The following is a 60,757-nucleotide window of genomic DNA, read 5'->3' as shown; positions in this document are numbered from 1 at the left end:
TTCTAAATTATGCTTTCATTATCTTAACAATAAAAGGTCTGTTTAAAGCATTGGACAAGTGAATTGGATATTTTGTTTAACAAAACAATTTGTAATGCCTGCTTTCCAAAGCTTATTTACTTTGTGTAATGTTCTTGCTTTTAGAGCTACTGAAAATGAGTATATTACTGCAAACGAAAGAAGGAAAAAAAAGATAAATCAATTTGATGAAACACAAATGTTACCTTGTCCTATCACCATTCGTGTGACGAAACTTTCGTCATTGAGTGCGCGGTTTTGTAAAAGCGAGCAATGCCCTCTAACATAGAACATAAATGATTACGAGCGAAAATCTTACTTCTGATGAAAGTTATATCACTGCTTGTTTACTGCGGGGAGTTGAGAGCTGTCTGTAGTTGTAGATCGTTAAATAGAGTATTAAGTGTGGTACTCTCACCACTGAAGACTCGCAGCCACAGTGGAAGTAATGCCAGTAATTACAGTTTATTCGTTATATTGAGATGAATGTATGTAACCGGTGAACTTTTTGGAGTAACCGAGTTCAATATCCTGGACTTGCCATACAGTCTTAACACTTATCCTTCTTACCCCTCTCGATATCAGAGATTTACCTAATAATGGGCTGTTTGCACTGGGGTGTCAACCAATTGGGAGGCGGAGACGAAGGTGCCCCCAGTAAAAAAAAAAGTGGTCTTACTCGGTGAGTGGCAAATGCAATTACATGTCCTCCGGCGATTGAGGGGAGGGTGCGGAAGGGTTTCTACAACTTTTTGTTCACTCTCCTATTCCATTTCTTCTTCTTCTTCTTCTTCTTTCTCTCTCTCATTTTTTCTTCCACGTTTCCCCTCCTTGGTTTGCTTCGGGGTACTTTCTTTTCCTTTCTTTTCTCTCCTTCCCCTTTTTCTTTTTTCTCTTTCTTTCTTCTCTTCTCTTTCCTTTTTTCCTTTCTTTTCCTTTCTTTTCCTTTTCTTTGTTTCTTCTCTTTCATTTTTTCCTCCCCCCTCCACATCCCTTAGCGACGCCCCTGTCCCCACAATCACTTCACCTAGTTAGACTGGAGCCAATCCCCACCCTACGCCGTTCATGTGCATGTCTTATTTGTATCTATGTCTGAACTCGGACAAACCAAAAACAACATCCACGTTGATACTAACTGACTTCAGCAAAGCGTTCGATCGCATCGATCAAAACATAGCTGTAAAAAAGCTTTTGTCTCTCAATGTGAACCTATCTCTTGTCTTGTGGATATCAGACTTTCTGATGGGTAGACGTCAGTGTGTGAGGTACAACACAGCCATATCTGAATGGACTGAAATCTCTGCCGGTGTTCCCCAAGGCACAAAACTCGGCCCAAATGTGTTTTTAGCCATCATCAATGATGCTTCCTTAGACATTGTCGATCCCATTAGGAGGTACAAATATGTGGATGACCTCACTCTCCTGGAGTGTCGTGATCAAAGGAAGGACTCCAACATCCAAGCAGCCGTAACATCTTTGAGAGATTGGTCACTACGCAATCAAATGAGACTTAACCCCCAGAAATTTATATCTATGGAAGTGTGCTTCATGAGATATGCGCCTCCCCCTTTAACTGTTGTCCTTGGAGATGGAGTGATAGCGCAACAGCAGAGTGTAAAACTCCTTGGAGTGTTCATTCAGCAGAATCTCAAGTGGGACCAACAGGTAAATGAGATGCTGAGGAAAGCAAATGGAAAACTCCGTATGCTTCGACTACTGAAGCATCACAACGTCCCCACAAGTGATCTCCTGACCGTCTTCAACAGTTTGGTGCGCGTTCATGCTTGATTTTGGGCGCGTTCATGCTTGATTTTGACGGCCAGAATCAGGCATCTGTTACGCGTTTAGTTTAAAACACGATTGCGTTCATGCTCACTTTTGTAGAATCACCGAAAAACGGCGATCACGATCGCCGATCGTAAACTCACAAAAAGATGCGTTTACAATTTGTAAACGCGTTTAAATGGGGTCTACGCACTGACCTCTAGTGGGTCTACGTAGCATGCGCACACAGGTTTGCGAATCCAGCTGAAGGCCACCCAAGGAGAATTGCCTGGAGAAGTGAGCATGAACAGTGCACCGTGGAACTGCGATTACGATGAGCGTTTACGATGAGCGTTACAAATCGCTCATTCTGCCTTCAAAATCAAGCATGAACGCGCCCTTTGACGGCCAGAATCAGGCATCTGTTACGCGTTTAGTTTAAAACACGATTGCGTTCATGCTCACTTTTGTAGAATCACCGAAAAACGGCGATCACGATCGCCGATCGTAAACTCACAAAAAGATGCGTTTACAATTTGTAAACGCGTTTAAATGGGGTCAACGCACTGACCTCTAGTGGGTCTACGTAGCATTCGCACACAGGTTTGCGAATCTAGCTGAAGGCCACCCAAGGAGAATTGCCTGGAGAAGTGAGCATGAACAGTGCACCGTGGAACTGCGATTACGATGAGCGTTTACGATGAGCGTTACAAATCGCTCATTCTGCCTTCAAAATCAAGCATGAACGCGCCCTAAGACCAACGTTTGAATACGCCGTCCCCGTTTGAAATCCAGGGCTCACCAAGGAACACGTCCGAAAACTTGAGAACATCCAGAAAAGGGCACTGAAAATCATCCTTGGACGTGAATTCACATATTATGATGACGCTCTCACCCTGCTGAATATTTGTACCCTTGTTGATCGACGAAAACAGATCTGTCTTCAATTTGCTAAGGAACTGAACAAACCAACAGGACCCTGCCATCACCTGATGCCTCAGGCACCGGAAACTGCCTTTCAAATGAGACTATTTTTCTTCTTCCCCTTTTCTTATTCTCTTATTTTTATTCTTGTTCTTCTCCTTCTTTTTCCCCTGTTCCCTTTTCCCCTTCTTCTTCATCTTCTTCCTACACCTTTTTTTTTTTTTTACTACCACAGTATTATCATAATAACAATAATGTCAATTTTTGATGCAGTCTGAATATATGCAATATGTTTTTTAATCTATATTTCCCAATGTATTTTAAACGTTTGTACAAATGTATTTATGTCATTTTTAAAAAGGAATATTTGTAAAATCATCGCAATTCGGCTATGCCGCAATGATGTTTTTTCATTAATAAACCAGTTATCTATCTATCTATCTATCGTATCTCTGAAAACCCTGATTCAACAATTCGTCTTTTTAGAGCAAAAAAGGTGTTAATCCTGTTTTAATGTAAATGAATAATGCTCTTCTTGCTCTTGACAGACGAATTGAAAACATATGTATTTTCTCGTCATGAAATCTAAACGCTTGAATAAAATTGGAATATATATATATAATATATATACATATATTTAGAAGAAAATGTCGTTAAAGAAGTTTCTTCCGAATATAGGAACTGTAAACTGATTACTCGTGGAACGATAACCACCAGATTTCTTAAATTAAGTTTCAGGCGCTTAATGTAACACTTCTGATCTGTAACAATATCATTGTTTCTGTAACGAAACCTATCTGAACAATTGATTTTGTCCTGGAAATTGGGCTTGCGACCGATTTCGTCGACGAAGCAATTTGTCAGATCGATTACTAAAGTAAACTATTGATTCTGATACAGAATCACGAGCCTTATACGCGGTGCCCCAATTATCATTATGAACCTTTTTTTTTCACTCTCTTTTGCTTTTCATTTTCATTTTCCTAAAAATAAAACGGGATTTATGGAACACATCGTGATAATTACGCATAAAGGGGGGGGGGATTTTTCGGGGATGTTTGCAGATATTCAGAATTTGTGGATTTGACAAAGAAAAAATAATAAAATCACGAAGTAGGGTCAAATTTGCACGTTGTTAACAAACACTTGAATGCATATTTACATGTTATGCGAAAATATAGGATACTTAACGTTAATGTGTACTCGCTAAAAAACCACCGATGTGGTGTTATTATCATTAGGACCTATATGTAGAGGTCACACACACAAAGTTAGTGTAATACGGGGAAATTTTCTCCATCACAGCTCTCCATCATGCGTTAAAGCCTACTGCACACTAAATTGTCTTCCCGCGGTCCGATGTCATAAGAAATGACACTTATATTAGATATGGAAATCCAGGCTAAACACAATTTTATCTTCTTGATTAACGTTGTAAATTATGATAAGAATACTAACGGCCGGAATGTTAATGCATTTAACTTTCCAAGTTAGGATAAAAGTAGAATCGGCTTCAAATGGTAAACAATCGCACTAATGTTGTGACGTCACTATGATTTTGAGCCGATTTAGCTTTTTCTTCTCCAAAGAACCTTAACATTCCTTTAAGTTTAGAATTAACTAATCATATGACTTTACAGATCATCTGTAGACTGTTTTAACAGTTCAAATGTTCATACCAGATACTAGAGAAAATTCTTCGCAGCCCGATATTATAGTGTTTGTTCGTTCGTTTGTTTGATTGATTTTATTTCTGTGTTCAAAAAGATACAAATTCAAATTCAAAGTAAAAACATTCGAACAATAACAAAATCGATGAATAAAATGTTTACAAAAGTAATTGAATAGAAAATCATGTACAATTATATCATACGATAAACATTATATCGTACGAAGCATACAAATAAGATAAGAAACATATAGTGAATATTTTTCAATAAATTAGAAAGGTAATTTAGAACGCAGACGTGTGCTGCGGGCTTTACGAGTATGAAGTGACAACATTGGGAGCTTCGATCGGAAATTTGTTACAGTGTTTGATACAGATCCTTAGCAAATGTTAGGATGTTTCAAAATGTTGTTATTAAAAGGATACAATATTGTAAAACTTTCATTTCCTGTCAATAATCATTTGTCTTTCAAAGTTTTCGCCAATAGGCAAAATCGTCGGGGGTATTAAATGTTATTTCTGGTTCATCGACTCAAATAAATCGATTGGCAGCGTTGTTTGTTTGGTTTGTAGGCGTATTTTGTATCCCATTTCAAGCAACATTGATTAGATTTAGATAGCCACGTTTAAACCTATCAATATATAAGGCGAGCCTCAACATTCTGCTGTAAACCAAACCCCCGATAATTATTTAACTAATCTAACCGGTGGGGAAATGTTACATAGAAGGTGCCTGGAAATCGATCACGCGACCGTTCATCGTGTCTCAGATTCCTCGACGTTTTGTAAATAGATCACGTTATTATGGTGATGTTTGGAGTTCCAAGCAACATGAAATTGTTGGTATAATGTAACCTTTTCAAGTTTGGAGTGAGCATCTTGAGCCTGTCACTGTCTGATGAGATATGAACGGCACAGTTTTTTAATAATTGTAACCGAGTATGACTTGCTCTTTCACTGTAGATGATTATGAAGTGTACGCAGATGCGAAGACTTATGAAAACAGGTCTTTCCAATGCAATAACAGGAAGCAATTTAGACATTAGGTTTATTGTTCTTATCGTTTTATACGGATGAATTACATAAGCATAATACAATCTCATCTGGGAAATAAAACTTATTTTTCAAGACATATGGGACGCTCATTAGAGGGGCCATTATTTTCTTCTATATTTACCGCACGAAAAGTTCCCTCTGACATTTCTTCTTACTTATTAAGACATGTTTGTAATGTTTTTTTTTTTATATATATGTTTTTCACGCTAGGATCGCCTTTTCCTCTTTTTTCCTTTCCTGTTCTCTATAGATGACGGTTGTGGATGTGGATATGTATATGTGGGTGTGTACGTGTGGGTGTGTGTGTGTGTGTGGGAGGGCAGAATACGCAAGTGTTGATTTAATGGCGTTGGCCAACGTCTTGATATTTGGATTCAAGTGTCTTGATCTTAACAAAGACACTACAAAGGTAATGATTAAAACAGAATCTTATGTTGCTCTCACTTCTTCTTCCCCATTTCATTATCTCCCTCACATTAAGAGTGGAAAAGTCACAAGACTATGAATCACACGGTCTGGATTCACGACATTGCCACGGCACGATATTACTTTGGTACGAATGTACTTAGTACTGATTTATTACTCAATGAAGATGCATTGCCGTGAATAATGAAGGAGAAAAATGAGACCAGCTTAATTTAAAACCAAATAGATAGGCATTGCATTTTTTTTTCAACTGCACGTTTTCATTTATTAAAAACTATTAATTCAGCGTAATTTCAACCTGATCATTAGCATGATTACGTTGATGAACATCCCTCACCAATGCAGTACCCACTCTTCACTAAAAATGGCGCATGTATCGACTTTAAATACGTTGACGTTTGCATCCTACCTACGCTTGGGTATAAAGAGGCAATGTACATACCGTGCCTTACTCACACACGAGGGACGGGGTTCGAACCCGTGATCTTCGCACGTTCAGCTTAGGGTTCACCATTACGACACATTTATCAGTCTCGCATCGTTCTCACCCACTACAGCCCTCGATACCGACAGTCCATGAACACGAAAATGTAGGCCTACAAGTTTGACACCCATGAGGCAGATAACTAGACCGATCACCCACAAGACCGACAAAACATGGACAATGTCGGTGTAGTAGGGCCACAGTCCAGTATAAAAAAAATACTAGACAGACAGCCCACGATACCGACATCTTCCCTTACGTAATCCACGTATCTCTAGATCTGTGGGTTTCGTGGGCTGCCATGGGTTCTTGGTCTACTAGGATGTCCCCAATTCACACTTCGGACCCTGACGAATGTGACTGAACTATAAAAAAATGTTTGTTTTTTTTTCGTTTGAATGATCATGGCACTGTGACTGTTATGAATTATTCAAAATTTGAACAAGTGAAATACTTTTATTTAATATGCATAGGTCGTATGGAAAATGCTCTTAAAATGTACTTCGTAAAATTGTATCATCATTTCACGAGGCACCGTAGCCAACTACTTTGAGGTCCTTCTAGTTTTTTGGGGGCACGGGAATAACGCACCTCCCTAGCAGCAGGTTGGACTGGCCGTGGAGTTATCTCACCGAGGCAGCTCGATATGTAATCTGGGGGCCCTGAATGACCAGCGAATCCCAATCTGGCTGACCTTGATCAATAATTACTACTGAAGAAGAATAGCCCCCTAATGTGTCCCTTACTATGCCTTTGGTCTCAATGTTAGCCTCTAAAAACCAACTGAAAAAATACATCTCTCACGCTCAAACAAAATATGACATATGACTCATATATACAGTTGATAAATATTCAATTATACATCGAATGTAGATATGTCCTTATCAACTGTTTAAATCAAAGTGGTTGAAACAGTTTTTGATATACACAGGAGGATTTTCTCGTAGCATACAAGAAAATTGCATCAAATATGTAGAATTGTTTGTGCGTCCGCTCGGCCTTGAAACCAATTTTGAATTTTCATACAGCCAGAAAGGATCAATACCCAAACAAATTTTTAAGATCAAATTTAGAATTCAGAGAAAATCAAGCCTTCGATATGTTCTCTGAAATGAGTTTTCTGTGCTCTTACCTGAAGTAAAGGAATATTCCCATGGCAACGACGAGTGAAATTAACGAGAGAGAGTATCCAATACTGTATACAATTTGAAGAGACTGGTAGATCTTCTGTTGGCAGACAAAGGAAAAAAGGATGGAAGAAATATATGGTAAAGAAAGCTGACGCATGTGTAAAGATAGATACCATATCAACAAGTGGTTAGATTCTGATGATATTACATGAACTATTGATCGCAGAATGATATTGGAATGAGATTGAGGTTTTTTAGCGGGAAAGCCAAAAATAGAAAGGCATAATGAGCAGACAACTTGCATTTGGTCCGTGACCATTAGTCTTTCAAAGTAATGTTTTCACAGAGCCACTTCAAAGCTACCTATGGAATAGTAATGTTACTGCGATACGCCGAGAGAAAGAGAGAGAAGGGGGATGAGAAAAAAGAGAGAAAGGGAGAAATTTCAAGTCACACATCGCAAAAATTGATAACCCCTCCCTCTTTACTCGTTTTCATACTTGAACAAATTGTTGAACATTAGGTCGGCAAATGCTGAAATGAGACAAAATATCCAATGACGTTCATGGACACCGATGGGAGTTGAATAAATGATCAATGAACTTATTATTGTACGTCCTATCCGAAGGCTTACCTCATAGATGCTGTTATCTTCATCTGCAGCTCTACACATCGTGTAGTTGGTCCATGTTTCGTTGTTTTCAGCGCTATACCATATTCCATCTGCCTCACAGCTCTTGGAAGCATACACTGTTAAATAAAGACAATCACAGATTTACGATTCCTTCATTTAATAAAAATCTGTTTGGTACAAATCGGAAAAATTCAAGAGCATAATATAGTCAATGCTTAAGATCGATTTGAGAGCCGATCTCGCGAGACAAACATTTCTGACTATAAGCTGATTATGTATTACAGCGGAATTAGTGTACATTCTGAAGTTTCGAAATCATAAAAAGATAAGAAATGGCTTCCTGGAATTATACACACGTGTCGCATAAACATTTGGATCACGTATTTGTTTTCATTACTCATGTCATCTTGTCATATTTCGATCATAACCGCATTTGAAGAACTTAGTCCTTTTAGTGGACAAATCTACCACTATAATATATTTTAAAATTACATAACAAAACTCTATTTTCCCTTGAATATATCAAGTACGACGATTGAGGTGGGACGCCATAAAATGACCCTAACATAATTGTATACGACACATGTTATTGTTATTAAAAGATGAATAAAATACAGGAAAAGAAGACAGAATATGTGACGTCCTAAAAACTTCCTACGTGACTTATGTCCCACAAAAAGCAGAGAGTAAATGGGACACCTTGGCATGCAGGCGGTAATTTCTTTCGAAATATCTTTCAGCGATATTGATCTAACGATATCTATTAGCCAATCTTCTTCCCTAAAAACTCCAGGAGCGAGATACCGATATGGCAAACAATAACAAAAACAGATATTTAAATATATTATTTTTCATAAAGCCCACCAACCCATCAACAACAACAAATCTGCTTAACAACTGCACTTCAAGATCTTAGTTTGTATCCTGCCTTTTTATTAAATAATTTCGTTTTCTTTTTAAATCCATTTTACAGCTCATCAACAAATTTACCGGAACTTTTGTTAATTCTTTGAAATCATCAGTTGTGTTTTTTTACAAATGACACCGTAGCGGTCAGAATTTTGTCCCATTTATCGATCTACCAGTTCGAATACGATAGCGTTAAGCGCTCATCTGCGGGCGATAACTTTGTCTGGGGCGCGCGCACAATTTGATCAGTACTGGCTAATTGGTCACGCGGGGGATAATTACGAGACTGTCCTGGTCTGAAATTACACCTCATTAGACTTTATACCGTGCCTCGGTCACCATCACCCATCTTCCAAAAGCCACTTTCCTCTGGTTTCAGTGATCTTTCTACGGTTGGTTGGTTGGATGCTTAAAGGATCTTGCCTCCACCTACGTGGTGAAAAACATGTTTTCTTTGGTGTTGATGTATTGTGGTGTACTTTTTTAATATTTGTTTTCTTGTTCTTGTTATTGATCGATCGTTTGTTATAGCTTTTGTTTTGTTTTCAGACGTCTCCTCTTTAAAAGAATCCCGGATATGTTACAGTTAAATGTAAGAGTAATTGTATTTTTGTTTCAATCATTATAATTTATCTACTTTGATGTGTATAAATGTATTTTTATTTACTTGATTATTTATTCCTTGTTTGTTAATGTTTCTTCACGTTTTGTATATCTATTTTCTTAAGAAATAAACAGCCCAATAAATTTTTGACAAACATATATTGATTACTTTATGATCGGCTGTTGATAGTTTGCTATAATTTTTATTCTTTTGTGATTATAAGCAAATGATGATTAAAAAGTAATTGAGCAAGAAATTTGGTACATTGATTTTTAATGTCCAGGTGTCCCAAAGTACATGTATGATCCATCTTCTTCTCCTTCTTATTCTTCTTCTCCTTTTCTATTTATTCTTATCATTTTTCTCCTTCTTCTTCTTTTCATCTCCTGTTCTTCTCATTTTTCTTCTTTTTTCTTTTTCTTCATTAAATTACTCTTTATTTTGTATTATTTCTCTTTATCCTCTTTCTCTCCTTTCTTCTTCTTCTTTATCTGTATCTTCTTTTGTTTGGTTTTGCTTGTTTAACTCTGTATTATTCTTTTTTCTCCTCTTCTTCTCATAACTCTTTATTCTTTTTTTTTCCTTTTCTTTTTTCTTCATCTTCTTCTTTCCATCCCGTTGTCATTAGCCCGACTTTCTTTCAAGAAAATTAATAACTATATTTTAGATATTACATCACTTAAACATTGGTATTTATTACTTCTAAGGAAATTGTCTCTGTCATTGAACTCGAAGCTTAAGCCATTAAAAATATTTGTTATGCTATAAAAGGGGTAAAATCTATTTCTACATCTATAAAATTTGTTGCTTTCATGAGAGAATAGAATCGACTGAAATCGAAGGTATCCAGAACATCCCAAGAAAAATGGATATTTTATAATTTATAACGGGATGTGGGATTACAAATTGAGTAATATTTCATACATTTATGACTGTTATGTCTACTGACGTCTACCATAGAATAAACAAAGAGATAGTTCATGAAAAATTACAATTTTATTAGTTAAGGAACTTTACCGTCATATACCTTCCTTTGGTTACCCTTACGTTTCTATTTTGGATAACATCGTCATATTTTGTGAAAGTATCTCCGAGACAACATGTTATACAGTGCATCTCAGAAAAACCGCGAAACCCGACAACAATTGGATATTGTAAACAAACTCAGAGCTGAATAAAATATAATTCACTACTTTAGAAGTAATATAATGTAAATGGTACACTAACAACATTAATCCATGCACGCTTCACTGAGTAACATTGTTTTGAAAATGGCATGTGAAAAATCCATTTGTGCCAAAATTTGATGAAACCGTCTAAAATGTTGGTAATAGTGTGGGAAAGATTTTGTCCAAAGGGCATATAACGCACAAAATAAACAGTCAAAATATATAATTTACCGTTCAGGAAGGGCTCCATTTTCAATCAGTAGAGGGGGAATTTTCATTGCTCGAGGGACATTTATTGATTTCTCTAAAATCTGAGGTTGTTCGCCCCTGTCATCCCGGAAATGGGTACCCTCTTCTTTTTAGACATATTAACTGCTTATGTAAAAGGCATATCTTAACGCAATAAAAATCTTGCATAGGTATTATTGAACGCTAATATTTCCCTTACGTTATTTGTGCATGTGCTACAAACGTTTTCACTGTGTTAACGGAAATGGCAATAATTAATTTTGCCTGGTGAAGCATGTGTGAATTAATGCAGTCAAAGCATCATTTGAAAGTACCTGTATAACACTTCTACTTTAAAAATAGTAGGAATTTGTTTTTAAACAGCTCAAAAATTTGTTCACAATAACAATTTGTTTGGGGGTTTCGTTTTTTCTGGGACGCACTGTACATGTATAAACTGGCGTAATGTGCTTATGAAGCTGTACAAACCATCCGGGAGTTCACGGTTTAAATGACGTGCGTGTTAAGGAATTTTAGCTCTTGTTTCTATATAACAAATGCCTTAAATTTACCTAGGGTATACATACAAAGATATTGTGCCGTATTCCAGGACTCAGCAAGGTTTTTACAATGATTCTAAGCTTCATTTTGGGGTTAGATAGAAAAATTATGACAGAAGAAAAACAAAAGGATGATATCAGTATGGTTCGTAAAAGAGGGGAATCGGGAAAAAACAAGAAAAATGACAAAAGGAACTGAAAAGAAAATGGGAAGAAGAAGTTAATGTCGATGATAATCATGATGATGACGAAGTAGAAGAGGTTGATGATGACGAAGTAGAAGAGGTTGATGATGATGATGATCATGATGATGACGATGACGATGATGATGATGATTATGATGATGAAGAAGAAGAAGAAGTTGATGTTGATGATGATGAAGATGATGCAGATGGTGAATAAGAGGAAGAAGAAGAAGAAGTAGTAGTAGAAATAGAAAAAGAGGAAAGAGAAGAATGAGATAATAAGACGGTGGACAAAGATAAAGACAGATTAGAAGTCAAGAAAGAAGCAGATTAGGAACAGTAACATGAGTATCTTTTAATAAATCTCAAGTATGCGCAAAGGAGAATCATCAATTTTGGATGACTGATGGGTAATATTACTTATTCCTAAGTGAAGAGGAATGTAGTTGAATTACGCTTGACTCTTTCTTAAGACTCTCGTTACAGCAGACCAGAAAGTTTCAGCAAGAGAATTGTCGTTCATATCCTTCCAAGGGAATTTCCCCGCTTCTCTTTTCTACGTCACGACGGCAAGCATACGTAGACTCATGTGACCGCAATCATCTTCAACTTTCATCTTTCGAGAAAAAAAAATACTGTCTATACAATGCGTACACAAAATAAACACAATTTGAAAATATCCTCCAAAATTATAATTTCACGATATCTGCATGATTGTTTTCCTTATGAAATTATCAATGAGGGTCTACTAAACACGGTTGCCAATATTTTGCGCTTGAGAGAGCACTGTTCAATTTCGGAAAATTCGCGAATTGGAGCAGAATGCATATCTGGGCCCCCATCTTATAAGGAGTTGCAATTTATTCGGATCAGTCGCCAGTCCTTTTATTAATCGCAGTCTCCTATCTCTTATGCACATAGTTGCAATTCATATCGCTCGCAAATGAATTGCGAATAATCGCAATTGATTATGAGACGGGGCCTAGGCAAAAATTGCAGCAGCTATCAATAATTGATTTTGACCATCAGTTGATCTTCGGCCTTACATCTGTAGTCGCGCTCCAGTACCGCTTACCCCCACACCAATACACACACACGCACACTCGCGCGTACACGCACACGCACACAACACTGTAATTTTGTTTCATCACTGAATTTCCCTTGTTTAATCTTTCTTTTTGAGTACACAAATTGTTCAATTTTGATAAAAAGAGAGATAACGTCTAATTTCTTGACACGTATTTTAGTACCTTTGTCTGTCACATCATGATCGCCTCCTTTAATTGTTATGATATGTTGCCGTCTGAAGCATTTGAAAAGCATGCAGTGGGTGACATGTCGATCTTTCACATCCATATTTAATCGAAGAAAACAAATTATTTCCTTTGTCAGTAAGATGTTACCTTTCCTACATTTCTAATTCAACATGCAACACCTTATTTCTTGGTTGGTAAGTTGTAAAAGGTGAAGGGAGATTAAATGTGAAAGGAGAAGCTACGCCCCCCCCCCCCCCCCCTCAGTCCTCCTCCTAATTAATCAACAGCTGCGTTCATTCGTATTTCATCTGCCCCTCAATTGTCTGGAACCACTCTATGCCACTATCTAAAGCAATATGCTTGCCTGGGGCCGAATGATCCTCCTCAATCTTTAGAAAGAAAGGTAATGATTTTTATTTTGTTTATTGTGATACTTTTTATTATTTATCCACCGAGTAATGAATGGACCCCAGTCATACGCTTGTTTAAATCCCAATGATACCCCTCAATCTCCCGAGGAAAAGACAACCAATACAAAACCTTTGATAGTGATGTATCAAGACGCCTTAGTAATGATCAATCCGCACTGCCAGTAATAGCTTTCATGAAAAAGGTTTGAGGCCTCTCTGTGATCGGGTAACTCAGTAAATGCTCGACTTTAAAGATAAAGTTGAGTTCTGGTCATACAATTGCCTTGTGAAAGAAACGGTGTGGAATCGATCAGAAAAGGTTGATCATCTAGCATATAGGTATTGGTGTGTACTGCAAGGTTCTGGAATCATCAAAATGATAAGACATTTGGCCCAGTCTTGGTAAAGTTACAAGCACTGTACAAAGAAAGATGTATATGGGGGCTACATGAACATGTGGCATAAAAAATACGTCCCGATTGTCCCATCCAATATTTAGAATATGAAAGCATTTGAAGAGCCATACTTTTCAGTGAACGTGTTTTATCTGATGTTCTTCCACACTTGCATAATACCAATGGTAAGGCTCATAATTATTTTTCACCTCTTCCCAAAACTCAACGTTCTCGTTAAAAAAAGGTCGAGCATTAATGCAACGAGTAGAATAATGATAATAATAAAAATAAAAAAACGGATTCTCCAAAATGGGTTGATGAAGGAAAATATAGCATAATGTATTTGTTATGTAAACTTGTTTTAAATGAATCGTTCAAATTGAGAATATGATAAAAGTTCTTTACTCCCAATCGGTCATAACCTTCAATAATCCTGATCTAAAGCTGACAATCCTAATGCGCGCTGCCGACCCAAGATAAAACCAATATCACGCCACCTGATTTAATTGTGTATGTTGCCCATAATGCGTTCCTCGGTGTTTTTCAGGACTGAACAATGCGTTTACATTGGAACTTTCTATAAGTATATTAAATATACTTACTGTCTACTCTTGTCGTAGTGTCGGTAAGGTAGATCGGGCAAGGCAGCCTATGTACGGAGTTAGCGAGAGTGTCTGGCCAACACAGAATACCATCCCAGGTACGGTTACAATGGACACCTGTGACAGAAGATGAAAAGGCAGACAAATAAATTATTGCTTAGAACATTTGTAATAATACGATTTTATAAACTTCTTTTTTGTTTAGAGTGAGCTTAGCGACTGGGTGCAAATAGACATTTTAATTAGAACATTTTGTAATAATACGATTGTATACACTTTTTTTTAGAATGAGCTTAGCGACTAGGCGCAAAGAGTCATTTTAATTGAGGGATTGAAACTGACATTTCTAATGGGTTAGAGACTATATGCAAAGTCCCTGAGCAAGAATTTTTTTTCCTTCACTTTCCAATTGTTTTTTTTTTTAATATCTGGGACACTGGCGATTTTTTAGTTCTTTTCGGTGGGGGCGGGGGGTGGGGGCGTGTCCATGCAGCCCAAACCCTGTTTATGCTGCTAACTCACTATTTAACAAAAACTATTTTAAATTTATCATTGAAAATTAGCCCTGTTATTGAATTTTAAATTAAATTTGAAAAAGTTTCCCTTTTGCAAAAAATCTCCAGTCTTAACCAGATAAAAAAAAATATGAGATATATAGAGAGCAGTGATGCTGTACGAGAATTTCAGTAGATTTTCTCCGTTTCCTCAATGCATCCCCGAATAAGAGTGTTAAACTTATTCGTGTCTTCCCGCAAGTAAACAGATGGGGGTTCAACCTGCGTCCTACTTCATCGCACAATTTTACATAATACATACAATGGAAACATACACTGAACATCAGTTCCTATTTTAGTCATAAGCCTGGGGATATTCACATTCATTTTTTATTCATAATATTTCTTCCCCCCAAGCCTCTCTCATGAAAACGCACCGACGCTGCCTCAAGGGGAGTATTTGGGTACTTTGACTCGCTAAGCGTAGCTTTTCGTATCAGGTTCGCCGTGTATCCTTGATATATCTCTGCCGGTGTATTTCGAAACCCAAGGACACATAATCGTCCCCCGGGGGTGCGTACCCCTATGCTGGGGGAATGAATTGGCCACAGGTTGTAGTTAGCTTTTATCGATGATAGTTACCGTCCATTTACTATTATACGATCCAATATTCAAGTAGGCAACAGCAGATAACAGTGGTACTCAGAGAGTCTACAATGCTGCCATGCTGAGGGTTTCACAATTATTCATGTATCACTATTACATGAATTTCCATATTTCAAGTAACCCTAACAGCTTTTGTGTATTCAGTTTGGATAAAGCATGAGAAAATGACACACCAACGACGTTCTGACGTTAAATGTACAACGACAAAGTGTGCACTCATACTTGTTTATATGATTTATTTCGGTTTAAGGTTTTCACCTATAACATTCATTAAAAACTTATTATTTATTCATCTATTTTCAACCTGTTTTGGTTAACCGAACTCACTTCAACACTCAAATTCTCATGAACACTTCACTCCGATCCTCCGCAGTCTCCACCGTTCACCAATACCCCAGCGTGTACAATTACAAATTATCCTCCTTGTCTTCAAAATCTGTGATAGTCACTGTCCGACATATCTTTCAGAACCTATCAAATCCGAGGCAACCTCTTCCCGGCTGCGGGCTTCTATTTCTTCACACCTACAACTTAAATTATGTCTGGTCCCGCGTTAAGATGCGTGACGGTGACAGAGCTCTCTGTCTTTGACGCCGCTTCCAAACTTTGGAATAGCCTCCCTCCCTACATCTAAGAATGCTCTATTTCAATACACCTTCTTCAACACGCCATATTAAAATTAAAATAAATATAATTGTTTAAATGCCTCTAAGCAATTCACATTTTTTCTTTCAATTTTATTTCGTTGTTCGTAATTACATCGGCATTAGTAGTGGTGGTTATCGTATTTGACTGCTAAGAAAGCATAAATGCTTGTTAATAAGCAACCAGAGGACCGACGGTGTTAGGTCCTCTCCAAGGGACCTGTAGTATGTAATACGGAAAATGTTGGTGATGTTGTCCTAGCTCTCTGTTGGGTAGAAGTAGGCTTAATATGTTTACATGCATAATGCCTACTAGGACAACAGCACCATGGCGCCTAGAGACAGAAAGTGGTCTTAGTTAGACTGCTCCAGAGGAACGGGTCTTGAGGAACGGTTTGCGAGCGTACACACTCCGAGCAGTTTTTAATGGCTCAAACCGCTCCACGAGTCAAAGTGGTCTTGTTGCTATGGCAGCTCAGGTCAGCAGATCAATTTTTTCGCGCGCGGAATACAAACCGTATGTACCGTACTACATGTTTCGCACCGAAGGTCACTAGCTCACTTCCGTTCAAAGTACGCTTTCCGTTCACATTGCACGTTAGAGCGCTCCAAACCGCTCTTAATAAGACCCGCTCCTCAAGACCACCTCGGAAGGTGGTCTTCTGGAGCGGTCCAGAAGTCCACTTACTGGACCACTTTGACCGCTCTCACTCACCTAAGAACCGCTCCTGAGGAACGGGTCTTAGTTAGAGCGCTCCAGAGCGCTCCAACGAATTAAGTGAGTGAGAACGGGGTCATAGTATCAGGCACGGTAAAAATCCATCTCATTATTGCTATCATTATTTTCAATACATTCTACGACGTAACACTCATGACATCAATGCAGTCATTTCAGAATTCTTTGAACAATTTTCGAAAACATCGGAACATTCATCAGTTCTATATCTTATCAGGAATACTTCAAGAATACCAAAATAGGCTAAACATTATTAGCAAATTGCATGATAATCGCATTAACCTTTCTTGAACAGGAAGTTTGCATTGAAATTGGAGCAATGCTCACATTTACATAAATTAGTGGGACTACGCGAGAACGCAAGGGTATCACAATCCTTTACTAAACGACACACACGTAATTGATCGGTTACGGCAATTAGCCTATATTATTCAAAATGCAATAACTTAAATGGTATGCAATTACATGGAACTCAATTACACAAACGTGCGATTCAGTCCAGGGCGTATGTGTCGTTTGAAGAATATTACCATTTTCACCCTGTAGGTATTAATATAAAGTGCACTCCGCCATTTTGCTAAATTTGTTGGATGGCTCAAAGGAATTACTTTGCATTAGCCTTTTGAATGTCAATGGCGCACTCTGTTCTATTAATAGATGTAACATACTTCCCCTTACCTGAGCCTACGGCCTGCATGGGGACACCCGCTTTTTACAGGGCTGCCGTCTATTAAATGCCTGATCGCCAACATTCCCTTTTCTATATTTTGCGAGCGAGCGAAACGTGCGAGCACTGTTAATGTGTCAATTTACTTCAGCGACTGGTGATGTTTTTTAATCAAACAAATATACTTTAAAAATTACAGAAGGCCACTACATTGTACGTGAATTAACGGGGTTGTATGCTTCCCCTTCTCCCGGCTGGTTTGTTAGGGGTATGTCCCCACCATCCTTCCTTGTTCACGAAAATGCAAAAGCATCTTACTATAGGATAAACCTTCTCCTTTCAATATTTTGTTTCGCTTTACTTCACATACAAGTGGTACCATATCTTTACCTTATCTGAACTTAACCGCTAAAAAAAATTTGGAAACTCAAGTCGGATTGATTTTAGCTCTCTTATATTAGCATTATCTTCGCTTTGATTACTGTCATTGAAGTGTTTTTAAAATTGTTTGTATTCCTATTTTAAATTATACAATATAGTTATGAGTCTGCAGTAAAAGATCGAGCGTTACTTCAAAGTATTAAGGGGCAAACGAATGGGGAATCGTTTTAAAAAGGAGAAAACCCACTTTCTAATGATTTTTTTAGAGGGTTTTTAACAAACTGTCTAAAAACAATTAAAGAGGAAATTAAAGTTTCAGAATTTCCCTTTAAACACAAAAGATGGAAGTTAGCTTTTTATGGAACTTTATTAAAAAGTAGATTTCAAAACCAATTTGAATTAGGAACGGGATTATCGCGAATCATATATTCTTTAGATTATGAAGAGCTTTTACTTGTTTGTGGCAAATTTAGTGACGGAATTCGTCGCTCTATATATTACGTTTGTTATACCATACGGCTCCTATGACAATGAGATTTCACACACAAATCGATGATCAGTACCAGAATGCCGGATGTATATAACTTTCACTACAGAAGGTATACAAAAGTTGTAACCTAGTTAGACTCCATCTCATCAGCTAGTGGCCTGCTTCTCCTTGCCCTTCCATGCCCCCTTTTTACGCATCCACTTCCGAATCTGAAGAACACCGATACTCCATTTTATCACCACCTTCGGGATTTGAACTCTCGGGAAGAACAGAGTGAGATCGATTGGTCGTCTCACCGATGTGTATCTCTATCAAACCCTAATTCTGGCCGGATCAACTGCACCGTTATCTTGCCTCTGTGTTTCTCATCGTCCGGGCCTTTGTCTTTCCTCCTCTTCGCCAGCCCTGACTTAACACGTGCACCAGTGATATAGGGTATTGAGCGTCAGGAACATTTCGCAGGAACGGTATGTGAACCCTCCTCGTGTGTCACTGATAAGTGGTAACAGAATATCGAGAGCATTAAACATTCTGTGGTCGAGATGTTTAAAAAAAAAAAACACACACATGCATGCAAACCGTACAAGTTGCTACTCGATAATGTGAGTATTTTAGGTTACAGCGTGAATATGAGATATCTGATGATACCTCAATTAGCCTACTTGAACCTAGATAATGAGGAACCGTCATGATCATTACACGTTTGTTTTGTCGTGAATCCGTTCAGGAGATCTAGTTCCAGTCCAATTATCTCCGCATGTATTTCATTCAATGAATAAAAGAAACGTAACACTTTTCTTTCACTGTATATGGATATTTTTTCTCTAAACAAACAGTTATGTTGCAAAGATGTTAAACAACCTAAACGGTGTGCAAGTGGTCATGTGGTTAAAGCTAAAGACCAGTTATGGTCATGCAATTGCATAGTGAAAGAAACGTTGTGAAATCGATCAGAAAAGGTTGATCATCTAGCATAGATGTACTGCACGGTTCTGGAATCATCAACATTATAAGAAATTTGGCCAAGTCTTCATAAAAGTAGAAGCACTGTACACAGAAAGATGTATGGGACTACACACACGTGTGGACACGTGCATTTGTATCTCTCAACAGTATATACTAATTTACCAAATATATCAATTAGTAGGCGGTTTCCCGTCAAAATTGTTATCGTCATGTAATATTCAAAAATATTCTTTCACATGATTGGTAATAAGAGCTTCCAGTTCATTTTTTGAAATTGGGGCGTTTCCAATACTGGTCTTTACCTTTAACGAATTCCCCCACTCCCTTTCTCCATCTCTCTTTCACTCTCTCTCTCTCTCTCTCTCTCTCTCTCCCTCCCTCTCTCTCTCTCTCTCTCTCTCTCTCTCTTTGTTTCTCCCTCTATTATATTTCTCTCTCTCTTCCATCTCCCTTTTTTCATCCGGTTTACTATGTATCTATCCTGTCTATATATGTATTTCTAATTTCTCTTCTGTTTTATATCTTTACAACCATTTCTCTTCTCTCCGTCTCTCTCGCTCCCTCCCTCTCTTTCTATCTCTCACTCTCCCCCTTCTCTCATTATCCCTATTTCTATCTTTCTTCTATTCCCTTTGACTGAACTTCAATCTTAAACATGATTTTTATTATGTTTTAATGAAATGCACTCCCCTCAAAACATGGTCGGATAAGTTATGTTAAACGTGCTCAAGATGAAAGCATCCTCAGCGTCTATTTTTCTCATGTCCACTGTTACTGCAGTTAATTTGTTCATTCATAAACGAGATAATGCAGGCTCTCGGAGTCTCGGTGCAAAGCATATATACAACAGAAAAAACCAGGAAATAGAAGTGGAACGACACTAATGACCTAAGGTAGGGGAGAAGGCATTTGGATAAAAACAGTAATCAATGATATTTGTGTAAATGACAAACGGGAGAGTTGTCCCTGAATATATCCCAATCCACTGACTAACTTGCCAATTTGAGATTCGCTTAGCCTACGTGATCTCATGCTTAAAGAGAAGGTTGAGTTCTGGGAAGAGGTGAAAAATAATTTGTGAGCATTACTCATTCTTATTATGCAAGTGTGGAAGAACATCAGTTAAGACATGTTCCCTGAAAAGCATGGCTCTTCAAATGCCTTCATATTCTAAATATGCATGTAACATCATAAAAATCGGGGGGCCGGCTTTTTACGCCACGTGTTCGTGTAGTCTCATATACATCTTTCTGTGCAAGATTTTGTAACTTTACCAAGACTTGGCCAAATTTCTTATCATTTTGATGATTCCAGAACCTTGCAATACACACACATTCTTATATGTTAGATGATCAGCCTTTTCTGGTCGGTTACACACCGTTTCTTTCATAATGCAATCACATGACCACAACTCAACTTCATATTAAACCATATTATAGGTCCGTTTTAATTCAAACTTTTGCCATCTGGTTTATACCCTGATTTTTCTTCTTTCATGAGAGTGTACCTGTCCCAATGGTCGGATTACCCTTTAAAGGTCGCACACCTTGAACTACGTAACATGAAAGCCAATTAGCACTTCGTTTTGCAAAGACAGCGTCGACGCAACAGAATCCAATCGAACCCCTTTATGATGTTTTGCCTATATGCATATATTGGCAAGTAACATCCAGGCTTAAATCACTTCAATCATGTACAGTTTATGTTCGTCAGCCATACATCGACTTATTCTGATTTCCTGACCAAGGATCCCTCTGCTGTTTTTGTTTAAATCAATTTCTCCTGTTCTCAAGATCTCCGTTTACTCTTTAAACATCACAACTTGAAGCAGGCATTGATTCTAGCCTTGCCAGATTTACCCAAAGTAAATGTACATATCATTTATTTTGGTGGTTTTTCTAGACATTTGTATGCACATCTTCAATAACGTCGGAGTCCTTAAAATGAACGATGCATCATAAGACAATCATCCATCGTCCACCCCTTTCCTTGAAGTTGAAGGAATGTAAACATAGTGCATTGTATAGTAAAAGTCGACGGGGTAAAAATAAGATGTCCTCAGCTTATCTTTATTTCCAAAGAAGAACAACTGTTGATTTCGAGAGAAAATGTAGTTGGCAGGCTTTACCGATGGATAACCCTTTAAGGATATTGAACACCGACTATCGAGCTAATAGGCCAACTAAATGCATCAATAGAAGGACGCGTTCGCCAAGTCAATGGCCTTGACCATCACATTACCTACATATATATTACCTCTTAGTCCATTGTCTTGCTAAGCACGTACTTACAGAGCGAACGGTACGAGAAAATAAAATGGAAAGAAGATCGAAGCATTTGTTGAGTACCATAAGGGCGTTACCACACATGTTTTAAAACAGAGTTGACGCCCGTGTCGCTCTTGCCAGACGATGCACTCACATGCTTTTTACACAAACGATGTAGCATTGTACAGGGGGTATCTCACTAAAAGCGGCGAATGCTTGCGAACGTTGCGAATTTTTGGGACGTTTTGCTAACGCGTGGCACTCAATGGGTCGATTTTATATCGGCACCATATGGTCATGTGGTCACTAGTATTGACGAATCAAAAGGAACTTCTTACAACCGTTTGAAAAGGCTTACGACTGTTTTGCAAACGCTTGCAACCTTTTACAAACCTTATGCAACCCTTTGACGAACCCTCGCGAAACCCCTAATTCGCTACGTTCGCAAGCATTCGCTGCTCAGCCATACTCCCTGCAAACGACGTAGCATTTTAAAGATTCAATCGTGAGGAGAATGAGAGGGGCGGGGGCGGGGGGGGGAGTCTGGGTCCTCGCGTATAGATTTTTTTTTTGTACAGCCTGTAATCTGGATAGATGCGATCCACAGGGCCTGGGGATTGAACACGCTTTAGCAATTTCGATTTGTCGCTGCAGCAACTTGATTCCGAGCACACTCTCTATGACAAATCCTTCCCTGGTTGAAAATAGCTCCCATGGCTTTATACAAAAGGACGAAGGCTATCGACTTCCAATTGCTTGCACAAAGACACCGCGTGACCAGAATGGTAAAATAAACACCCACTATCTTAGGAGAGGTCTCGGGTTGATAGAGGAGATGGTTCAAATATATCCCCTAACACCACCATTAACCTGAAGTCAGTCTCGAAGCATGACTTTATGTACAAAATTAAGTTAAAATATATGATGTATTTCAGTTTAAAGGTACAATCGTGATAGTTTTCACATGTTATCAAGTAGTAAAACTATCGATAGATCTGTCTCATATGAAATGAAGCATCTCTGAAAATTATAACACATTTTTTTTCGGTATTCATTATGAGAATACAGAAAAAAAATTAAAGAGTCATAAGAATGTCTGATGATGTGGCCTTGATCTCAACTTCAACCAACGACTTGGAAGACTAGCTGACAGGTCTCAACAGGGAGAGCAAACGTATTGGCCTAACTATGCACAAAGAGAAAACTAAATATATGACTAACGATGACACAGATGAAAACATCGAGATAGAAGGTCGAACGTTAGAGAGAGTGAGCAGTTACAAGTATCTGGGACAAACTTTGAAAATGGAGGACACCACAAAAGAAGAAGTTATGATGAGAGTAAAAGCAGGATGGATGAAAAGTTGGAAGATACAAAGACATGTTGACCGATAAAAACATACCCATGTCACTAAGAAGAAGAATGTTCAACCAATGCATTCTAACAACTATGAAATATGGATCAGAAACATGGTCATTGACAAAGGATCTAGAACAGAAGCTTGTGACTACTCAACGAGCTATGGAGAGAAAGATGTCGCATTTATCTCTGCGAGACAAAATCAACCACGAAGTCATACGCCAAAAAACAAAGGTTAAAGACATCATGGAGACAGTCAGAGAATCAAAGTGAAGATGGGCTGGGCATGTAGATAGATAGAAGAATGTTTTATATACCGTGGTAAGACTCACGATCATAATTAGAGATGTGGTTTTAAACAGAAGGTTGAGTTCTGGGAAGAGGTGAAAAATGATTTGTGAGCATTACTCCTTCTTATTATGCAAGTGTGGAAGAACATCAGATAAGACATGTTCCCTGAAAAGCATGGCTCTTCAAATGCCTTCATATTCTAAATATGAAGAGTTTCATTCCAAAAGGAGCTAAATCCACTTTGGGTACTTCTGAGTAAATCGCCTTTTTTTTTATTTCTCCACTTTCCCTTCAGCCTTGTACCTTCATGCTGTTATACATGTTAAAGGTGTCAACCTGGACCAAAAATATATGATTTTAAAAAATCTACCAGTTATTTCTGATTTTTTATAAATGTTTAGATTTTTATTTTTCGTGGATTTAGCTCCTTTTGGAATGAAACATGATATTGTACCTAAAATTTGTGAAATTTTAGCATATTTTCTCAATATAGTCACTGAAATTTATTTTAATTTAGTAGCAAACCTTTCCTTTTAAATAATAACAGTAAAATCACATCTAAAAATACCTTTTGAAAAGAAAGTAAACAACATATCACAGTTTCATTCCAAAAGGAGCTAAATCCGTTTCATTCCAATAGGAGCTAAATCCATGTTTCCTTCCAAAAAGAGCTAAATCCATAAATTGTATTAATTAAGTAAAAAATGAGAAATAACTGGTAGATTTTTTTCTTATCATATAGTATTGGTCCAGGACGACACCTTTAACATAAATAACAACATGAAGGTACATGGCTGAAGGGAAAGTGGAGAAACAAAAAAGTTGATTTACCCAAAGTGAATTTAGCTCCTTTTGGAATGAAACCAATTTGGATTTAGCTCCTTTTGGAATGAAACATGATATTGTAACTAAAAGAAATCATATTTCCTGGTGAAATTTTAGAATGTCATATAGTGCATTTTGTTCCTATGTAGGAAACCATTATTTTAAGCCAAAAAACTCAGTTTTGATAAAATATGGATTTAGCTCCTTTTGGAATCAAGCTCTTCATAATTATGCATGTAACATCGTAAAAATCGGGGGCCGCATTTTTACGCCACATGTTCGTGTAGTCCCATATACATCTTTCTGTGTACAGTGTTTGTAACTTTACCAAGACTTGGCCACATTTCTTATCATTTTGATGATTCCAGAACCTTGCAATACACACAAATTCTTATATGCTAGATGATCAACCTTTTCTGGTCGGTTCCACACCGTTTCTTTCACAATGCAATCGCATGACCAGAACTCAACTTCATCTTTAAAGGGCTTTACATTTTACGAAACCGCTCTTATCGTGCTGCAATCCGAAATCTTAGTAGTCTGAAAATTCAAAAGCTAAATAGTAAAATATCCTTATAAAATCTTATGATCAAACTAAAATGTGGTTCAACGCTGTAGCGACCCCTGTCATGCTTGTGTTTTTAGGCGATCGACATTTCCTGTGGACTTTTCTTCAGCAAATACAAGATTTGTCTCTTTATTTCAACATAAATCCGAATTATTTTAGTCTAAAAATTCAAAGGTCACATATTAAATTTCCTTTCGAAATTCTTGTAAACAAAAAGCATTAAGTCCAACGCCATAGCAACCCCTGTTATGCCTGTGTTTCTCTTTATTTCTACATTATTGCGTAGTTAAAAATCTTTAAATAGAACTTTTAAAAAATATTATGGTAATTGTCAAAAATCGTGTAGGATTTACAAAAAGTATGATATACGTTTTTACAAGATTACAGTTATTAAATACGATATCATTTCCACGGCTGTGTGTCCTTATTCGTTGTACCATGCTTTATATCTCAATTGACCACATCCTCATGAACTTTTAAGAAAGCGGCATACATCACTTGGTTTCATATTACTCTAATACATGTGTTCGCGCCTATGGAATATGGCGCCAAATTAATGCTGTTAATCAGCATCATTTTATCATAATGTCAAACTCATGTTAAAAGATATCAGGTAATCGAGGCTCTCATTCGGCACATTTGTTAGATCGGAACTTTGCTAGTAAATGGTTCTAATATACACCGTTGTTGCAATCAATCCTTAGATTTACTTTTTTCTATGGAAACCGAATGGATCTTTAAGTCATGGTTGTGAATACGTAGAAAACAAAACATAAATACTGAATTGAATGTCATCTTTTACGAGCTTAATGTTCAGTTCGTGAATCGTAAACAATCTCCGGCATTCAAATGATATCCAAAAGAATACATAAACTGTCAAACAAATGGGTTTTAAGGGTTTTATTCCACAGGAAAATGTACAGACAAGCCGCTACAGATGATATAATATTCAGCGAGATATGAGTTTAACTTTATGATCGTACGGGATTCTCATAACCCAATTTCATCAAATCATATATCATATCTAAAACAAAATGACTTTTCTGATAAATAGTATCCAGGCATGTTTATGATAGTTGGAATGCACTTCAATTGGTTCGATTTCCCTTGCGTTATCCATCACGAGTAAAGCCAGAATAAGACCTCATTTCTTTAAGTACACCATCTTTCACATTATGCGTTAAGTTTACGAGATGGGGAAGCGCTTGTATCGTTATGGCATAAGACGGTTGCCAAATTTCTCACTGATTGCGCCAAAATGGAGATTTGTAATTTCATTTGTTATGATATACCAGCGACCTCGGTTATTGGCCTAAATCTTTCAATGACCTTTATGCTTAGACAAGTTGAAATCGAGCCCCCTACATCCTGTAAGAAGCGTGCAAAAAGCATGTTACATGTGGTATTAGATTGGTTTTGACGGACAGAAATTCGGGAACGCGAGTAACTTTCTGTGATATATTATCGTGCCCTCGAGAAAGTTTCTCGCATGTACGGCGTTTATTAGGTCGACATAAGAAACTTCCGTTCTGAATTCTTATTCATTGACTTGATTTTTTTTGTATTACCTCTTTATTCAGATATGTTGTTGATTTGATGTGCATAGAAAAGTTTGCATTCAAGCCTCGATGAAATTTTTCATTCAATCGATTGATACATGTTTCCATATTTGAAGCACAGGAGGGAGTGAGAGGGCGGTTTAATATATCTTCTTATGAAGTACTACATGTTGAACATGTAATAACGGGTTTGATGATATTAAAAACAGGGTTTTGTATTTGTTTTGTTTTGTTTACCTATTAAATGTTAGATCTAAATAGGTTAGTTATGTGAGAATAACTATATACTCCTTAAATATCCGGTACAAATTGAAAGTTACTAAAATAAAGAAGATTGACCAGGAAAATAGATGCATGAAATGGTATACATTATAAACTGACTATAGAAATTGCTAACTTGGTAATACATAACCAGCAAAATACTTTCATACCTATCTAGATTCAAAGCAAAAAAAAGATATTTCATGGGAAAATGCGAAATAAATATAGATATGATTTTTTAATTTGTTTAACCTTCATACCCCCTCTCTCAATCTTTCTTTCTTTGTCTATCTCTCTCTCTCTTCATCTCTCTCTTCATCTCTCTCTCTCTATATATATTTCTTTCTCACTCGAGCACACAAACATACACGCACACATACCTACACAAACAAACACACACACTTTCTCGTTTTTCTCTTTTCTTTTCTTTCTCTCTCTCTCTCTCTTTCCCGCTCTCTATTTATCTTACCTATCATCTTCCATGTTCCACTCTCTTACACTGTCTATATCCCGTCTCGCTTATCTTATTTTAGTAGGTCATTTCTAAAATTATCTGTCTGTTCTTAATTTCCCTTCTTTCCAACATTCCCCGCCCTTCATTTCCCCCCTCGATCATTAGATCCTTGAATTTTGTGGTTTGAACCAATTTGACATGCTTTGTTGCCTCTGGTTAATGATGGGCTGTACAAAGGTGTGATACATGGGCGAGAATACCGAGATATAGTTATTATAGAACATAATCGTATCTATCCATCTTTCAAGACATAATATTGTTCATCTACGTGTGTACACGGGGAATCCACGAGTCCGGGGGTTTGGGGGCGGCGTCAAGTTGCGCATGCGCCCTTTAAGTAGGGAGAGGGAACTTAAATCTTTGCGCCCCTATCGACTTTGGCCAACTCTACCATAAAGCTAGCGTAATGCCCGTTGCACAACACGAAGCGTCATCGCTCTGACGTAGGTCTGCGTCAGACGGCTCGTGTGATATATGACGCTTCATGTGAAAGTATGACGCCGTGCAAAACAAAAAGTGATGCAATATGAACGGTGCAAACATTCCGTTGAAATGCTGGCGCCTTCATATAGGCTTCCTTGGCGCTATGTTGATTGCAATTAGCCAATGCACATGTTATTAAACAAATTGCTTGCACGGTTCATTATGCAACTACATTTTGTTCGATGTTACGCTCACATCACGCGTAGAGACCGCAAGTTACTGACGCAGCCCTGCGCTTTCAGAATGGCGTCATGTGTGCAACGGGCTTTCGGCACAGACTTGACTAGGGCAAGCAATAGCGCAATCAAAGTGATGCGATCCCTAAGTTTGCTTACGACCCTCAACATCAACATTCTGTATACGCCACTTCCTACCGGGCTCTCAACACCATCAGCAATTCTAGACTGATTCCCAGTCGATTCGTCACACACGATTAGGCCATCACGCGACCTACATTCGGAATGTGAATAAAGCTTGTCGAATGCATCGTTTGTGATCGCTCGCGAATGTTTCAAATTAATCAGCGGTACTTACTTTAAAATAATGTACCTGAATGCACAATAAACAGCAGAATAAGATTTTTAAATGGGCAATTCTATCTGTTTAAATAGGGTTTATTTGAAAGGAGATCTTGTTGAGTCTACATTCCCTTCGAATTGATTCGACTACTTTACTTAAAATTGGCATTGGCACTAAATCACACCTGGCCCACCTGTCGCAGTCTGATCTTGAAAACGTCTATGTTTTTTTTTTCTTCATGATGTCTCTTTGGTCATTTGGTGTTCATTGGACTTCACACTTCGCCATCTGATCCTAGAAAGGTTGGGTTTTTTGTACGATGCCTCTTTCTTCATGTAATGTTCACCGAACTTCAGTCTTTCTTTGACATGGAAAGACACATTCATTTATTTCATTCCGCCTGTCTGATCATTCACTTCGTCTTCAGTCACACAGCATGGCTTAATTGCGTACTATACAAGTGACAGGATAATGGTGCGTAGCTTATACAAATAGAAAGAGGAGTTTTTAACTTTCGAAGGAATTGTGAACGAAACTGCCTGGAAGCGATAGAAAACGATTAATTTAACTAAGTATTGATTAAGATTCATTGTCTTTGTTAATTATATTGTACTTTAACTGGTATTATTTGAAACAACTGTTAAAGAAATATATAAATTGTAAATTGTTATGCAATTCAGCCGAGACTGCCAAACGATGGTATAAATAAACTAAACTGAATATCATGAAGCACGTAGGAATTGATGCATATTGCTTTTATTTTTTGGAATCATTAACATGATATGAAATCGAGTATTTGTTGAAGGTCATGCACTAAACAGGAAAATGCGTGTATGGGTCATGACAGATTGGTCCATACAATGCAGGTATTTTTTGTCATATTTCACGTGTGAGAGCATTTGAATAGCCATTAATTTTACAGGAATTTTGTATTTATGTTATTCTTCCACATTATGACGAGAATAGAGTTGAAAACATATAGTTTGACTTTCCCATAACTCAAGCTCTTTAAATTAAGGCTATTCCAATACTGTCCGAAAAGCTTTGATCTAAGCCTACGCATCATTATTCTCTTATTTCCGTTCTTGTTTCAACAGATTAACCAAACACTTATTGAACGCTGAATGCGTTAGTCCCTTTCATGTACATGCAGTGCATGTGTTTTCATTAACCACATTGATCTTTGTCAAACAAACGTGTAAAAGAATATTCTTAATGCAGACATAACGTTGCCTGCAGGCGCGTAGCCAGGGAGAGAAAAAGAGAACGAAAAAAGGAAGAGGACATAGGAAGAAAGGGGGAAATTGAGATCAAATTAAGGATTAAGAGTCGAGAACGGAACAACGAATCGTCTTCTTTCTCTAAGAATTTAATGAAACGTCAAAGCTTCCGCGCTCCGAAAGAGGGAGACTGAATACAGATAAGGATTAAGGGTCGGGAAATGTACAACGAATCGTCTTCTTTGTCTAATAATACGTCAAAGCTTCCGCGCTTCGCGCAGGAGGAGGGGGTGGGGGCTGAATTCAGACAAGGATTAAGAGTCGAGAACGGTACTTCGAGCCTTCTTCTTTCTCTAATAATTTAATGAAACTCCAAAGTTTCCGCGCTTTACGCGGGAGGGGAGGAAACTGAATTCAGATAAGGATTAAGAGTCGATAACGGTACATCGAATCGTCTTCTTTCTCTAATAAATTGATGATGTCAAAACTTCCACGCTTCGCGCGGGGGGGGGGGGGGGGACTGAATACAGATAAGGATTAAGGGTCGAGAAAGGTACAACGAATCGTCTTCTTTGTCAAATAATACGTCAAGGCTTCCGTGCTATGCGCAGGAGGGGCGGACTAAATACATGCAGATAAGGATTAAGGGTCGGGAAAGATACAACGAATCGTCTTCTTTGTCTAATAATACGTCAAGGCTTCCGTGCTATGCACAGGAGGGGCGGACTGAATTCAGACAGGGATAATGAGTCGAGAAAGGTACAACAAATCGTGTTCTTTCAAAGCTTCAGCGCTTCGCGCGGGAGGCCTCCCTGCACCCACCCCCCTAGGCAGCGCGCTACGCGCGCTCTTTAAGTGATTCGCACGCTTTGCGTGCTCACTTCCGCCCCCCCCCCTAAAATGAAATCCTGGCTACGCGCTTGCGTTGCCAACTCTAATAATCAGATCTGGAATTTCAACAGATTAACCAAAAACTTATTGAACGCTGATTGTGTTATTCCCTTTCATGAGCTTGTAATACACTGGTTTTCATTATCACCATTGATCTTTGTCAAACAAACGTGTAAAAGAATACTCTTAATGCAGACATAACGTTGCCAACTCTAATAATCAGAGAGCATTCGGGGCGAAATAGAATCCTTGACCCAAAAGATATAATGCGACTCTCATTGATTACCCTGTACTCGATAATGTCGAATTACCGCTCTTCAATGTCTACATGGGCGTCTCCAGGCCCATCTTGAATAGAGGGATGGGGTGCCGAATGTCAGGCCAAATTTGTCGACATTCAAAATCAAAATTACCGCTTTTCAATGTCTACATGGGCGTCTCTAGACCATCTTGAATGAAAGAGGTGGCGAGTGTCGGGGCAAATTTGTCGCCAAACAAAATTTAGAATTCTTTATCCAAAGTAGCTACATTAATATCAACCCATTCTGGAAAAAATTTATTTCTGTGCCGAATTGATCGCCTATTATTCTTCAAATTGACAACAATGGTATTTTTATTTTATTGCTAGGCTTACATTGTTGAAATATAATGTCATGTATCTGAATCAATAAACATAGGCGAGATGTAGTCGAAAGATGGAAATACGCCAATTTTGATCGGTAAACTGTAATTATGAATCTATCAGCTTATTGCCAAATTGGGGATTTTACAGTTTATTTTCCTATTTAAAGTTCAAAACATCAAACGCAATTAAGCCATGAAAAAATATGGATGCCATTTCTGTTTATGCTCCCAGAAATATATTATGGTTCTGAATCGAAGATTTTCGCGAAAGGAATAATGCTGTTCCACTTGCAAGCCAAGCAATTATCATAACCCTAGCATTGTGAGGTACCAATCTACTAAACCTGGATCGAGGGTGGCATATGGGTGAAAAGTCAAAGCGCCGAGTGAGAATCTATCCCGAGACCTCAAGTATTTGATTCAAGAACATTCACCAAATACCACAGTGCCTGGAGAAAAAATAAATGAAATAAATACGATTTACCGACAAAGCTCTGTATTTTCAGATTCGCTTTATGGGCGGGGGTCACAGCCCCACATCCCCCATCTTCCCTATAGCGACATCCCAGTCGTCTTAATTATCATCAGTCAACCGGTAATGATGTTCACCAAACAGCCGAGTAAAATGCTCCAATAATTACAAGAGCGGAATCGAGATCAAGTGGAATATCTCGCAGTCTAGTATTGCCAGCGGGTTATTTATTATATGGAAGGTCAAATCTATACTGTACCTAGTCAGACTGTATGGTCATCGAGAATTAGAAGGAAAAAGGAAAGATGGTAGGAGTTTGGCAACAGAAAACTAAAAGCCCTTGGCAACCTTTAGTTCAAATTTGATTCAATTCAATCCAGTCCTATTCAAAGAGCATTTGGCATAGCGTCTCTTCTTTGCAGTTGGAAAGCGCTTCACAATTTGCTTCGCGACGTTGTATAATTGCCGCTTAAACTCAGTTTCAAAGCGTATAATATTATCATAGTTATTAGTAGCGTTCCCAGAAATTAGTGTTCTCCGAGTCATTCTGTTTGTGACGATTTTCCTCCTAATACGTAAGCTCTGCGTTTCCACCCTTTATTGCGGCGTAGTAAACCCAATGGAAAGCTCATGTGATTTGAGAAACAGAATTTATCTTCAGTGGGTTAAAATCTTAATTGCAAACCTAAAACAGTTGATTAGACGAAAAGGAGCATAAAGTACAAACAGATGTCTTGCTCAGAAAAGACGAATGCCCCTTCACACGTTCCAGCGTTAAGGAGCTGGGTGCTTTGTGTGACACTAAACGAGCTTGGCAAACATCCTCAAATATTCGAGAAACAACTCGGAACGTTAATTTTAACCTGTTTTACTTGACATAACCAATACTGATTCACGGGAATTCTAAACGTCGACAATATACTCGTCGTGGTTCCCGCAGAGCCTTGGATGCCTTTGAACAAGAGGTGTTATTTCACTGACGTAGGAATGCGTCAGCGCCTGATGAATGAATGCGTCAGCGATTGGCGCTGTATTTGACGCGCCACGTGAGGGCGCCAATTTCCAAAAGAAGTAAATATAAAATAGCTGACTTGCATAAAATTCTGAATTACAAATTTACAATAAATGTTCACCATCAACTTGATTAGCGTAAATAATAGCGCAATCAAAATTACACCGCGTGTGCAACTGGTACTGTGGTTCGAAAGCACCAGAGTTTTGGAAAAGATTGGCACTCGGAGGGTAAAGTATGAACCCTATGTCATGGGCCCGCTGCGTCTGGGCACGTGGCATGGATTCGTCACACATTGCCCTGACATTTTAAGTAACGGAAAAACAGGTCAAACCTGTGTGGTTATGTATACAGACAAACCCGTTTGCCCACTCGATCAGGCTCAGGTGGCTGATCATTTGACAACAAAACGCTGCGGTTTACAGCACTTTCGATAACACGATACGATAGCTTTAAGAAAAGGGGACACAAATATATCAAATTTGGAAATATGATTTAAACGTTTACCCTACTTCTTCAATAGTAGAACAGTTATGTTGATCCGGTATCCTGTGAATTTGAAACTCAATCAGAACAGACAAAGGCAGAATTTAGAAGAGACGGTTTGAAGTAATAGAGAGAAAGTGCATAGAGATTTTCTTTTTAAATAGATGGGAGAAAGATATTTTTCATCAACAATATCAATCTGAAGGGATTTGCCTCGGCCCACAAGTAAAAGAAACATGAAATATTTACATTTATCCTTTAAATACCGTTTTCTCGCTCTTTTTCTCGAGTAAAATTTTGTTCTACTTATTTACCTGCATGTCTGTAAATAATTGTATTTTTGTTCATGATTATTTTGTTGGTGCCGTTTGTAAAAAGGGAAAGTTGGGGCTGAAAAGACGTTTTGTGTCATTTTCTTAGTTTGGTTGCTTGTCGATTAGTATCTGCAAATACTTGGGGGACAGGGATAAGACTGAAATGATTTCTTGTTTAATATCGACATTATTTTGCTTGTCGGAATGTTTTGTTGAGGTGGGTGGTTTAAGATTACCTGAACAAAGCAGTAATAAGGATGAGAGAAAGGAAAGAAAATTTGATTAAATTCCAATAAAAGAGTCATCGCGTCTCTTTTAATGGGGATATTATGTGATAAGCGGATCAATATTACTTCCTTATATAAACTTACTTACAGTGAACATTTTAAGCAAGAATCAAGTCAATAAACGGCGAGCTGTTTTATATAGCAAGCAGGAGTTATCCTTTTGCTAGATAGGACCAGGTATTTAAAGTGAATTGTAGTTTCTCGTCCACAAACGAGAAACTAAGATCGGTTTTTACCTGGCCTAAGATCTCGTTGCTCAATAATGGTTGGCATGAACCCAATTTGAAAAAGACATTTCAAAGGTTTTGTAAATTAGTTGTAACAGGACACGAATCGGATGAGGATAAAGCCATTACCAGCTGATGGGCAAGGCAATAGACCCCCTTCTCCCTAGGCAAGACAATTTCCTCTTCCCTGGGCGAATAGAATATATCATTCCCTTGGTAATGCCCTTGTTTCGTATTATTCTACTAATTACAAATGGATTCCAATCGATAATAATAGTCGTGGTGCCATGAAACTACTAAACCTTTAGCTGGAAATCATGATCGGAAAGACGTTACAAAATCAACCACTGGCAATTTCTGTAGCCTCGTGCTTAAGCTTTCGAAAGGTCTGAACAATACCAGGATGATTACAATGACTTATACATTATTCAATAGTGGTATTTATAGGCAGTTCAATAGTGTAGTGGAGGTGTTCTTGAGACGGTGTCTTCAAAGTCTTTCCGACAGTGTTTGAATTGCTTTGACAATTGAGAGGGATGATGGGTAAGATTCAGAGTCTGGAAACGAAATTAAATTGGGTCGAATGCGATGATTGTCTGAGAGGGCAGACAGAATTCGACACGTTCGATGTATCAGCCCCATCGCCTGGTTTTGATGCAGGGTCATTGGAATCGAGAGTCTGGATGCTCTCTCTCTCTCTCTCTCTCTCTCTCTCTATCCCCTCCTTTATATCTCCCTCTATCTTTTAATAGATTTTGTTTGTAAAAGTTGAGTAGAAGTTATTAAATATACAATTCAAAAAATGTCTTTTAGTTGATCTTTTCTCATTACCCAACCCACTCCCCCTTCTCTCTCTCTCTCTCTCTCTCTCTCCCTTTCCCGGGCCCCCACACCACCCCTCTCTCTCTCTCTCTCTGCCCCTAATTGATTCCTTTTGTCCCTTTATCTCCTTTATAGCTTACCTTCAGTTGGCGGGTCTCTTGCCATCTTCCACGTACAGCTATTTTTTGCTTCCAGTTTTGCTGTCATTATCTGACGAATGATATTATCTTGTGACGATGCCGAGACACTCATCTGTAATGGATGAAACAAAGCACAAATTCAATATATTAATTTAAAAACAAACATCTGCATATTAAAGAGACCAAATTTTGTGTTTAATTGCCATGTGCTATAAAGATATTTCATCACAGAAATAGGGATAGGGATTAGAATATATAACATGTAGGTTAGTTAGTTTTAAAAATCTTTGATTTGTATAGTGAGCGTTTGATGGTGGATCATTTATTGCGAGAATATGTGTCGTCAAACCTGTAAAAACAGGAAGGGGTTGGCAATCCGTCCGTTGGTAGAAAGAAAGAAAGAAATTGAGTCATATACTTATTTATGAAAACATTATTAGCATTAAATATGGGCAGGAGAAATAAGATATTGATTTATCCGCGATACAAATAATCATAAATCCAAAGGTGTCATGATTTCATCCCGAAAATTTCAGAGGAATTTCTTACCAATATTACCACTCCAAAATATAATCTCCCTCCGCATATCATTTTTGGATTAATTTTTTCTTCCTGCTTTTCATCAGTCATTTGTATACAGTTAAATGCCACCTCATTCAATACGACAACCTTTTTATAGTGCACAATGTTGTCTTCACACATATCACATAAAATAATGGTAAAGAACGTTTTTGAATGGATGAAGAGCAATCAAGTTTCCTTCTGTCTTAAATTTATTGGGCTGGATATTTCCTCAGGCTGTATTTTACCAAGGATATTCTAGGCTCGCCTAGAATCTTCTCAATTATATCGAGGCAAGAATCTTGACTTTTCACGACGAAAGGAAACGATTTTAAATAATTTGTAGTGTTAAATGGGATCCCCATTTCATTGTATATTCATCTGTAATGTTGTATATATTTAGAGATAATGCAATGATACGAATGAAGGTAATTATATATTTGCCCTCCAGATATACCACATGTGTATTTTTTCTGGATTCTTATCCCTAGAAATGAGACAGCCAATTACAAATGTAACGGAAATAGCCGAGGGCCTTTCTGAAATAAATGCATCTGACATTTTCTTCTTAAACCCTTCCCTTAAAAATAAATGATCTGGATATAGCAGTAGACAGACTCGAAAGAGGGACGATGGAAAAAGATAGTTCAGAGTAATGTACAAACAGGAAAAGAGAGAGATAGAGAGAAGAGAGGGATAAGGAGAAAGAGGGAAAGAGAAGAGAGACAGAGGGGGAGGGGAGGACGGGAAAGGAAAAAAAACATCTCCTGAAAAGCAAATAAACATGAATATAGCATTAACATTTTAAGAAAGGTCTATTGAAGTTATACAGAAAAGATAGATGTACTAAGAGAAAGTGGATAGGAATAAGAGGTGATTGAGGAAAGAGAGACCAAAATAATATTTTTAAAAAGAGATAGAGAGAATAACCATGAAGTGGGAAAACCATGGAGATTTACATGTTTAAGTATAGGAATTTCGCTCCAATGCTTGCTAACTCGCTGGAGCGTGTTAAAGGTTGTTGACAACGGACAAATTATTTACAAAAGAGGCCCATCAAACTTGAAAAGAAAGGTTAAATTCAGGTCAAGAAAATGTGTGAATTTTCTCTTTATGTGTATTACCATGAAGAAAGATATCATGATTTTAATCTGATATAAGAAATAGAATACAAATGAATGGAAATAACTAACTGTCTTGGACTTTTTGATGGCACCTGTTTTCTGCGGCTGCTTCTTCTTCTTCTTCTTCTTCTCCACCTTCTTCCACTTCTTCTTCTTCTTCTTCTTCTTCCTCTTCTTCTTCTTCTTCTTCTTGCTCTTCTTCTTCTTCTTCTTCTTCTTCTCCACCTTCTTCCACTTCTTCTTCTTCTTCCTCTTCTTCTTCTTCTTCCTCTTCTTCTTCTTCTTCTTCTTCTTCTTCTTCTTCTTCTTCTTCTTCTTCTTCTTCTTCTTCTTCCTCTTCTTCTTCTTCTTCTTCTTCTTCTTCTTCTTCTTCTTCTTCTTCTTCTTCTTCTTATTCTTCTTCTTCATCATCTTCTTCTTCTTCTCCTTCTTCTTCATCTTCTTCACTCTTTATAAGACGGGGCCTGTTCTACAGTAGGGCATATTGCCTATGCTCCCAAAATTGTTAACGACGCAAACATTATACTTTCGCTAACTCGTAATGTTATTAAGATGCACAACATGTTACCAAATGGTTCCCAAATCCTGATTATTATTCTGGAGGCTCTCGATATTATAGTTTATAGGACCACAAGGAATACCGATTATTTCCTTCCTTTGGCTAGGTGAACGACATTTTGATAGAAACATTGACACGGTTAATGGTACTGACATCGATGTGAGGTCACTCAAAATGACGAATAAACTTTGCTCCCCCTTGAAAGAGCCCCTTAATAGGTACAGTATATTGAAATGTTGCATGATCTTCATACAAATCACCACTTAGTTACCCCTTTATGTATCATCAAAAGCACAAACATGCCAACTTTAATGAGCAAATACGTACGAAAATGTATAACTTAGCCTGGTTTATATAACATTGTACTGTTTATCTAAAGGGCTCTTACCTAAATGCACTGTCGCTAGAAAGTAGTAATAGGGGTGTCGACCCCTTCTAAAATTGTTATTACATATTGTGGTGGGGGCAGAGAGGCGGGTGAGTGCGGTATGGTGATGGGGGGGAGGGTAGAGGAGGATAGATAACTGATAGGAAATTCATTGTTTTCTTATATTTATGTTGTTTTCCATTGGATATTTTAAATTTAAATTTTATTTGAAACACCTGTTTCTCTGGAGATGTGCGCTCTATTAATGTTGACATTATCATCATAATAGGACAATACGTGGTGCCATTAATGTTTCTGTAGTATATGGTCAAAAGATATTTCGTCTGTCAAATTCTCAAATCCTGTGTAAACTATACTTGTACGGTACCAGTATCATCATGTCAGAACGGACATTGTGGAGAAAATGAAACTCAGATGGAAATTATCTCTCTTCTGGTTTCACAGGGTAGTAGACAGTTTTAATCAAATAATTAGCACTGAACACCGTCTTTCGTCTACAGCAAATACAAAAATGGAAACAAAAATCTTTATTTAATGTAAAATCAGTTTTACAAGAACAGCTTAATAATGTATTGTTTTGCATAGACTGATTTATAGTTATCCTTGACATAAAATTGGTGCTATGTGACCGGTCCTGTAAAACAGTGATTAATGCTATGTGACTGGTCCCCTAAAAGAGAGACTGGTGCCATGTGACCGGTCCCGCATTTATAAGTACAATGTGACTACTGACTGGTCCCGTATTATCGGTCTGGTGTGACCGGCCTCGCAGACATTGCAGCAAGGTGCAGGTGTCGGAGCTATGTGTGAACCCCCAACGGACAGCTATAAACGACGCACTATATTTCCTCTGAGACTTCAAACCTTTCAAGAGCTGATACGCTGTCACACAGCGTAAAATGTAACAGCGGGGCAACGGCAAGAAAAGACGCCTCCGGAATTACTCAATTGGCAAAAGCCATTCAGGTAATTTTATTGGTGGGGGTACACGTCTGAATGAACGTAATTTCATTTTAGTAATTAGTGTGAAAATGGCTAGGTGTGTGCTCCTTTATGGAGGAAAATACTTTTGCAACTCTCCATGTTATTTGCAGAAGGAATATAGTCCGTAAAAGTGTTTTCAAATTATTTGATTTCCAAATACAGCAGTGGTGTCGAATTATTCATGTGCAAGTTATTCAACTGTAGTGCTCTATAGTAGTGCTCTGTGATTATTTCGTCCAAATTAAAGGGGTTGGGATTATGGTTGCGTTTGGTCTTAGGCTAGGGTTACGATTACGGTTAGGATAACGTATAATGATGAATCCAGGGTTGAAGTTATGAATTCATTTAGTTTAGGAAATTATCGCAGAGCAATGGTCGTAAGAGTTTGGATGGTACAATCTATTGTCTAGTTTATAGACTTTTTCACTTTTAAACACGAAGTTCTAAGCCAGCTCGCTTTGTAACTCCTTGGTTTGATAGGGGTGTGTAGATAGCTTTGTGCGTATGTATCTCTTCGAAATTCCGTAACATATTCACAGTAACTCTATAGGGAAATCATTTTGCTTTCCGATGTTTGTACTAAAATTCATCTGAGATCGTGAGCGGAACAACAAAAACATTGGGTTCATGCATCATTTAATACAATGACACTCTAAGAGAAGCATTTACTTCTCCTTTAGGACTTAAGATTTTAAGTACTTAAAAACTCACCTTCACGTATTACTTGAATAGCGATGAGTGAAGTGTTTCAAATATTTGCACTTACATTTACGGGAGGTCATGAGCAGAACATCGAAATATCTTAGCATAAGCAATATTTAATACAGATAGAACCATTAAAGGGACACATTTCATATGTTTAAGTCCGGTTTATTTTGTTTCGCTCTCAGAATGAAAGGATGCCCTTTAAAACCCCTAGTTTCATATCTTAGTTAGATAGCATTATCTGAATGAAATTAAAATTGACAAAAAGCATCCAATAGATATTGGAAACATTGAAACTAGGTTTAAATCATTCCTATGCATCGTTATACATTGTATTGTGCATTCTTTGTATTATTACGCTATGTTTGTATTCTTTATTATGTATCATTATCATGACATGTAAATGTGTTGTACTTTCTCTCTCTCTCATTCCCCAGAAGGGGCTCGTAAGAGTTAATAAATTCTATTCTATTCTACTAAAACTAAAAATAGTTTGAATCGAGATTTCCTGGTCCAGTGGATACTTCTCCTGCTTGTGAGTCACAGGGTTTGCGGTTCGATTACCCCTGTTACACTAATGTCCTATGACAAGACATTGATCATAAATGAATACACAGTAGGAAAAAATTCCAGCTACAGCCGGGGTAAGAATATATTTTGTATACACCGCAGTAGGTTATATCCATAAAGCTAGGCCCGTCTTATAACGTGTTGCGATTGATCCGAATCTATCGCAAGTCCTCCCATCAATCGCAAGTTTGCAGTCTCCTATCTCTTATATACATAGTTGCGATGAATATCAATCGCAAATAAGTTGCGATTAGTCGCAACTGTTTTTAATACAGGGCCCTGTTATAGTTGCTACGGTATGTAAAAGGACAAATTATCGAATAAGTATCATTACATATCACATGCGCTTTAACTTCTAGCGTACAGTAACCCATTCCCCATGTTCAAAAGGAAACTATACTACTTTTACATCTACTGTCGATTTCATATGTTTTCAATTTCCGTCCCTGAGAGTATTTCATCGAGGTAACGGCTAGCAATCATTTCAATTTGGAAATTGGCACGCCTGTATGTAACGATAAACAAGGTTTCACATATAACATGGTACATGTTTGGAGGAGACGGCTACGGTACAAATTACGTTTACATCTAAGTCAGATATAACATGTATGTGAAACCAGTGGCGTACGCAGGATTTTTTCAAGGGGGGGGGGGGGTTAACATTTTGAAATCGGGCCAAAAATTTCGCAACGACTCAGCCAGCCGCTGAAAAAGCGGGAGGGGGGCGTAAAAGGACATATATTTTTTGGGGGGTCCCGAAATTTGGAAATTTGACCGATCGACATTTCGTTCCGTTTTTTTTTGTTTAAAAAAAACAACAAAAAAAACAACGGTACTCAAAAGGGGGGGGTTCAGAAAAACATACACATAACAAAAACTCAAGGGGGTTTAACCCCCCCCCCCCCCCCCGCGTACGCGTCTGTGTGAAACTTTATTGACAGATGGATTTGCATATACAGGTAACATGAACCGGCTATCCACTCTAATGTTAGTAAGCTATAGAGAGTGAGTCATTTTGAATAATGGATTTAATCCCTTCGTCCAACAGAAAATTCCACTTTTTATGGATTACTGCCACTGCATATGTTTCCTCTATACTCGGCTTAGCAATAGAGTGCTCGGCAATAGTTTGTTTTCTTCTTTCTTTTTGAGTGGCAGTTTTTTACTTTTTATTATTCACACATTGCCATCGTCGAGTGATTGGTACACTTTTAGATCTTTAGTTTTACGTACTATTTATGTTTTTCTTCTTTTTAAGATCCACCAATATTTTCTTATTCAGTACATCCGTGTAGCTTACTTAAAATTGACTTACTGGGAATCACTTCATTGCTTTGCCTTGTCGTCAAGAAACCCGAGAAAAACAACTAAAGCTATATGCATGAAATGCCATCCAATTAATAATTGAATAGCCTGAACACATGATACTCCCTGCGCATACAATAACATCTCGAGAACGAAGTGTATGCTTAGATATATAGAAACATGTTGAGCACTGTGACGCTGTTTGAGGGATATCTCGTTCATACATATGTCTAGTACATAGAAACGATTGTGTGACTATTAGAATTGTCAATTTTATCGTGAAGTTTCTAAAGTTTTTACTGAATATTACAAGCGCAGTTAAGCTCTGCATATATGAATATGAAGAAGACGAAGGGGGAGAGGAAGAAGAAGAAGAAGAAGGAGGATAAGAAGAAGAAGAAGGAGGAGAAGAAGAAGAAGAAGAAGAAGAAGAAGAAGAAGAAGAAGAAGAAGAAGAAGAGGAATACGAGGAAAAAGAAGAAGATGAAGAAGAAGAAGTAGAATAAGAAGAAGAAAAAAAAGAAGAAGAAGAAGAAGAAGAAGAAGAAGAAAATGAGGAGGAAGAGGACAGGAAGATATAAACAATAATTTGGGCCCGAGTATATACACTACTTCTAGTTATATCTGACTTTGTTAAACAATTTAAAGAGGGTACATAATTATGCATGATACGACAACGTGCCTTCACAGGTATATAAACAAATGAGAAATACTTAGAAGTAGGTTGGTCACAAATTCTTCGTGTCTCCACTGAACTTCCTTTGGAATAGACATTTCAAGTGCTAGGGAGAGGGATGGTTTATATGATGACCTTTCTTTATAGTAATGCCCTAATATGACTCAGTGTCTTATCTAGTAACAGGATTGATCAGTTAAATTGGGCTGATGCTCAAGCTTCTATAAGCAATTAGAGAGTTCTTAGAGTTGACATTTGAATGTCTTTCTCTTTTTTCCCCTTTTATTCTGGACGTGTATTCCATAGAAGCGGAGCGGAAAACGTCTGCAATGAATGACCCACTGTTTGGTTATTCTACTGTTCATTTCCTATACAAATTATTTCCAGTCTAATCTCAGTATGGATTTTACAAGACGAGTTGCCTGTCATAGCAAAAGAAAGAACTACCCTTACACTAGAGCTCGTTTTCCGATTGCTGATTTAATTTCAACTCAGTTATCCCGGAGGTAAAAGAGGCCCAGCTGGGATAATACCAAAATTCAATCCTGAGTTAAAATGACAAGTTGAACCACCGCTACTACCACACCCAAATCAGGGTAGGTCAAACCATAAATCGGGAAAAGGGATTATACCAGTAGCTGCATCTTAATCTTTGAGCGCTATATAAATGAACATATAATTATTATGATTAAACTCATCAAAAAAGCACCCCAATACCTCTGCTTGAAAATGTGACAACATTAATTATGAGATCATATTTCACGGTAAGCTTTTATTTCGTCACAGAAGATAACAAACTGTAATCATTCAACGTAATCGAGCTCGTCCTTGTTCCCAAGTTGATGTATCCATTTCTTTCCTAGGTGGAGAGTGGCAAGGCACAAGTTAGATTAATGTCTTGTCAGGGGACGTTGATGCGGTGGCTTGAATTCAAACTTTGGAAACATGTGATTTACAGTTCGGTGACGAAAACCACAAAACCTCTTAACTATCATAACTGAAACTGAAACGGATACTGAAACTGAACTGAATCTTTTTTCAGTTCGCATCAAAACTTAAATGCCGAGTATTGATTTATAGTGAGTGGATTATCATAATCTAGTTTATAGGGGCACTGTGGGGTTCTGATTCATTCATCACTAAGTTGTAGCAACGGGGGCATAAATCATATTAAGCCGGGAAAATCCCTCTCTGTTTATGTCTTTAAAAGTCATCTCAAATACTTCCGTAAATCATTTTCAGTGACTGAGGCTTAAATTCAAATTGCTTCATTATTGAAGCAATTTGAAATCATTAACATGATTAGGGCTGTATCTAATTTCGTACGAGAAAGACAAAAGCAGAAGTAGGTCGGGCTAAACGTCAAAAATCTCCAGTTTCCACGGAGAAACTTGACGAACAATAGGGGAAAATAATGTAATAAAAGACTTTCTTAGTTCAAAGTTTTGACATTCTTTTTACGATCGTCACAAAGGTCCGTGAAACCCAATCTTATACAATTAATTGCGTTTCTTGGTGAATTCACTCACTGTTAGAAATTAGATTTAGATTAGAATTAGTTATTTCAGAGTCTTCTTCCAAAAATTTAACCGTAGTATTTTGACATTTTCTTTGCATTTTTCCTTTCGCTTCTTATTTAGCAGTTGTCATGACAAAATGGCTTTTTGTTTTCGTTTCCATTCCTTTCCAAACATGCCAAAGATGTTTCTTTTATTTAATCGTGCTAATGGCGTCAGGCAATCCTCTCTTTCGTGGAGTACGCATAATGTACCACTCTTATTAATGCCGTATTCTGCTTGTTGTCGAGATTATGCAGTCACATCGGAGACATATTAGATAATTGCATTAAAGAGATCCGGTGTCTTTGTCTCAGATTCTGAAACAAAATTTGGATTTAGCTCATACTACAATAATAATTATAAACATTTAGGTCAGTCAGGAACCCCATGACTTTTACAAACCGATCGCCTGTCTGATTATCAAGATATTTATATTTAAATTTACAAATTTTGAAAAAAGATTTTTACTTTTTTGAGGCACTTCTTGATCATTTTGAATCGCATTTTTTGTAGGACTTCAATATTACACCATATGTCAGACACTGATAACAAGTAGGGCCGTGTATCTCAGATTTAACATTGTTAAACGATTCCTTTAAGGATTGCAAAGAAATTCTTGACAGGTCGGTATCAGAATCATAATATCACGACCGTTAAGTTGTCAATCTTTGCCTAAAGAGATGCAATCAATTAGTATTACATCATTAATCATAACGATTCAGTATTAACCAATCAAAATGATGATATCGATTGTTTAGTTATCGATCCTGGCTTTTATATAAATACTGTCCCATTTAGCTACGTTATCCCCTGCTTAAAGAGTTACGTTCAATCGCAACGGTCATTATTACCAAATCATGACCATTACATCAGTCGTCTAAGATGTCGATCCTGATTGGTAAAGTTTGCAGGTAATTTATATGGTCTATAAAGACCCCCTTACGATAATTCATGCCAAACTTTGAAAGTTAAACACGTAAAAGAGGTAAGAAATTAATTCTTCATGAGATCAGTGAACTAATTTTCATAGACCTCTCCTGATATAAGAAATTAATCATTTGATGTTATTTGATATCTAATATCTTAATCCCCGCAATATAATAAAGCATATTCGTCTCCCTTCCTATATCGTTTAATTATATTTAATTGCATGTTAAGCGCATGTGATTGCCTTTCATTAAACCAATATTATTATCATGATCCGATTAATCATCGTTTGTTTTCTAATGAAATAAAAAGTAAAAACTATGTTTGAATTTTTACCCCCTTTTATCCCCCTTTTAAAATAATCATGTAAATTTGGCTTAAATAAAAATTATTCAGGATCGGTGCAAATATAAAGGCATATGAAGAGGTTATTGCACCCATAAATGCACGTGAAGCCTTGTATATCATAACGAGACTCATCAAAATCTATTAAATAATAATCCTCTTTCCTCTTTGTCACTGTCTATGCCTTATTATAATTCTCTCTCTCTCTCTCTCTCTCTCTCTCTCTCCCTCGCTCTCTCTCTCTCTCTCCCTCTCCTTTTCTCACTCCCTACCTTCCTCACTCTCTTACTCTCTTATATCTCATACCTCTCGCTTGGTTGTGTATCTTTGTTTCTCTTTTTTCCTCTCTATTATACGGTACACTATTTTTCGTCTAAACTTAAAATTGACTTTTGCATCATAAATCATTTCTAATTGCAAACTCATCCTCAAGAATTAGATGAAATTGAAGTGAGGCTGAAACAATCTCTAAATATTAAATAAATAATGCCTCAATCCAGGCCTGGCACAATGTCATAGTTTATTTGGGTTTGAAATAGTCACATTATTATTTATATTTCAATCTAGTCGGGAGGTGGTATATCACAGATTATTGATACATGAACTTTGTGAAACTATAAACTTGTGTTTATCCAAGTGATAAACCCTGTTTTATTCAGTTATAATTTACATTGTTACGTCACTACTTCTAGTTGGAGAATGGCCATTTGACGTCCGTGTACAGTAAGAAGGATGTTAACACCTTATAAGGGTTTGCTGGTAAACGCCCTTCTGGCTCTCAATATTAATCGCATTTAAAAATCCAATTACAATTTCCTTTCGAGGAATAACCATCATACAACCCGAAAAAGGGGCAATGTCGCCGTTTAAAAAATGCAACATATACGCTTTATACAAAGCGAACGCTATCCAATATTTATAAGCTATTCCAGTTTTATTTCAGGAAGGAAAGTAATCAATTGGGTTTGTAATTGGATTTTTCCTCGTCAAATATCCTGGATATCGATGCAATTATCTTTGACGATCTTTTATATACGTTTGTGCTAGTATTTATTGACAGTGTGGGTATATTTCATCACATGTTGTCTGATGTATCTGAAGTTCTTACTGTATTCATCGTAGTTCTTCATCGACTCCAATAAGCCCGGTCGTATAAAGAAATAGTTGTCGTCACATTTAATGTGGTCCGCGAGTGGATGAGACTGAATAATGTATGTGTTTTTGTCGGAATATAAGTCTATATATGCCAGACAATCAGTCTCCATGTGCCCCATTTTATTTATCACGGGATAGATGCCAAACGCTTAAGATTATTTAACTGGTCCAAGTGCAAAATTAATTTTTACCGGTGTTTAAAGAATTTCATGGAGCTCATCAAGACCTTAAATGGGTAATTTTACCAAACAATTGCGTTGCACAAAGCAATAATTACGCGATTTTCAAAACTCCTGCGTTATATATACATATATTACTACGTATACGGTACACATAGTACATGATCAATTTTTTTTTATCGACACATACATATAAATTTTATTACATTACAGTTAAAACTAGCAAATTTCATGTGTCGTTTGAGACCATGATACAATGAATGGCTTTGACAACAAAAAAATATTTACAAGGTACGTGTTCATGTGAACATAATTTTTAAAAATCCTGCTATTTTTGTGACCATATTCTCTACAGAGACAATCTTATTTTCGAGCAGACAGAGTAGGAATATCAATTCAGTTCTTAATTTTTTTTTTTTTTATTTATTTTTTTTTTTTTTTTTTTTTGTAATTCGCTGCTTTTCTTTGCTCAAGATCTTGATGCACCTGAAACTAGCCACAATAATGAAAAATTGAATTTTATGATTCCTGGGCCCCATCTTATATAAAAAAAGATGCATTTCATCGCAATTTTTGTGGCGATTGATATCAATCGTAACAATGACAAAAGAGATAAAGGAATGCAGACTTTCGATTGATTAGAGGATTTGTGATTCATTCAGATAAATCGTAACTCCTTATCAGACGGGGCCTTAGATAGTCAACAAGGCTTTGTGAAAATTTGATATCCATTTATAAACATGACAAAAGAAAATAAAGCTGCAATCGGTAAGCAGATTACATGGACAGAAAAGGCTCATATTTCCTGCATAATTCTTGTCTTGGAAATAAAATCACATTGTGTTGCAAGTGTTTCAAATATGATAAGGTAAGGAGATGACATGAGTCGTAAAAGCTGTTGCGTGAACGCAACACAGCCTTCTGGAGTTAGAGGAATTATTGCCTACTTTGGCGAGTGTCACATTTTAAGATGGAGTGGGAGGGAGCAGGCACATACGGACAAAGCATAAGATTTGAAATTACTTTCAAAAGGGCGATTGCATAAATGCCCCAAGTCAAAGAGTGATGTCTCGAGTTACGCTAAATCAACCATAGACGCATTGGATTTTTTAGGGCGATTATTCTATGTATTTTTGTAAAGTCATCAAATCGCATGTGTTTATTGAGCGAAATATATATATATATACATTGAAACATAAGATTCCATGTTTAAAACGTTTATTTAAAAAATAACACTCAGTTGAGTATTGTTTGAAAAGGGTTTTTTCCAAAAACATTCTAGGGCGTCATCAAATTACAGATGTATAGTTAGCAAAATATATATACATTGAAACATAAGATTCCAGTGTTAAACATGTTTTAAACATTTATTCAAAATTAACACTCAGTTGAATATTGTTTGATAAGGGGTTTTCCAAAAGCATTCTAGGGCGTCATCAGGATACATTTGTATAGTGAGCGAAATATATATACATTGAAGCATAAGATTCCAGTATTAAACATGATTTAAACATTTATTCAAAATTTAACACTCGGTCGAATATTGTTTGAGAAAGGATTTTCCAAAAGCATTCTAGGGCGTCATCAAATTACATCTGTATAGTGAGCGAAATATATAAACATTGAAACATAAGATTCCAGTGTTAAACATGTTTTAAACATTTATTTAGAAATTGACAATCAGTTGGATATTGTTTGATAAGGGGTTTTCCAAAAACATTATAGGGCGTCAATTGCTACGCGGTTAACTCCTTACACGAATCGGATTCCTAAATTCAGCTCTGTACCTAACCCTTACCCTAAAACTAAACCTAATCTGAAAATTAATAGCAATCCTAACCCTGCCGCCAGAGCTGACAGCACTAACACAACGGACCTTCCAATTTCCAGAGAGCGGTTACTGCTTCAACCGGTGTACTTTTTTGGCCGAGCCTAATTATATCGTAAATAAGTGACACCGGATTATTAATCTCCTTGTTGACACCCTTCGAATATCCTATTAGGGGTAATGGAAAAGGCAGCTTGGAGACGATTTGGAGGAATATAAGATTGGTTTAGACCCCACTAGGATCGCATCCTCCAAGAATCGCATCCGACCATCTCCATGGGGCATCATGATCGTCATCACTAAACATCATAGCCCCTCGGGCCAAGCCTCATCCATAATCACATTAATGATTATAATTATATCGTGAAGACAAGCGCATTACCTTATGTGGAAGGAACATACCGGGAATAAACACACGCAAACATACTCAAAGACTATCATTGACGTATGTTTTCATGTCAGGTTTCATCAAAATTAAAAAGATAATGAGAGGCTTACAAAGGTGTAAAAAAAAATTCAATTTCCGAACTAATTGTTTGCATTCCCGAGGTACCCACCAAATGGGTTATGGAATTTTAGATGAGCATTTCTTTACCTTTTGATGAGCCGGATTTTGTTTAACAAAACAAAAGGAAAACTAAAGATAAGACCAAGAATGTAAAATCTCTCCCAAACGCAAATGTCTCTCATGTATTAACGGAATACCAATACAAAGGACTAGTGAATGAACTACAGAAGATAGAATCATTCATACATGCAACCTACTCTGAAGATACAACGCCAATTAGTGAATCCACAGCTATACTACTGGTACGAGTTTACAAGGCTTTATTTGGCAACTCGAGCTTAATGTGACTCTGTTTATAAGGTTGTTGTAGTTCACAAATATTTTCAACACATTTCAGGTTGGGTTGTAAGGTCAGTGATCAAAGATTAGATCTTTTTTAAAGTGCATTCTATGGATTTGAAGCATTACAATGATTCATTCAAAGACATGGTATCATTCCTTTATATATGCAAAATACAATAAGTAATTGATTCGCATTCAATGTCATTACTGCTAAATACGAAACACTCGCTCGTTTGTGATTTGGATTTTTATCTTATAGGTTTTTTCAACATTCATGAATATCACGTCCGATAATGAACTTCCTACGTGCTTCCGAAGCAAGTTTTGTTATAACTGAAGTCAACGAACGCTTCCCAATTCAATTTTGAACATTAGTATAATAAAGCAATCATTCATAATCAGATAAATGTCATCGAACTCAACGCAATTTGATGTGGCTCATTAAATTCATTAAGCCCTCATTCACCATTCAGCTCTGCGAGTAACACATGGGATGGAACAGTCGTCCTCTTTTTTTTTCCTCCTCATCTGAATGCATCTGAAACAGCACACAATTTATTGCATATGATTCCTCGATATTCATTTCTGCAAGTAATACAATTAATGTTACAATTTTTATATAATAAGATTAATTTGTTTAATTCAGAAAAAGATTACTTGGTCCAAAATCCATGATCCGTTTGTATTAGGTGTACTCTCGCAGTTTTAAAGCGTGAAATGTGTGCCATCCCTCCCCGTTTCACGGAGTATGTTACCAAGCACCTCGGAGCGACTTTTAAACTGTGGGTGGATGCTGAAAGGAAACCGTTTACTTTTCGATTCCATAATTCTCTGACTGTACCTCCAACATTTTCTGACGCGGGGACTCATACTTTGGAGGGTACATTTCAATACAAAATCCATTGATAGCACCCTGACTAGCCCTTCCCACACACACACAAACACACACACCTGTTCGTGTACACGCACATACACGCACACCTCGGTACTCCTGGAATAAATCAGGGGGTGCTGCAACTCCCCCTACCGACCCCGGCTGCCAGGCCATGACTGTGACTTATATAATACACATATATCCCCTCAAAGATCTAATGATGTTCAAGTGTCTCCTACTTACTTAGACGAGTCCGCTTTAGCCCCATATACTGGGCGTCAGTATCATATTAATTTATTATTAACGCATTCCTGATTTAAACTCATGAGGTGGCCTGTAAAATACTTTGCGGCTGCCGTGGTTTGACCCCCCAAAAAATTTCAAGGTATATTGCGATATAATTTCATATGGTCATGCATGCTTTTAATGTCATCTCTTTCATAATCATAGCGCCATTTTGATGTGAAATTCATAAGTTTATTGAAATAACATATGTTGGAGGTGGAAGTAACCTCGAAGAGTTGTGGGATATGCTCCAACTAGCTCGTTACTTCTCTTTCTATCCCTGTCTCTCTCTACCTCTCAGTATCTTTAAACCACTCTCTTCGTTTACATTTTCCTCCCTTTTTCTTTTTTTGGTTTCCAGTATCACTCATTCAGGCACTTGTTATCTATCTCTGTCTTTCAATCCCTCTATCTCCCCCATCTCCTTGTCTCCCTCTCTCTGTCTGTCTCTCTCTCTCTCTCTCTCTCTTTCACTAAATCGTTATCGACCCTTTTTTTCTCCCTCCTGCTTTCATCATTGTTATTCTACTTGATCATTGGTTCTCATTAGCTTTCCCTTTCCTTTTCTCTTTCTCAATGTATCGTATATCCAACGCCCACATTATAGATAAAAGTCAATATGCCCTACTTAGTGTTTCCCCACTTTTACCAATACGTGCTTTATTATATACAAATGGATGAGAATAACAGACATAACATCGACAAATCAGCGCTGACTTTTACTTGTTGTCTGCTCTTTATTCATTTAATATTCAGTCGTCTCTTTCTGGAGTAAAGTTAAATTTTAGGAATCAAGAAAAGTGAAATAATGAGTGATGTTTAATGTTAATATTTTATTCATTCCCTCATTGTTAATAGTGTATGTAGCGATGAATATTCAAACGGTAGGTAAATGGGTCACACTTTCATAACGATTGAAATCTACCTCATTTTGTTATTTTCCGTACCCAACATCATAAATTGATACTCTGATGCAGAACAGCAGAAGTATACTTTTCTCAAATCAAAGAAAAGGACTCTATTGTATATTGTATTTTCATGACACAGTTTGTAGCAAAACGAGCCTGTAAAGCAAAGGAAATAGAACGAAGATGAAGAGGTCAATCGATTGGAAAAGTTATCGATCCTGTTAATTGCATTGTATTCGAATTGTAAATATAACCTACAAGCTTGTCCAAGTTTTCTCGGTTAACTGGTAAACACCGCCACACAACAGACGATTGGATTTCCGTTAGGTGACCACGACAACATCTTTGCCCAGTGTACCAATTTTCACTACAAGACACACTGTATAAATAAACACAATCGGAAATACACAAAACAAAATCGACCTAAGGCACTTTCAACAGCCTTGTGGTATGTCTTTTAAAATGTAAAAACATGACAATGACAAATTATAAAATCAGAATTTCTTATAAAGGATTAACAAATATTTGTTTTTGATATTGCCCTTGGGTTGACTTTTGGAAAGTTCTTGCGATTGAATCAATGACATGGAATTCTCTTTATGGTTCTTTGTTTTTTCTAAAGGGCGTTAGAGGTGTATCTTTCCACGCTGGAAGGACATTTCATTGGGAAACCTTTTTAAATTCCCATGACGACAACAACTAGCGTTTACTAAAAAGCAACAACAACCTCAAGCTTCACTGTCCTTTTTATTTTCCTAACTGAAATTTTGTTTATATTTTCCTTCTCTTGAGGAATCAGAAACAAATCTCTTATCTAGAATTTATAAATAAAATCTAAATATCGTCGCATAATGTACCATGGGTACAGAAGATGATAAATGAAGAAAGAAAAACGACAGTCAAGATTGCGGGTAAAACAGAGGAAATGACTTCATTTTCATCTTTCTCTACAAACAATAAAGATGTTTTTTTACTTGTTAGCATAGTTTTTTGGTTATTTCATTGATTCTAATTTGCGGCAGCCAAAAGTAAGTCGGTGGTTTACACCACGATTTACGTTTAAATCACCTTTGTGAATATGTGGCCTTGTAGTGAGGAGCAATCTAATGCAATAATCTTCTATAGTAGCAGATACACTTACAGATCATGCATTCACAAAAACATTCCGATGCCAAGATAACTAAAGTAAAGAATAAAAACCCTTTATCCCTAATCGATCTGGGTTATCCAAAGTAATATAGCTTGAGGCAGATTAATCAGTAACAGGTGATTTCGGCCCCGGATTTTATTATTTGACTTAACAGGTCTATAACCTACAGCAACTTCTTATTTTGTTAATATTGGTTTGTTGCAGTCAGTCGAATTCTTTCGCACCTCAAACATTAAACATCTTTGACAATATGTTTTTATGGCTAACAAATTTACCCCCTAGGTGTTAATACTATGACTATAAACACATGGGATTTGAATATCAGTCCTACTTTATTTAATACAGAAATATCTAAATCACAAACATCTTATTTAAAGAGTGGGTCAGACAAATAATAGACAGGGAATATAAGAAATGTCGCCTCTCTCCGAAAAAGCGGGAATGCATGCAGAAAAGAAAAGGCAGAGAGAATAGAAAATCGTGCAAGGAAAAGAAATGTGCAAATACACAAAGAACAACAGCGTAGTGGTTTAGCGACAACACTGTCGTGCAAATATCTTATTTGGTTTGATGTCAGTAAAAGTGGCAAAATATTTGGATAGCGAAGTCCCTAGTCTTTCGGTAACACATATATTGATCTACACTCAATGTAGAGAGGAGCTAAAATTGGATAGCTTCTAAAAGCTAGTTCTGTTTTTCCTATTATTGTATCTGTCACTATACACGAGACAACCCTAAGTATAAAAATCCTTTGCAATACTGGATGAGAACATTCCGAAAACTGACCGAGATACACTGAAAAGCACTCGGTCTCGTAATGAAAATATAGGGGAGTATTAGCGGAGACAATAGAATGAAAAGTACTGATTTTATCGTTCTATTTGTATCAAAATATACTGTTGTCAACTATTCTGAAAGTTCATCCAGGATTCCCGACGAGATTGGTAAAAATATCTGACAAGAACCCCAAAATCTGTCATTACCAAAAGCTACCGGACTACAATCTCGCATAATTTGCACAAACAACAGGCATACAGCTGCATATTGGTCACATTTTGCGATTTTTTTTTTCTTCCGATACGCACTTCTTTCGTCGTTATGATGATGATGATGATGACGATTTAATTCATTGTTTTTGTTTGCCTTTTTCCAAATACAATATTAAACTGAATAACAAAGAACATTTAAACGTATAAGGTATAATACAAATGTACAAACAATAATATTTTATGTGAAAATGTGCTAAATATAAGCATATAATAACGAACCAAATATTTAATGTGTGTGTGTGTGTGTGTGTGTGTGCGGCGAATTACGATGATGATTATTCTTATTGTTATTATTATCATTAGCAGTGGTAGTATTTATAATAAAGATAAGTAGTAGTGGCAGTAGTAGTAGTAGTAGTAGTAGTAGTAGTATTTGTGTCATTTATATTATTATATTGATTAATATTTCACTTGATGAGACCAAAAGAATTACATGACCTTGGAACTACTAGTGTCTTGATTTGATATCTTGAAAAAAAAGGATAACAGTAAAGATCATCTTAAGATTCTTGCTTAATCATAACAGTTGCAGTTTGCATGTAAAAGTCTCCAATTAGCTTTTACCGGAGATCCCGGACCTGACCTGGCTTACTCAAACTAATACAATTTAAGCCACTTTCTAGAAATGCAGGTGCTTCAAACTCTTTTCTACATTTGTGGATCAGTTCCTTCTTTGTGTGGTCAATACTTGTCTTTATCCATTCAAGGTTTAATTCCAAGCATTTCGTCCGAAGTTGTAGTCCTTTCAACTTTAAAACGGAATGCATTTTGTTTGTTGTTGTTGATGTTGTTTTGTTGTAATTTCCCGTGTTTGTTAATATTATATATATTAAATACAGACAATACTAGATGGACTCTAAATCTTAACATCAGGTTGGCTTAGACAGAAACAAAACAAAACGGTTAGAAAGAAAAACTCAGTTAAATTCTAGAACTCCAATAAGGATAATGCATTTGCCCTGAATAACACATATTTGAAACCCTGTAGTTTACCTCGAGAGTAGCCTCTCTTTTTCTCTCAAGAAAATATATCTTCGCATATTTATCCTACCTTTGACCAAGATATATTTTTGGGCTTGTTTTTACACACCCCGATGATATCTAGTCTGTAATCGAGAACTAAGAAATGGAAATATGTGTTTTCTTTTCAGTAACAAAATGGAGAATGTGTTTCAGCTTGTTTGGTTATCTGGACGCTTGATTGCAAACGGTAATATGAAGATTGAAGCAAACACGCCACATTTCATGAATATTTTATGATTTTGTTAGTAAGAAATTACAAGATATAAATATTCATGATGATGAGTGCTATTTGATGCATATTTTTCGTTATCCACGGGCACAAGTAACAACTTTATTTTAATTCAGCATCTGGACACACAAACTACGATCAGATTTGTTACACAAGTTTGTATATCACTGTAATGTAATTTGATTTGTATATTGCAGAAGAAAATTAATAAAAATAAATATACTACGAATTTGTATTAAACGTTACACATAAATTAGTCGGTCTTTGAGACTAACACCATGTTGAGTTTCCACATAATCTCCATAAACACACAACATCAAACCAGCGGCCACAATCTAGGAGAAATCAAACTTTCGATAGCGACTGACCATCAGACTCCACCCCCTGTAAGTTTCAAAAAGAATTTCTATATAAATAGTATAATCATATTATTTTTACTTGAGTCTAAACCAGACAAGAAATTCATGTAGCAGCTTCAGGGTGAACGAACTTGTTGATGATAACATAGTTCTTTGTCTTCTGACTAACTTTGCAGAATTGTTACAATTTATTTTTTGCACACCCAGGACTTCCTTACTTCCTGTGAGCAAGATCACAATCGATAAGTCCCTTTGGAGCAAAAAGCAATATGCCTTTATTCTTGTTTTTCTCAATTGGGCCGTTAGCGAGATAAAGTTTCGTCTTCCGTAGATATCAAGTTGTAATCATCTATCGCACACACACTCACCCACCCACAAACCCCCCCCCCCCCCAACACACACACACACGCACGCACGCACGCACGCGCACACTCCCACATAGAATCGTGAGGAGAAGCTCAATACAAATGATACCATTATTAATCATTGCACCCTGTCTACAACATTAATATTATGAAAAGAAGGTCCTCTAGGACAGCTTAATGGGACAATAACCCGGGGGAAACTTCCTCCTAAAAGCTAATTTTTAGGACAACTACACATGTACATGTACATGTAGGACACTATGAGTCTCATACGGCATCGTCTAGTTATCAGAAGGCTCTCGAGACCGACATGTTCGGTCTATTAGGCTGTCAACGTCATGGGTTGTAACCACCCCTCAATCCACTGAGCTATACATCCTCCGTAGCAGTTCCAAATGTCGCTTTTGACTCAATTACAGACGCAGAAAAACACTTTGACTCTATCACCTCGGGTTCCTCCCTCAATGGTCATAGGACAAGAGTGAAAAAGACAAAGAGAGATAGAGAGGGGGAGATATATAGCGACGGGAGTGAGAGAATGGGATTGGGAAATATAAGAAAGAGAAATCAATTAAAGAGGAAAATGGTGGTAGAGGGAAAGGAGGAGAGAGAGATGGAGAAACATTGGGAAATGAGAAAGATGGGAAGAGGTTATGAAAAAGGCAAAGAGATTGCTTAACAATTTATTGTATCATAATGGTTTGGATTATTTCGGACTCTTTTCTTTAAGAAAAGAGAGATATTCTGTTTGAAAAAGAGAACAGATATAAAGATAAAGTGAAAAGGGAGCGAGATGGGGTAGATGAAAAGAGAACGAATTGACACAGAGAGAAGACGGAGAGGAGAGGGGAAAAGAGGGGGAGAGGGAGAGAGAATGGAAGAGGAAAACAGAGAAATATCATAGGGAGAGAAGTTGGAAAAAGAGAGGTTATGAGAGAGAAAGAATGAGAAATAGGAAGAGAGAGAAAATATAAAGCGGCGGGGAGAGGGACGGAGAGATACAACTGCGGGACAACCTCGCCAATAGCTGCTCTTCACGGAAATCAATGAGGAGATGAGAAAATCGAAAACGTGCAGTGACGACCCACGGATAATCGATTGCAGATCGTTTTTCTGGTCAACTTTTATCAGAAATGAAAAAAGGGAAGAGGTACAATTTAGGGGCAAATTACTGTACGCCTTGCTCTTTCTCGTATTTTATTTTCCCATTATTTTGTTGTTTCTATAGATTCCTGTTTCTTTTACGAATGCAATTGTACGCAGAGGCCACTTTGATTCTACATTTAGTCAATCATATAAAACAATTTAGACAGTTAGATGGCATTCCCTGAAGGGCATTCTATTTGTATAACCCATTAAATGATTAATTTATATACTGTTCATAGCCATAGGGCAGGAAAAGATTGCAGCTCTTGATAAAACAATCGCAACTACTTTTGAAAAATCAACCTGAGGAAATTTATGGGATGTACAATAGGATATTGAAGTTGCCCTTGAGTTCATTTTTGAAAATAGAAGCGATCGTGTTTGGTAATAATACTTGCTATATATGCACGTCTTCAAACGAGTATAGCCTATTTTTATATATATAGGTTGTTTACAAATCTATTGCACGTTCCACATATCGATTTTGCTATATCTATTTCATCGATATACAGTTTGAAAATAGACCTTTTAAGATTTTGATTTAGATAGAACGTTGTTTCTTTTTTTGCGTGAAGGTAACATTGTATTTTAAAAATTCGATGCTACACTTCGATAACGGATTGCGCAATTAATATTGTTCATGAAGTAACCTGTACCTCTTTAAAATAAATTTATTTTCACAAATATCTTTGTTACAATGTTGGGCAGAAGAATATCCTACAGTTGATGTGTGGTGTGGTCATTAACCTGGACGAATTTACCCGAAAGTATAAAGAATCAATATTTGTACGGATTGTCCTAGAAATGATGGTTACTTTTGTTTGTTTAATAGATTGGGTGATACTTAACATCATCTGACCAGCAGCGAACCAACTTAATTTCCCATTTTGGGCTCTCTTTAGATGGACTGCAGTGTGGCCAGCTTCCAACAATTATCCGTTTATAGCTGGGCCCCATCTCATAAAGAGTTACGAATGATCCAAATCAATTGTAAGTCCTCCAATCAATCGCAATTTTGCAGTCTCCTATCTGCTAAGTACATAGTTGAGATTGATATCAATCGAAAATTAATTGCGATTGATATCAACTCCTTATAAGACGGGGCCCAGAATTGACTATGGTTCGCTACTGCACAATATATACCCAAATATATTTTCAGGAATTCAAATGTTTTCGCCAAGCTTAAAGTAAGTGTCACATACCACTTACTATAAGTGTTTCTGAGATAAACGCCTCTACTCTGAAGCTAGGCAATCAAATAGATTTAGGATTAAAAGTCTCAATGATCGTTTTCCTGATCTAAGTGGTTTCCATTATCACTAGACAGCCCCCGCAGTACTTTCCTGGAGGGAAAAATCTAACAGATATTTCCGATTGGGTGCATGGTCATTGAAGTACAAAGCGCTTAGCCTGCATGAAGTCTAGTTACGTGCCCACTAATTGATAAACCCTTTGCAGGTCAGGGCCTTAATAAAAATATATCGCTAATTTTCAGTCCTGTTATTAAAATAATTATAAGCCGGGGCCCAGGTAAATAACTATTACCCCTCTCTCCCCCCCCCCCCCAATAAAAAAATATTTTAAAAAAATCCAAATACGTTATAAGCCGGGGACCAGGTAAATAAGTATTACCCCTACCCCCCCCCCCCCCCCAATAATTTTTTTTTTTTTCAATCCAAATATGAAATATGTGCGTTAAAGCATAAAGCGAAAAAGCAGTTTCAATTCAATTCAATTTAATTCAAAATGATTTATTTCAAATAAAACTTTCATCGCGGCGTTTAGCCGAATTACAAAAGTTTACAAACAAACTTAATAACACATAATGCAATATATAACAAAGCATAACATGCTATATTGAATTTGTAAAATAAATCAGTATAAATACGAGAAATATAGCTTATTGCAACATTATTATGGAAACATGAATTAGAAAGAAATCTGAAACCGCCATACTTAATGTTAAACTTTTTTAATAAAAACCTCCTGAGTCTCCAACATAACAGCCTTTACAACTATAAAAGTTATGCGGTCTGCTGTTTGTGCTTAGGACATTATGTAGCCTAAAAGATTCATGTAGATTAATTCAAGTTGTCAAACCATGTGGTGAGAATTTGCAAGTGGATCTTTACTTGAGGTTATCTACTGGCGACATTGTCCTTTAGCTATACCCTGTCTTTACGCCCACTCTACTATTCAATGATAACCGCAAAGTGAATTAATTCTCAATACCCCAAAGTCACTTCACTCTGAATATAAAAGACAAAGACGACTGGATTCTCATAAGGAATCGAGCAAAATTAACAAAAATCTCTTCAATTCGTCACTACTTGTAGAAATATTATCATATAGCTTATGAAATCATAAAACATGGGCATATTGTTTTATGTGGTTGAGTAGTCGGACTTTTGATTCTGTTGCTAATGGTGAATGGAGATGAGAGAGCGTTCTTCTATATCGCGGTAGTTCAACAAGCAATTATGAAAAGCAATGTAGGCCCATTGCCAAATGCCACCTTCAAGTGAACTGTTCATGAATAATCGAAAAGGTATTTAATTCAAAGCTCTTTACTAATAAACTTTGTATGCACCCTTCCCTCCGATTAGGCAACGGGATTATCGCTAACGAAATAGAAATGGAAGTCTTGAGGCCAAACTATATTGCAGCCTTTTCTTCTACTATCTCAAATGTCGATGTCTCTTTGTTAATGCTCTCCTTTACATAACCGGCGGCTGAGCACCAAACCTTCCCAATCTCTATTTTCAGCTCCGTTAAAAGTTCATTTTGCCTTCTTTTATCTTGTCTCCAACTCAATCTCGTGCGTAAATAATCCTCAATTTTCTCGCAAAATTGCTTCGGATACCGAAGTGGATGGCTAAGTGTTTGGGATTTTTTCTTAAGAGCGCGTGTAACCAGAGACTTACATTTGATTAAAGTGCTTCTCCCGTAAGATTTGGGAACTAATTATATTTTTCAATATAAGCAGCGCAAACATCATTTTGCAAAGCCCGCAGATTGTAATCGGTTCTCGACTTTTGCAATGACACTTGTTCAAGCCGTTCTCCTTCATCTTGATTAAAGCATTCCATTTCTAATCGACTTGGCCTTTGCAAGATGTGCCGATAACGTTACACTGATTTGAGCAAAGTGAAAACCTGGAATGGAAGGGCTGGCAGAGATGCCGCTTCTTATTGGAGAGGGGAGGGGTATATGACACGCCCTACATTTGTAACCATTCACGTCAAATCAGCTCCTATCGAAGGCATTACTTTTTATATAGCATTCCTAGTTTACACATCTTTCTAAACTTTTAAAAATAGACGATAAGTCTTGATCCGATCCTGTATCAGGTTTATCAACAAACGTTTGAATACATTTTAACACTCTATGTGTGGTGTTGTTTGCATAATGCACGTTGTACGCGAGGAACTATTCCATAACGCCAAATAAGTATTGCAATTGGCCTGATGGAATAATGCGGTGTAAATAACATATGCCATATAAGAAGACAAAAACGAACAATGAAGGTTGCACATGAGGAGTCGAACTTAAGATGTATTTACCCTTGTTAGTTTGTGTTCAGCCTGTGATTTGTTCTCTCGACGCCAATTTTCGGACAATTCAAAAACCTTGCGCTCGGCAATCACACCCCTGCATCAAGAAATGTAGTATGTTGCCGCGTCTAGGCCCGTCCTGCGCATTATCTCATTGAATGAAGTTAATTTGACTGCGCCATTAATTACGCTTATAAAGCCTACGTTAGAAGTCGTGCTCGATTGAGCAGTGTATTAATTAATGCCAGGTTTGCAGTGTTTATTTGGCATTCCCTCTCTGCGCAATGTCACACATACGTCTCGGACTACCCCAGGCGCTGACGCAGCCATGCGTCAGGAATTGACGCGTCGTGTGCAAAGGGCAAAGGACGTGATCGTCACCAATGTGACCCGGACTTCAACATGGGTCAACTTATACAATTTATAGAACCTCTATAGTCTAACTTATATCTCCTTACAAGATGCTTAAGATATTTTCGCCCAGATTCCAAGCTGCGACCGGCTATTTTAGAATAGATATTTTTTAACTAAACGCTCATTTTCCAAGTGATGTCCAAAAATTGACTAGATTCCCAAACAAACACCTTGCATTGTGACCTATATAACGTCATAGAGCGGATGTTTGGCTCTGGTATTCAACATGATAAACAAAAAGCCCCTTCCCCTCCCTTATTTCCATCTCGCTCAAAAATAATCTAGTGCGGAAGACGCAGTTTCCGGTGAAAATTGCGCGGAATGGAGTGTCCTACTCCACTTCGGCGAGCCGAGAAATTTGTCTCTGTTCACCAGAGTCCAAAAAACGTATGCGATCGATCAGCATTAGGTCCATATGATTTGGCAATGATCAATGGATTCTACTTCATCGGCTCGGACAAGAGGGAACCTGATTCTTCATCAGTTCATTTCGCATCTAAGAAGCGGGCAGGAAGACGAGACCAATCGGATGTAAGAGAGAGCAGCTACATTATTTCAGCGATTTGACAAGAGTCGATTTGGGTTCTACACGTGGTTTGCATTCCTTCCTTTTAGAGAAGGAGGGGATGATTATGATTAAGCCTATAAAAAAAGATGTTGTATTGCCCTTAAGGTGCCATAACATGGGTTGGTCGGTCGGAAATCTTCTTTTTTTTTTGTTACTCCCTCTTTGGGCTGATGTTTCTTCTTCTATGGTAACAAAAACAATTATTTTTTGAAGAGCAGACCGTAGATTTCATGATTTTGGGTCGGTCGCAAAAGGCAATACAACATCTTTTTTTTAGGCCTTATTTCCGCATCTTGTATTTTCTTTTCTGACAGGCCAGTAACTAAGGATGGGCGCAGCCCCGCCCTAGAGAATAGAGGTCCATTTAATTACAACATGTTAAGATTTATTGTCTATTACCATGATGTACAATGAGCTTTCATGTTTAAACATATTTGTGGCTTACACCCAGTAAATAAGATCGATTGATCGATCTGTAATTGAAAAACAAGTCAGAAAAAATCCTTGGA

General features: G+C 37.3%; 1 protein-coding gene across 1 annotated transcript; it reads right to left on the bottom strand.

The window, feature by feature from the left end:
* Nucleotides 1-7,469: 7,469 nt before the first annotated feature.
* Nucleotides 7,470-34,721, bottom strand: LOC115918330 (calcitonin gene-related peptide type 1 receptor-like). Its single transcript, XM_030973793.1, has 4 exons — nt 34,610-34,721; nt 14,424-14,540; nt 8,106-8,221; nt 7,470-7,568 (listed from the first exon to the last, which is right to left on the bottom strand). The coding sequence occupies exons 1-4, from the start codon at nt 34,719-34,721 to the stop codon at nt 7,470-7,472; spliced, it is 444 nt and encodes a 147-aa protein (XP_030829653.1).
* Between the last annotated feature and the right edge of the window lie 26,036 nt (nt 34,722-60,757).

The sequence above is a fragment of the Strongylocentrotus purpuratus genome, unplaced genomic scaffold (genome assembly GCF_000002235.5).
Source record: "Strongylocentrotus purpuratus isolate Spur 01 unplaced genomic scaffold, Spur_5.0 spur5_contig_866, whole genome shotgun sequence".
Classification (NCBI taxonomy): Eukaryota; Metazoa; Echinodermata; class Echinoidea; order Camarodonta; family Strongylocentrotidae; genus Strongylocentrotus; species Strongylocentrotus purpuratus.
This window is presented reverse-complemented; position numbering and strand designations above follow the sequence as displayed.

Coding starts and splice junctions, on each gene's coding strand:
- LOC115918330 (XM_030973793.1), bottom strand. CDS start 34,721: ATGAGTGTCTCGGCATCGTCACAAGATAATATCATTCGTCAGATAATG. Junction 14,541..34,609: donor AAGAGACCCGCCAACTGAAG/GTAAGCTATAAA, acceptor CTTCTGTCACAG/GTGTCCATTGTAACCGTACC. Junction 7,569..8,105: donor AAGATAACAGCATCTATGAG/GTAAGCCTTCGG, acceptor GTCTGCCAACAG/AAGATCTACCAGTCTCTTCA.